At 43.8% G+C, this 69,329-nt stretch overlaps 5 protein-coding genes across 9 annotated transcripts in view; 3 read left to right on the forward strand and 2 right to left on the reverse strand.

Moving 5' to 3' along the window:
- The first annotated feature begins 6,553 nt into the window (after positions 1-6,553).
- Positions 6,554-34,689, forward strand: TERF2 (telomeric repeat binding factor 2). The gene is made up of 10 exons (XM_036275865.1): positions 6,554-6,932; positions 7,041-7,136; positions 7,772-7,902; positions 21,684-21,770; positions 22,815-22,961; positions 24,853-24,959; positions 26,421-26,813; positions 30,109-30,194; positions 32,376-32,419; positions 33,012-34,689. The coding sequence occupies exons 1-10, from the start codon at positions 6,554-6,556 to the stop codon at positions 33,168-33,170; spliced, it is 1,629 nt and encodes a 542-aa protein (XP_036131758.1). The 3' UTR covers positions 33,171-34,689.
- Positions 34,690-36,644: 1,955 nt separating this feature from the next.
- TMED6 (transmembrane p24 trafficking protein 6) lies at positions 36,645-44,044 on the forward strand. The gene is made up of 4 exons (XM_036274774.1): positions 36,645-37,149; positions 39,332-39,458; positions 40,675-40,826; positions 43,460-44,044. The coding sequence occupies exons 1-4, from the start codon at positions 36,937-36,939 to the stop codon at positions 43,691-43,693; spliced, it is 726 nt and encodes a 241-aa protein (XP_036130667.1). The 5' UTR covers positions 36,645-36,936; the 3' UTR covers positions 43,694-44,044.
- A 120-nt stretch (positions 44,045-44,164) lies between these two features.
- Positions 44,165-47,302, reverse strand: NIP7 (nucleolar pre-rRNA processing protein NIP7). Its single transcript, XM_036274775.1, has 5 exons — positions 47,124-47,302; positions 46,924-47,010; positions 46,690-46,828; positions 46,053-46,193; positions 44,165-45,584 (listed from the first exon to the last, which is right to left on the reverse strand). The coding sequence occupies exons 1-5, from the start codon at positions 47,177-47,179 to the stop codon at positions 45,465-45,467; spliced, it is 543 nt and encodes a 180-aa protein (XP_036130668.1). The 5' UTR covers positions 47,180-47,302; the 3' UTR covers positions 44,165-45,464.
- A 152-nt stretch (positions 47,303-47,454) lies between these two features.
- COG8 (component of oligomeric golgi complex 8) lies at positions 47,455-59,940 on the forward strand. Of its 4 annotated transcripts, XM_036274778.1 has the most exons (6): positions 47,455-47,875; positions 49,330-49,537; positions 50,298-51,125; positions 53,732-53,900; positions 57,451-57,627; positions 59,520-59,940. In XM_036274778.1, the coding sequence occupies exons 1-6, from the start codon at positions 47,463-47,465 to the stop codon at positions 59,675-59,677; spliced, it is 1,953 nt and encodes a 650-aa protein (XP_036130671.1). In that variant the 5' UTR covers positions 47,455-47,462; the 3' UTR covers positions 59,678-59,940. The 4 variants fall into 4 exon arrangements, with proteins under 4 accessions (XP_036130671.1, XP_036130672.1, XP_036130669.1 ...); XM_036274779.1 differs by lacking the exon at positions 59,520-59,940 and having other exon boundaries at positions 57,397-57,906; XM_036274776.1 differs by lacking the exon at positions 59,520-59,940 and having other exon boundaries at positions 57,451-57,906.
- Positions 59,941-63,309: 3,369 nt separating this feature from the next.
- Positions 63,310-69,329, reverse strand: part of VPS4A (vacuolar protein sorting 4 homolog A) — a 13,076-nt gene continuing 7,056 nt past the window's right edge. Inside the window, exons 4-11 of one of the 2 annotated variants that reach the window (XM_036275516.1) lie at positions 68,537-68,598; positions 68,316-68,435; positions 67,654-67,810; positions 66,914-67,062; positions 66,455-66,536; positions 66,005-66,224; positions 64,854-64,994; positions 63,310-64,143 (exon numbers count right to left, since the gene is read on the reverse strand). In XM_036275516.1, the coding sequence (XP_036131409.1) occupies positions 64,042-64,143; positions 64,854-64,994; positions 66,005-66,224; positions 66,455-66,536; positions 66,914-67,062; positions 67,654-67,810; positions 68,316-68,435; positions 68,537-68,598 (1,033 nt within the window). In that variant the 3' untranslated portion in view covers positions 63,310-64,041. The remainder of the gene's footprint in view (positions 64,144-64,853; positions 64,995-66,004; positions 66,225-66,454; positions 66,537-66,913; positions 67,063-67,653; positions 67,811-68,315; positions 68,436-68,536; positions 68,599-69,329) is intronic. The other variant, XM_036275517.1, reaches the window with a different exon arrangement.

Raw genomic sequence — 69,329 nt, forward strand, 5'->3', positions numbered from 1 at the left:
GAAGCAGCTCAAATATCTATGGAGAATGGATTTAAAAAATGGATTTAAAAAACAGTGGCAGAGTACTCAACAAGAGTACTCAGATTAATCTCAGGATGAATCTCAAAAACACTGTTATGCAAAAGAAGTCAGACATAAAAAGTACCCACTATATGATTCTGTTTATATGAAATTCAAGGACAGACAGAACTAAGATGTTTAAAACCCAAACAGCGGTTCAGAATTGGAGATTGACTTGAAAGTGGCACATATGAACTTTCTGGGGTGACTTGTCATATGTTTAACTAGATGCAAAAGATGTATTGTCTGGCACATTACAGATCTTAACACTTAAATGTAAAATTGTTATATCACTGTCATAAATACAGACAATGAAATATAAATATCATAGCAATTTGATATCTACTATCATCCATTTAAAAATAAAAATCTATGGACAAGCCCTTCTTTTTTTTTTATTATTATTTTTTATCCTCACCCGAGGACATTTTTCCATTTTTTGTTCAGATAGAGTGGGAGGGAGAGAGAGGGAGAGAAACATCGACATGAAAGGGACACATCGAGTGGCCGCCACCCCCACAACCCAACCAGGGCCAGGGACAAACTGCAACCGAGGTACATGCCCTTAGCGGGAACTGAACCTGGGTCTCCCTGGACCACAGGCTGACGCTCTAACCACTTGAGCCAAACCGGTCAGGGCGACAAACTCTTCTTGAATAACCATACATTTTAAATCATTCTTTTTATCCTTGAAATCCTTGTCTCCACCCTGGCCGGTTTGGCTCAGCGGTTAGAGCATCGGCCCGTGAACCAGAGAGTCCCAGGTTCGGGTCCCTCTAAGGGCATGGTTACAGTTTGTCCCCGGCCCCGGTTAGGGTCATGTGGGTGGCAACCACTCAATGTGTCTCTCTCACATCACTGTTTCTCTCTCTCTCTTCCTCCCTCGCTCCCTCCCATTCTATCTATCTGAAGATAAATGCAAAAATGTCCTCCAGCGAGGATTTAAAAAAAAAAAAGAAATCCTTGTCTCCTATCAAATATTACTCTAATGTAACATATTTTTATGTTTGAAAGTCTCCTTGCCCGGCTGGTGTGACTCAGTGGTTGAGCGTCGACCCATGTACCAAGAGGTCACTGGTTCGATTCCCAGTCAGGGCACATGCCCAGGTTGTGGGCCAAATCCCCAGTGGGGGCCATGCAGGAGGCAGCCAATCGATGTTCTCTCTCATCCATGTTTCTAGTCTCTCTCCCTCTTCCTTCCTCTCTCTATAATCAATAAAGAGCCCTGGCCAGTTTGGCTCAGCGGTTGAGCGTCGGCCTGCAGGTCAGAGAGGCCTGGGTTCGGTCCCCGCTAGGGGCACGTACCACAAAGAAAAAATAAATAAATAAAGTAACATGGACAGATTGTTTAAAAAATAAAGAAATAAATAAAATCAATAAAGAAAAAAAAAGTTTCCTATTCATCTCCTATTATTTTGCAACAATATATTACTTAAAAAAATTTAAAAATATACTATGATCATAAAGGTCTAAATATCAAACATTTTCTTTCTTTCTTTCTTTGGCTCAGTGGTTGAGCATCGGCCTGCAGGCCAGAGAGGCCCGGGTTCTGTTCCCGCTAAGGGCACATACCTCAGTTGCAGTTTGTCCTCGGCCCTGGTTGGGTCGTGTGGGTGGCAGCCACTCGATGTGTCCCTTTCACATCGATGTTTCTCTCTCTCTCTCTTCCTCTCTCTCCCTCCCACTCTGTCTGAACAAAAAATGGAAAAATGTCCTCAGGTGAGGATAAAAAAAAAAAAGAAAAATCATCTTTTACTGAAATAAATGAGGAAGTAGTTAATGGGACTTTAATTAGTCTTTTTGAATTATGCCTTTATTTGCATCCAAACTTGGTCTCTCCCAGCATAATATACATATACTGTATACCACAGTAAGATTCAGATGGTCTGCCTCATCTTTTTTTTTTTATCCTCACCTGAGGACATTTTTCCATTTTTTGTTCAGATAGAGTGGGAGGAAAAGAGAGAGAGAAAGAGAGAAACATCGACGTGAAAGAGACACATTGAGTGGTTGCCACCCACATGACCCAACCAGGGTCAGGGACAAACTGCAACCGAGGTACATGACCTTCGCGAGAACCGAACCCGGTCTCTCTGAACCACAGGCCGATGCTCTAACCGCTGAGCCAAACCAGCCAGGGCTGGTCTGCCTCATCTTAAGCAAAGTGGGATAAAGATGATGGGAACATGGAAACTGGCAGGATTTCTGTTGTTGGTGTGTTCTCAGGTAGATTTGTTTTAAGAATAACACATGAAAATTGATTTCCCCTTAAAAAGGTTTCATGCCATCCTTGCAATGTGACTCAGTTGGTTGGAGTGTCATCTGTACACCAAAGGGTCGAGGGTTTGATCCTGGTCAGGGCACATACCTAGGGTGTGGGTTCGATCCCCAGTCGGGACGTGTGCGGGAGGCAACCAATCAATGTTTCTCTCTTACATCGATGTTTCTCTCTCTCTCTCTCTCCAATCAATGAACATGTCCTCGGATGAGGATTGAAAAGGGGAAAAAAAAAAAAGGCTCAATGCCCACAGATATGTGTAATTCCAGTTTGAATACCTCCAGTTTAGAATGCTGGAGAGATGGAATTCTAATCCAGATACGTCTGACTCCCAACCTAGCTTCTGTCAACTGTCCATGTAATCCTAATGTATTCCTTATCACTCTGGCTTGAAAAGATCATTTTAGGGGTATTTATTTGCAAGGTTAAAGAGAAGGGCTATAAAAGTAATACATAACCATTGCTCAAAATTGAAATATAATGTCTTTACTTTTTCATGTTGATCCCCCATCTTGACCTTAAACTCTTTGAAGGCAAGATTCGCATTTCATCTGTATTTGTGCCACTAGGACCTACAGAGCTTCAACTCACAAAGTAGGACCTCAATAAATGTAGATCAAATGCCCATGGAAGACAAAACCATTTTTGAGTCTCTGACCTGCATGGATAAGAGAACCAGATTTGAACTGGTGAAGCCAATGAATAGCTTGTCTTTGAGTTTAAACCTCCCATTATTTCCAGTAGTCTCTTCCTCCATTCTTTGCTACAACTAACATTTTCTCAAGCTAACATCCAATGCCTGGTGCACTTGGCTTCAAGACAATGCCCTCAATACCCTTCCAACTAGGTTATCTCCTGCTCCCACCTCAAAGCCCTCCTTTATCAAATGTCTGAAACTCTCACTGTTGATCACAGAGAACTTTCACATGGGGGATTTGAAAGAGACCAGCCATGTGTGTGTGTGACACAAATGTTCCATATGCTGAATGGAAAGGCCTGAGGAACCTCCCGTCCACTCTGGGCTTCATCCCCTGTTGCTGTTCTCCAGCCCACAGATGTTACAACAGTGTTTCCCAGGCATCCCAGTGATTGGACAATCATGTAATTTACAAAGTGGTCCCTCAAGCCACTAAGCTGTTGGGCCAGGATAATGGTCCTTAACATGCTGACTGTGGCTTTTCCCCTATACCACACTGCCTCCTGCTGGTGCCCAGGGAGAAAGCATGAAGCACTGAAGTTTCTCAAAATAGATTCCTTAGTGAGTTGGCTGTTTGTCCTGAGTATGGAAGAGAGTGATGTTGGGACAACCATATGATGATTTGACTGAAAAATGGGGAGAAAACTTATCAAGCTTTACACTTTATATTTATGCACTTTATGTAAGTTATGACTTAAGTTTAAAAAAAAAAAAAAAATTAGGAGAATTTTTACAGAGAAGACTTTTCAGGCAAGACACTGGGTGAGTTAATAAAAATAGCTTACACTTATTGAGTCCTTACAATAAACCAAGACCTGTACTAAGGGCACTGGAAATAGTAATTCATTTAATTTTCAAACAATCCCCACCTCTATTATTTGTGCTTGACAGCTGAGGAAACAGAAGCACAGAGATGATTATGTAACTTGCTCAAGGTTACACAGCTAGCAAATGGAAGAGTCAGGATTTGAGGCAGGTAATTCAGCTCCTTGTTAAGGCAGGCAGACTGGGATTGAAAAGCAGCCACATGCACCAAAGATCTGTCAGACTGACAGGCCTCTTTCCTTGTTCTGGGATGTGCACCTCATGGAGATTTTGTGAGACCAAGATACTGTACATATTAAGGTCCATGTCTAATTAATTCAGGGGTCCAGCATGTGATTTTACATCTTCAGTGATGCTTCCACTTGCTCTTTGAGTTGTCCTTTAGTGGCTCCAACTGGATCTTTCCTGGTCCCTAGTCCAGTAGGGCTGGCAAAACAGCCTTTGAAGCTAAACCAGTCACTGGGCCTCTCAGGGAGCGGCATCACCCACCAGAACTGGGATTTCTCTCTTTGGTCCAGGTACTAGGTGATGAATTCTAAGACCATAAGAGACACCTGTAGGTGACTCACATCCTATGTCCCCATTGCCTTCCTATACCCACTCAGTCCTCTGGAAATGCCCCTAGCTTACTCCCCACATCTGAAAGATAAGGACAATGATGTACCCACAGAAGGAGTGGGGAATGGACTCTTTAAGGTCAGTGTGGCATACCCATCACAGAAATTCAAAAAAAGAAAGTAAGTTTCAGGAACGTATCTAGCAAGATGGGGAGTGGAAGTAGATGTAGAACTGGGATTGGACAAGAAAAATACCTGGAAAAGGCAAGAGGGACCATGATATTTTGAAAAGTCCTCTCCAATTAGAGTTAATAAATGAATTTGGCAAAGTAGCAGGATACAAAATTAATGTCAAGAAATCGATGGCATTCTTATACACCAATGATGAACTCACAGAAAGAGAAACTAAAAAACAATCCCATTTACCATAGCACCAAATAAATTAAGATGCCTAGGAATAAACTTAACCAAAGAAGTAAAGGACCTCTTCACAGAAAACTAAAGGTCATTGAAAAAAGAAATAGAGAAAGATATAAAAAAGTGGAAGCATATACCTTGTTCATGGATTGGAAAAATTAACATCATTAAAATGTCATAATACCCAAAGCAATCTGTAGATTCAATGCAATCCCCATCAAAATACCAACGACATATTTCACAGAACTAGGCCAAATACTCCAAAAGTTTATATGGAACCAAAAAAGACCCTGGCTAGCCACAGCAATCTTGAAAAAGAAGAACAAAGTAGGAGGGATCACAATACCAGATATCAGGTTATACTACAAAGCCATTGTAATCAAAACAGCCTGGTACTGGCACAAGAACAGGCAGATAGATCAATGGAACAGAACAGAGAACCCAGAATGAAATACTATGAGGTGCTATGGAGGAGCAGCAAAATGAGGCTTGAAGGACAAGAAGAACTTAATTAGGCTAGCATGGCCAAGATAAAGGCTCCACGTAGATTGAGTAGCAGGTGAAAAGGAACTGAGAGAAGTGCAGGCATGAGCCCAAAATGAGGCTGGCAAACAGGAGACCACTTCAGGCTTTAAAGATGTCTGCACCTGGGTCAACAGCAAAAGGTTGATGAGTGATAAGTAAAATGTTCTGATTTGTGCTCTATTGAGTATTCTTAGACTCAGTAATTCAACTTTAAGGAAATTATCCTACGGAAATAATTATAAATTTGGGCAACATTACAGTTTTTCTAATACAAAGGTTGTCTAGAATTACAAAATTTTGAAAAACCTAAACATCTTACAGCAGAGTTTAGATAAAGAAAATTTTGGTTCATCCATATATTGGAATGCTATGTAGCTACTAAAGACATAGAAATTTATTTAATGGCATGGAAAGATATTCATTACATGTTAAATAAAAAAATGAAGGTTATATAAAATATGTAGTACACTTTATTTTTTATTTTATTATTATTATTTTTTATCCTCACTTGAAGACATCCCTGCATTCATCTTCAGATAGAGTGGGAGGAAGAGAGAGAGAAACATTGACCTGAAAGGGACACCTTGAGTGGCTACCTCCCCACTACCCCAACCAGGGCCAGGGCCAAATCCCAACTGTGGTACATGCCCTTGACCGGAATCAAACCTGTGACTCTGGTCCACCGGCCGCGGCTCTAACCGCAGAGCCAAACCAGCCAGGGGCTCGACATTTTTTTTCATGTGGGATTATGAGTGATTTAAATGTCAACCTTTTATTTTTTTTCTAATTGTTCTAGATCCCCAGTGAGGGGCATGCAGGAGGCAGCCAATCGATTTTCTCTCTCATCAATGTTTCTTTCTCTCTCTCTCTCCCTTCCTAAAAATCAATAAAGAAAAAAATAAACTTTCCTCCATGTATGTTACACTTCAAAATTTTAAAAGAGCTTAATAAGCTTCACGTGTTTATTTTTTAATATTTTATACGTAGACATCTTTAGTACAGTGTTCCATCATTTCCGAGCAGTTACCTTTGACTGCAAACACCGGTTGGTTTATGCGTTTGGGCTTTGTGGACTTCAAGCCCCGGCAGGCATTGCGACTGGCATGCCAGAACTACGGGGTCCGAGAGGGGGACGGGGCCCTAAGGTCCTTTCCCACCCAGAAGCCCGCGGGCTTCTCGAACGCTGTCTGTATCATGGCCGCGGGAGCCGGGACGGTGGGCCCCGCTTCCGGCCCGGACGTCGTGCGTGATCCGGCGGCGTCACAGTCGAGGAAGCGGTCCGGTCGGGAGGGTGGGGAGGGTGCGCGGCGGACGGACGGGATGGCGGGAGGAGGCGGGAGCAACGACGGCACCGGGCGGGCGGCAAGTCGGCGGGCGTCCCGCAGCAGCGGGCGGGCTCGACGGGGGCGTCACGATCCGGGGCTGGGGGGCGCCGCGGAGCGGGGCGCGGGGGAGGCACGGCTGGAGGAGGCTGTGAACCGCTGGGTGCTCAAGTTCTACTTCTACGAGGCGCTGCGGGCCTTTCGAAGTAGCCGGTACGGGGACTTCAGGCAGATCCGGGACATCATGCAGGGTGAGGGCCGGGCCCGGGGAAGGAGGCTGGGGCATCTGGGAAAGGGATCCCTGGGGCCCGGGTGTCGGGGCTTGGGGGGGATCGCCGAACCAACGATGTCTTTCCCAGCTTTGCTTGTCAGGCCCTTGGGGAAGGAGCACACCGTGTCCCGGCTACTGCGGGTGATGCAGTGTCTATCGCGCATTGAAGAAGGGGAAAATTTAGGTATGACCATTTTTGTGTTATCCTCCGGGTTTAGAGTTACTGTGTTACAAATATGCATCCGGAATTGAAGGATTCGGGATTGAGGTACACTGTGTTTCAATCACAGTGGTCGTTTTCCTTCTAGAATGAGTATGCTCTGGCTCTAGTTTTCTCCAGTTGAGATTCTTTTGCTTTTCTGTGTTTGTTTGTTTTTTAAAAAATTTCCTCCCACCTGTTTCTTGCTCGCCCCAACTTTGCTGCTCTCTGAAGTGAGTTATGTCAAGATGGCCACATCTTTTCCCTCATATAGTAGAGTGTTTTTTCAGAGTAGGAGCACACTTTGATTTTCTGAATTGAACCTGACAGCTGTTTAGCAAAACAGTCTACAGTTTCTGGCCGCTTATGTCTGAAGAGGATGTGTGTACCCCGAAATTTGAGATGCAAATGCATGTGCTGAAAAATAACTTTTTACCTGTCTTGAAAATTAAGTCATTTTGATACCGTTAACGTGTTTGTAAGCCTACAGTAAGTCGGCAATTAAATGCAAATCTTACTGTATTTGCATGTTTCTTGTTCATAAATGTATGTATTTTTGGACATAACCTTTCTGCTATGCAGAAAATAGTTTACAGTGAAAACTGTGCTCTTTGTCCTAGACTGTTCCTTTGATATGGAGGCTGAGCTCACACCCCTGGAATCAGCTATCAATGTGCTGGAGATGATTAAAACGGAATTTACACTGACAGAGGCAGTGGTGGAATCCAGTAGAAAACTGGTCAAGGAGGCTGTAAGGCTCTAGTTTTCTTTTTTCTTTTAACAAAAATTAGAGGTCTATAAGGATATCATGCTTATCTTTTTGTGTGGGGTGGAGGAAAAACTGTGGAGATGGAGCAAGTGAGCACATTCAAACACATGAACGTATATGTAGATACTATCTCTTCAGGCAACCCTTTCTCAGCCAAGACTTGGAAAGAACCAATGGAAGGTGCTCAGCTTTTGTGATTTTGGTGATCTTCCTTGTGGCCCTGGCAGGAGGAGCCACAGTACATAGGAAATGGGTTGGCACTGAAGACTGGAGGTTGTTACACACCATTTAGAAGCACTATGGAAAGGCTAGAAGTAACTGTTTTGGTCACCCTTATTTATAATAAACCAAGGAGAAGAGCTGGGGCCTAGGGAAGTGGGACTTGGAACTATTCATGCAATTGCAGAAAGAGAGGCTTAGGGAACATTCCCTTTGAATAGACAGAATTTCAGAGGTGCTGTGATAATCAGCTAGTTAGAAAAGCAGTAATGATAGAAGACTTGCACAGGTAGCGTTCTTCACAGGAAAAAAGCTAATGGAGTGTCTAGGAATTTGGGACTGTTGACTGTGTCATGGCCTGGGTAGCTTCAAAGTAGTAGAACTTATTTTTATTTGAAACATAGAAGTGGCGGTAGAAACCAGTAAGAAAAGGCTTTTTGTTCTCCCATAAGAAAGGCTAGGGATGTGGAAGCAGATTCAGAGGTGGGGACTGAGGAACAACAGCTCAGCATTGCCTTGATGGTGGAAAGTAAGGAAACCGGTAAGAAAAGAAAAAAAAAAGAACACCCCCTAAAAGGATGGGATGGTGGGGGAGGGGGCTGAGGATAAATTCTTGTTTAGTGATGAAGATTTTCTGTCCCTTGGTTGTGTGCTGAGTACTTAGATACACTGTTAAAAAACAACTAGTGCCCTGGCCGGTTTAGCTCAGTGGTTAGAGCGTCGGCCTATGGTCCAGAGAGACCTGGGTTCGGTTCCCGCTAAGGGTGTGTACCTTGGTTGCAGTTTGTCCCCTGCTCTGGTTGGGTCGTGTGGGTGGCAACCACTCGATGTGTCCCTTTCACGTCAATGTTTCTCTCTCTCTCTCTCCCACTCTATCTGAACAAAATATCGAAAAATATCCTCAGGTGAGGATAAAACAAAAAACAACTAGTGTGTGTGAGGTGCAGATTCTTACTCAGTTAAGGACCTTGGAAGGAACTACTTTTGCTCTTGCAAAGAATGCTTAGATAATTCTAGTTCCAAGAATAGAATTTTGGTTTAGGTAAGTCAGGTTTGTTTTGAAGGAGAAATGGCAGGAAAGACATACTTATTCGCAAGGAAGGAGAAAGCCATGCCTGCTTTCAGAATAGCTTTTGAATGGGAAGAAATGGCACCAGTTCAGAGTAATTCGTGTAACTGCTATTAAGTAGCTAGCTGATTCAGAAATGCAACTCCTTCAGAGTACAAGGGCGACGGTAAGTTTGTCTTCCAGAAGAATTTTTGCGGGCTTTCATCTTTCAGCTATGTGTGTGTGTGTGTGTGTGTGTGTGTGTGTGTGTATTTTTAGCAAGTGGCTTTAATTAATTTTTAATTTTTTTGTTGTTGAAAGTATTACAGATGCCCCCCTTTTTCCCCAGCTATATGTTATTTTATTATTTTAAGTTCGTAGATCTCTTGTTTAGGAGCTTTATTAGGAAAAATCTATTCATAAAATCTAAATTCCCTTAAAATAGTTAGCCATTTTTTTATGTAGACTCCCCTCTGCTTTTCTATTTTCTACCAGGTACAAGATCTCTTGTTATCCTGAACTATATTACTAATACTGCTGTGTAACAAATTATTCCCAAACTTAGCAGTTTAAAACATTAAATTTTTTTCTCAAGTTTCCAAGAGTCAGGAATGTGGTAGTGGTTTAGCCCATGCATTTTTTTTTTTTTTTAATCCTCACCTGAGGACATTTTTCCATTTTTTGTTCAGACAGAGTGGGAGGGACAGACAGAAAGAGAGAGAGAGAGAGAGAGAGATTTCGACGTGAAAGGGATACATTGAGTGGCTGCCACCCTCACGACCCAACCAGGGTCGGGGACAAACTGCAACCGAGGTACGTGCCCTTAGCGGGAACCGAACCCGGGTCTCTCTGGACCACAGGCCGACGCTCTAACCGCTGAGCCAAACCGGCCAGGGCTAGCCCATGTACAGTGATACCTCGGTTCTCGAACATAATTCGTTCCAGGAGGACGGTCGAGAACCAAATTGTTCGAGAACCGAAGCAATGAAACCCAATAGGAAATAATGGAAACTGGATTAATTCGTTCCAAGCCCCAGAAAATGCCTATTTACTGGCCTAATTTGTATATAATATGTAGAAAAACATAAGTCTCAACAAGAAATAAAAGTGTACAGTATGTCTAAGGGTTAAATTCAGTGTAAAGCGTGACTCTCTCCACAAAGCGTGACTCTCTCTCTGCACTCACACTGATGACGCAAGCAAGGCGCGCTGGGCCGAATGAACGCCATTCGGCTCAACTCGGCTCATCTCGGAAGTTCGAGTTCCAAATATTTGTTCGGATTCCAAGACAAAAGTTTCTCGAATCTCCTGGTCGAATACCGATTTGGTCGAAATCCGAGGCGTTCGAGAACCGAGGTATCACTGTATTTTTGACTCGAAGTCTCCCATGAGATTATGGTTGCGCTGGCTAGCTACTAGGGTTGAAGTCTTCTTAAGATTCAGCTAGGGCTGGGAGATCTGCTTCCATGCTCACTCACACAGTTGTTAGCAGGACTCACTTCCTCGATGATTGTTGGCTGTAGCCTTCAGCTCTTTGCCTCCTGTAAGGCTGCTTACATCATGGTAGCTTGTTTTCCCTAGAGCAAGTGATCCAGGAGAACAAGAGTCCAAGACAGAAGCTGCAGTCTTTTATGACTTAATCTCAGAAGTAATATATCATCACTTCAGCCATATGTTGTCAATCACATAGACCAAGCCAACTCTGGATTAGTGTATGGAATGGGACTACGCAGGAAGTAGGCATCATTGGGGGCCACCTTAGAGGCTGGCTACCAAAATAATCTTTTTTTTTTAGAAGATGTAGTCCTTTCTTTCATTATTATTTTTTTTTTAATCCTCACCAGAGGACATTTTTGCATTCATCTTCAGATAGAGCAGGAGGTAGAGAGAGAGACAGAAACATTGATGTGAGAAAGACACATCAAGTGGCTGCCACCCACACGACCCCAACCGGGGCCAGGGACATACTGCAACCAAGGTACGTGCCCTTAGTAGGAACCAAACCCGGGACTCTCTGTTCCGCGGGCTGATGCTGTAACTGCTAAGCCAAACCGACTAGAGCCCAAAATGATCTTGATCTCCTAGTTATAAAATGATACTGTATTACTTATCTGTTCAGTTTCTTTTTTCATTTCTCATTTAGAGTCATAGAATCCTTTTTTTTAAATTATTTTTTATTCCTCACCCGAGGATATTTTCTACTTATTATCAGATAGAGTGAGAGGGAGAGAGAAAGAAACATTGATGTGACAGAGCCACATCAACTGGTTGCCCGCACTACCTGACCAGGGCCAGGGACAAACCACAACCGAGGTACATGCCCTGGACCGGAATCGAACCTGCAACTCATTGGTCCATGTGCCGACACTCTAACTGCTAAGCCAAACCAGTCAGGGCGAGTCATAGAATCTTTATGGTCACTGGGAAAATACCTTGGGTTGCCTAGTCTTAGTGAGGCTTTTTGGTGCATTTTAAGCTTTGTCAGGTGTCACGACAATTTATTTAAAAGTATATTAGTTTTGCCCTGGCTGGTTTGGCTCAGCAGCTGGAGCATCGGCCTGCGCTCCAGAGAGACCCGGATTTGGTTCCCGCTAAGGGCACATACCTCAGTTGCAGTTTGTCCCCGGCCCTGGTTGGGTCGTGTGGGTGGCGACCACTTGATGTGTCCCTTTCACATCAATGTTTCTCTCTCTCTCTCTCTCTCTCTCCTTCCCACTCTGTCTGAACAAAAAATGGAAAAGTGTCCTCTGGTGAGGATTAAAAAAAAAAGTATATTAGTTTTCTTTTTTAAATTTATCAAGTGAGTTATTTCTTAAGTTAGATCTTCTCAGCATTTGGTCCAGGGATCTCTCATAAGTCTTCGGAACACTTTAATATGTCAAAAACAATTTTCATAACAATGCCAAAACATAAGTTGACTTTTTCATTGCTTTAACATTTGCACTAATAATGCAAAAGCAATGATGTGAAAAATTGCTGGTGCTTAATCGTGATCAAGGTAGTGGTAAATTGTACTAGTAGTCATTGTATTCTTCATTGCCACATGCTTGCAGTTAAAAAAAACAACAAAAAGGCAGTTTCACTTAAGAGTGTCTTTGAGGAAGCAGTAAAAATTATTAATTTTATTAAATTTAGACCCTGAGCAAACATCCTTTCACTGTTTTGTGTGACAAAATAAGAAGTGTGCCTAAAGCATTTCTGCCGCAAACATGATGATTGTCTTCAGGTAAAAGCACTTGTGTGATTGAGTTTTAGGCTGACCTAGCTGCCTTTTTAATTGAACGCCATTTTTACTTGAAAGAATTAACAAGCCCTTGCTGGTTTGGCTCAGCGGTTAGAGCATTGACCTGCAGTCCAGAGAGACCCGGGTTTGGTTCCTGCTAAGGGCATGTACCTCGGTTGCAGTTTTGTCCCCGGCCCTGCTTGGGTTGTGTGGGTGGCAGCCACTTGATGTGTCCCTTTCACATCTATGTTTCTCTCTCTCTCTCCCTCTCTCTCTCTCTCCCTCCCTCTTACTCTGAACAAATAATGGAAAAATGTCCCCGAGTGAAGATAAAAAAAAAAAAGGAATGAACAAATTTGGGGTATTTGACAGCTATTTTCTTGAGAAAGAACAAAGTGAACTTGTTACTTCAAGGAAAATAATTGATAGTATTATTTTTACCAGTGATAAAATTCAAGCTCTCAAGTAAAATTTAGAGTTTTGGAAAACTTATATTCATGTGTGATAGCTTCCCAATTTTTCGACTTTTCTAATAAGATTGATGGTATTAACAATTGACTTCAGAAATATTTTTAATGAATGGGTCAATATTTGGAAGATCTACATAATGCAGTGAACCAATATTTTCCAAATGATAAATACATTATATCACAGAATCACTCATAGGTAAAAGATCCATTTAAAGTACAAAATAGACTAACACATTTTAATGTAATAAATGACGAAAAGTTCACCTGCCAAACTTTGGTTTAGAGTCAAAGAAGTATAGCCATTATTTTATTTAATTTTTTTAATCTTCACCCAAGGATATTTTTTCATTTATCTTCAGATAGAGTGGGAGGGAAAGGGAGAGAGAGAAACATCGATGTGAGAGGGAGACATTGACTGGTTGTCTCCCACACAACCCTGACCAGGGCTGCGGATGAACCGCAACTGAGGTATGTGCCCTTGGCTGGAATCGAACCTGCAACTCATTAGTTCGACACTCTACCGCTGAGCCAAACTGGCCAGGGCAATAAGTTTATTTTTTATTTTATTTATTTATTTTTTTATTCTCACCTGAGGACATTGTTCTATTTTTTTGTTCAGATAAAGTGGGAGGGAGAGAGAGGAAGAGAGAGAGAGAGAAACATCGACGTGAAAGGGAAACATCGAGTGGCTGCCACCCACAGGACCAACCAGGGCCAGGACAAACCGCAACCAAGGTACACGCCCTTAGCGGGAACCCGGGTCTCTCTGGATCGCAGGCCGACTCTCTAACCGCGGAGCCAAACTGGCCAGGGCTTTCTCTCTTTTTTTTTTAAATAAGTTTATTTTTTAATGAATTAATAAATAGCTTTAAATTTCCTGTTTTATATTTCTAATATAGTGATTATCTTTTTTTTTTTTTTTTTATCTTCACTTGAGGACATTTTTTCTTTTCTTTTTTGTTTAGATAGAGTGGGAGGGAGAGAGAGGAAGAGAGAGAGAGAAATATCGACCTGAAAGGGACACATCAAGTGGCTGCCACCTGCACGACCCATCCAGGGCTGAGGACAAACTCCAACCAAGGTACATGCCCTTAGCGGGAACCAAACTCAGGTGTCTTGAGACCACAGGCCAACGCTCTGACTGCTAAGCCAAACCAGCCAGGACTTATCTATTTTTTATTATTTATCTTCACTCAAGGACATTTTTCCATTTTTTGTTCAGATAGAGTGGGAGGGAGAGAGAGAAAGAAACATCGACGTGAAAGGGACACATCGGCCCTGGCTGGTTTTCTCAGTGGTTAGAGCATCGGCCTGTGGTCCAGAGAGGACCCGGGTTTGGTTCTCGCTAAGGGCACGTACCTCAGTTGCAGTTTTTCCCTGGCCCTGGTTGAGTTGTGTGGGTGGCAACCACTCGATGTATCCCTTTCATGTTGATGTTTCTCTCTCCTTCTCTCCCTTCCACTCTATCTGAACAAAAAAAGTGGAAAAATGTCCTCGGGTGAGGATAAATTAAAAAAAGAAAGGGACACATCGAGTGTTGCCACTTGCATAACCCAACCAGGGCCGGGAACAAACTGCAACCAAGGTACGTGCCCGTAGTGGGAACCAAACCTGGGTCTCTCAGGACCGCAGGCCGACGCTCTAACCGCTGAGCCAAACAGGCCAAGGCTTATCTATATTTTTTTTAAATATGTTTTTATGATTTTTTAGAGCAAGGAAAAGAGAGAGAGATAGAAACATTAATGTGAGAAAGAAGCATTTATCGGCTGCCTCCTGCACGTCCCTTACTAGGGATGGAGCCTGACACCCGGGCATGTGCCCTGACTAGGAATCGTACCACGACCTTCTGTCCATGGGATGATATTCAGTCCACTGAGCCACACCAGCTGGGCTCTAATACAGTGATTATTAACAGATATAACCCACAAAAATAAAAGTTCTTTGGGATCCTCATTAACATATAAGAGTATAAAGGAATCTTAAGACCAAAGTGTCTGAGAACTGCTTCTGTAAGCTGTTAATAATACTGAGACTGCATTGGTTTTCTCTTCATAACTAAAAGAGACATTTCTCAGTTAAGATTTCTGTCGAAAACAGCAGAGAAGAATATATATAGCATGTTCTTGGGGAAACATTTACTTGTTGCTTTTTGCTGTTGCAGCATTCTCCCCTGAACCTTGGTAAGAGCACTTTGATTTCTTTTTGGTGCTTTACCCCATTTGTGGGGCTGGTGCATCAGACATACTCTTCTAGAAGTTTAATTCTTGAAACAAAAAAGCTTTGTCAAGGCTTTGAGCATGCGTGCTTTCCATAATGGCCTGGATTCTTTCAGTTTTCTTCTTTAGCCTTTGTTCGCTTCTGTGGGTTTGGTTTTCTTCTTTAATGTATTTTCTGTCTTTTCCCACAAACATAAACCTATCTCACCTCAATTGAAAATTTGTGCCTTGAATTTTCTTTTTGTTTAAGTTAGCAAGAGTCCATTGCTATTGCTTACACCTCAAGAACCTTAACAGACATATAATACAAGAAATTACACTTATTTCTGAATACTCTCAAGTCATCTCTTTAAAAGAATCTTCACAGGAAATTAATAATTCATTTTAAAAGATAAACTCATAGCACAAACTTTGGAGGCAGACTTTTAGATTTTGAAAGTGTTTGCATTTTCTTTCTTGTTTAACAAATTAAATATAGTAGGACCTATGTTCCAGTTCTGGGATAGATTAAGCATATTCTCTCTTGCTTCCCTTAATGCTGCAAGTATAAGTCGTGCAGAGAATGTGTGGAACAGCTCTCTGAGATCTTAGGAATGTAAATGGTAGTAAGCAGATGGGGAAGAACACCAGAATTTGAAAGGCTACCAAACTGGTGATGAGTAGTTTACCATGTTTTCCTTCTCCAGTATCTTCCAGCTTGGATTTTTTTTAGTGGTACGTGCCCCTAGCAGGAACCAAACCCGGGACTCTCTGGTCCACAAGCCGACGCTCAACCACTGAGCCAAACTGGCCAGGGCCCAGCCTGGATTTAAAGGGTGCTGAAACCTGGAAGTACATTCCAGGTGTGAACAGAAAGAACTCCAAAAGAGGTTCTCTCTGGTCTGAGGAGCAGGAAAGAGATCTTAGAGTCAGAGGGTGGGAAGAATTCCAGTTGTTTTGTTTTGTTCTGTTCTCCCTTTTCTTCTGCCCAGCACCAAGGCAGTACTACAGTCATGGCAGCAGAGCAGGCACCTAAAACTAAAGGAAGAGAACCGTTTTTCTCTTTAGCAGTAGAGCTGTGATTCCCAGAACTTGGAGCAAATTCCATTGCTTTTTTTTTTTTTTTAATCCTCACCCAAGAACATTTTTCCTCTTTTTGTTTTGTTCAGATACAGTGGGAGGGAGAAAGAGGAAGAGAGCGAGAGAGAGAGAGAAACATCGACGTGAGAGGGACACATCGAGTGGCTGCCACCCACACAACCCCACCAGGGCCGGGGACAAACTGCAACCAAGGTACATGCCCTTAGCGGGAACCAAACCCGGGTCTCTTGGGACCGCAGGCTGACGCTCTAACTGCTGAGCCAGTCCGGCCAGGGCTCCATTGCTTTTTTTTACTGTACATCCTGGATACAGATGCGGTTAGTGTGTGGCACAGTGGGGAAACTAAAGCCCAGAAGTATTTGAAAATCAGCCAGTGTAATCCACCCTATTAATCTAAAGAAGGAAAAAACCACATGATCATATCAGTTGATGCCAAAAAAGTATTTGATAAAACTCAATATTAGTTCATGATAAAAACAGTCAGAAACTAGGAATAAGAGGTAATTTTCTCAACTTGATAAAAGGCATCTACAAAAAACCTACAGCTAACATAATACTTAATGGAGGATGAATACGTTGACCTTAAGAATCAAAACAAGGCAAGGAATCCATTCTCAACACTTCCATTCTACATCATACTAGAAGACCTAGCTAGTGCAAAAGAAAGAAAAGGCAACAGACTAGAAAGGAAGGAATAAAATTGTCCCTATTTGCAAATGACATCACCATGTTCATGTGGTGATGTCAGGGTGGGGCAAAAATAGGCTTACAGTTGTTTATATGGGAAATAATACAATAATTAATAATATAAGAATAAACTTTTGCATACTCACAACTGTAAACCTACTTTTGCCTCACTATATTAAAAACATGGAATATACAAAAAAAGTAACACTAAGTAACTTGAGCAAGATAGGATATAAGAACAACACAAAAGTCAATCATTTCCATATATTAGCAATAAAGGATTTGAAATGAAATTACCAAAACTGCCATTTACAGTATAGCAGTCCCCCCCATCTGCAGGTTTCAAGACCCCAAGTAGACGCCTGAACCTCAGATAGTACCAAACCATATATACTATGTTTTTTCCTATACATACATACTATAAAGGCATCTCTTTGCCATATTCTAATTGCCAACATCACTACTTTGTGCTTTGGGACAATTAAGTAAAATAAGGGTTACTCGAACAAAAGCACTGTGATACTATGACCATCAATCTGAAAACCAAGACGGCTACTATGTGACTAATAGGCGGGTAGGATGTACAACATGCATTTGCTGATCACAAAGGGATGATTCATGTCCCAGGCGGGATGAAGCAGGACAGCCTGAGATTTCATCATGCTACTCAGAGCTACGAGCAATTTAAAACTTAAGAATTATTGCCCTGGCCGGTTTGGCTCAGCAGTTAGAATGTCAGCCTGTGGACCAAAGGATCTCAGGTTTGATTCCCAGTCAAGGGCACATACCTGGGTTGCAGGTTTGATCCCTGGCCAGGGTCGTAACAAAAACAAAACTTATGAATTGTTTAGTTCTGGAATTTTCCATTTAATATTTTTGGACCTCAGTTGACCGTGGGTAACTGAAACTGCAGAAGGTGAAACTGGATAATGGGGGGGACTACTGTAGCTTCAGAAAAGAAAAATACTTAGGTATAAGTCTAGCAAAACATATACAGAATCTGTATGTGGAAAAAGACAAAATGCTGACGAAAGAAATCAAGACCTAATAAATGGGAAGACAACATATTCTTGGTTTGGAAGACTTTATAGTATATAGTTAAGATGTCATTTTTCTCCAGTTGACCTATAGATTTAATATAATTCCAGTCACAGTCTCAGTAGGATTTTTTGTAGGTACAGACTGACTCTAAAATAATGTTAGGGCAGAGGAACTAAAAAGTGTTTTGTAGAAGACCAAATTTGGAGGACTCACTACCCAATCTTAAGAATTACTGTAAAGCTACAGTACTCATGACTGTAGACATGTAGATTCATGTGGAACAGAAGAGAGAGTCCAGACATAGAGCCACACAAATATGACTAACTGATTTTTGACAAAAATGTAAAGGCAATTCAATGGAAAAAGGATAGTCTTCTATAAGTGGTATTGAAACAATTCAATGTCCACATGCAAAAAAATTGAATCCTGACCTAAAACTCATCTTACACAAAAATTTATTCAAAGTGGATCATAATCTGAATAGTGTAAAGCTATAAAACTTTTAGAAAATTTTCATGTCCTGGACTTAGGCAAAAAGTTCTTAGATATGACACTAAAAGGAAACATGGGTAAACTGGACTTCATCAAAATTAAAACTTGTGTTCAGAGAAAAATAATGTTAAGAGAAAGGAAAGACAAGCTATAGACTGGAAGAAAATATTTGCAAATTTTATATCTGACAAAGGACTTGTATCCAAAATACATAAAGAATTTTAGAATTGTGCACCTGAAACCAGTGTTGCCCCAGTAAATTGAATTAAAAGGAGAAAGGAAACAATAAGATATTCAAAGAACTCTCAAAAGAAAAGAAACAATCCTATTTTAATAATGTGCAAAAGACTCACCAAAGAGAACATACAGATGGCAAATAAGCACACAAAAAGATGCTCAACATCAGTCAATAGGGAAATACAAAGTAAAACCACAATGAATACTAGGATATATCTATTAGATTGGCTAAACTTTAAAAACTACTAACACGCCCTGGCCGGTTTGGTTCAGTGGTTAGAGTGTCAGCCTGCGGACTTTAGAGTCCCAGGTTCGGTTCCTGTAGGGGCACGTAACTTGGTTGCAGTTTGTCCCTGGCCCAGTTGCGGTTGTGTGGGTGGCAGCCACTGGATGTGTCTCTCTCGTGTGGATGTTTCTCTCTCTCCTCCCCCTTCTCCCTCCCGCTCTATCTGACGATAAATGCAAAAATGTCCTCGGGTGAGGATAATAAATAAATAAATAAATAAATAAATAAATAAATAAATAAAAACTACTAACACTAATAAGTGTTAGTGAAATATGTAGCAACTGGAATTCATACATTGCTGATGTGAATGCAAAATGATATAATCACTAAGGAAAACTGGCCATTTCTTTTAAACTTACATTTTCCATATGACCCAGCTCATGGGTAATTTACCATAGAGAAATGAAGTTATGTTTATAACTGTACATAACCTGTACATAAATGTTTTAGGATTTGTATTCATAACCACCCAAAATTGCAGACAATCCAAATGCCCTTTAGTAGGTGAATGGATAAACAAACTAGTAGATCCATACAATGGGACATACCGCTCAGCAATAAAAAAGAAGGAATTATTGATAATACACAACATAAATGGATCTCAAAGGCATTATACTGAGGGAAAGAAGCCAGTCTCAAGGCTACGTCCTTTAAATATGCGCTGTTGCCCTGGCCGGTTTGGCTTAGCGGTTAGAGCTTAGCCTGTTGACCAAAGAGTTACCGGTTGTATTCCAGTCAAGGGCACGTACCTAGGTTGTGGTTCATCCCTGGCCCTGGTCGGGGTCTTGTGGGAGGCAACCAATGGATGTTTCTCTCTCACATAGATGTATCTCTCTCTCTCTGTGTACGACTCTATCTTAAGATAAAATGGAAAAATATCCTCGGGCGAGGATTAAAAACAATGCGCTGTGTACTGTATTAATCCATTTATATGACATTCTTGAAGAGACAGAACAATGAAAAGAGTAGGGATGGAGGATGGGGTGACTACAGAGGGGCAGCACAAAAGAGGTTTTTTTGTTTGTTTTTGTTAATCCTCACCCAGGAATATTTTTCCATTGATTTTTATTTTATTTTATTTTTTTTTATTTTTATTTATTTATTTTTATCCTCACCCGAGGACACTTTTTCATTCTTTGTTCAGGTAGAGCAGGAGGGAGAGAGAGAGAGAGAAACATCGATGTGAAAGGGACACATCGAGTGGCTGCCACCCGCACGACCAACCAGGGCCGGGGACAAACTGCAACCGAGGTACATGCCCTTAGCGGGAACCGAACCCGGGTCTCTCAGGACCGCAGGCCGACGCTCTAACCGCTGAGCCAAACCGGCCAGGGCTTTCCATTGATTTTTAGAGTGGAAGGGAGAGAGAGAGAAACATCAATGTGAGAGAGACATCAGTAGGTTGCCTCCTTCATGACCCCAACTAGGGATCAAACTCTCAACCTCTCAGTCTGCGGGTGGACACTCTAACTGCTGAGCCAAACCGGCCAGTGCTCAAGCGAGGCTTTTGTATCCTCATTGTGGTGGTTACGAGAGGCAATACATGTATGCAAGGTAAATAAAATTTTAAAACAATAGGACCTATCTGATTTATAAAAAGTAAGACCTTTGTATTAAAGAAAGTATCGTTTTAGTATAGTTTTTCTGCTGAAAATGATGTAAAAGTGAATATGGTTGATTAAAATGAAAAGACTTACTTTGTACCTTTCCTGGGCAGCAAGGATTTAGGCTTGTGTGCATTCAGGAACACTTAATTTGCCCTGGAGGGCTGTGCTCAGCATGTTGACAGAATCACCAGAGATTAGTATTTAATGATTTCCCTTGCTATTCCTACTACTATTGGTCTTAAATTCTTCCTTGTGAAGATTGAAAATACCTACAAACCAACCGTCCTTCCATTTGTATGTGAGATACGGTATATCCGATACCTTTCTTGAGACAGGATAGCTACTTTATCCTGTTAGATAACTCCAAGTGCTCCCAGTTTTCTCTGGCTTTTCTAATTTAAAAAAAAAAAAAATGCATTTTACATTTTTAATTACTTTTACATTTTTAATTACTGTTAATTTTCCTCTACATATATTCTCTTGGGGCTTTGTTTGTTTACTGAAGGGCTGTTCGTTTTTTGTGGCTGATAGAGCTCATCCTAACTAGAACTTTGTCCTCTTTCATGGCTGCCTGTGGATGAGCTGGGTTTGTCTGTCTCAGCACACTTTAACTGGAGCTGCCAGCTGGGGTTTATGGTAGTGAGAGGCTGTTAGTTATACAGAACTGGCCTCAAGCCTTTCATGAATGGAACTAGCAGAACTGTGTAGTCAGCAAATCTCTTTTTATTTATTTTTTCACAGTATATCTTCACCTCTATCCCTCCATTACATCAACTCTTTTGCTTCTAAAAAGAACAGAGCCAGTTGTTCTGGGGACCTGGAATGACTCGAGTCCATTTTGCCTTTTTTTTAGGAGGCCCTATTCAAACTGGGTGAATGGTCTGTCATCTAGGGGATCAGATTTTGCTGCATCAGCCATCCTTCCTTAAAAATCCAATATAATGTTGAAAATCTATACTCTATACACCAAAAGAGAGCTTACAGTAGTTCATAATACTTGAACAATAATTGTTCGTTTTTAAGTACAGGAATGTGAAAAAATTATCGGGTATATAATACTCAGTTTTACTTTCAGTAGAGCTTATTTGATATTTGATATTCTCATTACACCTGTCATCACAACAGTTAAAAGAAGATTTTTTCCTCCTGTTTTGTAGGCTGTCATAATTTGTATCAAAAATAAAGAATTTGAAAAAGCTTCAAAAATTTTGAAAAAACATATGTCCAAGGACCCCACAACTCAGGTAAATTTGATATTTTGCTCCTAAGACTTAACTCCATTTCATTGTTTTTTGTGGGAAAACAGGGACAGGGTTCTTTGTTAGGAATGTTATTTAAGTATTCATCTTTAAATATTCAGCACCTTTAGCATGTTGTCTTTTATATTCAAGATAACTTGCTGTTAGATTGGCTTTTAAATTTTTTATTTTTTTATTTATATAAGTCATTTACTTGTCCATTTCTGTCTGGTTTGTGACAGAACTGTATTTAAGTGATCAGCACCAGGTATCAAGCTATCAAGTTTTATAACACTTCTAACTTTACTTACACAAATGCTGATCCTGTATACTTGAGAATCTGCCTTTGTAAGGACTAACTCCTCTCTTTTCTGGTGTCAAAGCTCTGTTGATACCCTCCTCTTGTTGTTTTATCCTTTACATTTTCGTTTAAAAATAATAATATACATACATAATGCAAAATTCAAGAAGTACAACTAGAGTTTAGTGAAAATTATCTCTGACTCAGACATCTCATTCCTCTCCAGAGGCAACAAGTATTTTTTGCTTTTATCTTTTCAGAGATATTCTGTGTATATGCAAGCAAATAAGTATGCATGTGTGTATATATACAAACATACACATATATCTATTCTTTCTGTTCTTTCCATATACATATGTGAGAATATTCTACATATTAATTTGAGTATTTTTTTAAATTGCTTCTTTCACTTACTGTATCTTGGAGATCATTCTATATTAACAAAGAGGTTTTTTATCCTTTTTGTGTTTGGGGATTTTTTTTTTTTTAAGTTTAAAAATCTTTATGTGAATGTATAAAGGCACTTTCGATCCTAAGTTCATCATTATTTTATAGCTGCATAGTGATTCACTGTGGCTGATCCTTCATTTATTGACCCATCCTTTGTGGTGTGCTTCCCTTCCAGTATGTGTGCCAGTGATTTTCATTGAGTGTTGTGAAATTTCTGATAGTATTGTCTCAGCTTGTCAACATTGAATTTTTACTTGAGTTCTCCTTTCTCATGTTGCCAATATTGGTCCTTTGTATAGAAGCTGAGAAATGATCTCCTGAACATTATCCGTGAAAAGAATTTGGCCCACCCTGTTATCCAGAACTTTTCCTATGAGACCTTCCAGCAGAAGATGCTACGCTTCCTGGAGAGTCATCTGGATGATGCAGAGCCCTACCTCCTCACGGTGTGCCTTGGCCTTGGCCTTCTCTTTTCATAACCATGATATGGCCTTGAGGATGGGCAGGCACTTGGAAAAGGACAGCTTTTTTTAGAAGTGAAAGAGTGAATGTGTAGAACAGACTTTGAATTATACGTACTATCTTCCTTAATTAAATGCCTTCAATATACAGAAGCAGATATCCTGATAGAGACAAATGGAACAAAGCTGGTCTCCCTTACCTCCCATTTTTACTTCCTCTACATGTGATTAATCCGTTGTGGTTAAAGCAGGAGAACATTCATCTTACAAGTGATAGTGGTTCCCAGAGATGAAATTTGAGTTAAATTTGGGAGGAAGAGTGGTTTATTAGATGTGGTATGATGGGGTTGTTAACAGGAAGAAGGCATAACTGGAGAAAAGGTATGACTAGAAGAAGTATAAGGCAGAGGCCAAATGAAGACATTCTTTTTTTTTTTTTTAAATGCATGTAGTGTTTGTTTGTTTGTTTATTTATTTATTTATTTATTTATTATCCTCACCCGAGGATATTTTTCCATTTTTTTGTACAGATAGAGTGGGAGGGAGAGAGAGGAAGGGAGAGAGAGAGAGAGAGAAACATCGACGTGAAAGGGACACATCGAGTGGCTGCCACCTGCACGATCAACCAGGGCCGGGGACAAACCAACTGAAGTACGTGCCCTTAGCGGGAACCGAACCCGGGTCTCTCCGGACCGCAGGCCGACGCTTTAACCGCTGAGCCAAACTGGCCAGGGCTGAAGACATTCTTTAATTGGATCAAAGAGATAAACATAAAAGGAAACAATGAGGCTCAAGACAGTTTGTAGAAGAATTAGAACCTAGTCTGGCCTAGAAGGTGGGTGGTGGTAAGGGAAAAGTGAGTGAGAGGGTTTTTATTAAACCAGGACTGTGAGTGTTGAAAATATGGCTCATAACAGTAGATGTTCAGGGCCTCTATTAGGGGAGTGCCAGTGATCGTGGCAGTCATTTAGCAAATCTCCAATTGTTTGTAAAGCAGATAGTTTGTAATAATCAAGAAGCAAGTGTCAAGATACTTGAGACTGGCCTGGACCCTTTCCTCTATTGACTATACGGGACTGATTGAAAATGCATAAAACTTCAGTCAGAGGGAGACAAATGAGCGGTTGGAGTTAGAGCAAGACTGGCCTACTCGGGGCTTTATGTGGTATAAGTAAGGATTTTCACAGTTGTTAAAAGGCAAAACATGTTTGTGGAAATACAGTCATAAAAAATTCTATACACTAAAAGATATTAATATAAACATTAGTTATCATAAGTTTGGGGGAAAAAAAGTTTGACTTTTATATATGTCCCCAAAGGTGTTTTGGGGATTCAGAAACTAGATTAGGAATGAGATTGGAAGTGTAAAAGAGGAAATGTGAAGTAAAATCACATAATTATTTTTTTCAAATATTTTTATTGATATTTAGGGAGAGAGAGAGAAACATTGATGTGAGAGTGAAATATCAATTGGCTGCCTCTTGCATGCCCCCCACCAGGAATTGAGCCCACAATCCGGCATGTCCCCTGACTGGGAATCAAACTGGCAACCTTTTTGGTGCATGGGATGATGCCCAACCAACTGAGCCAGAGCAAAATCACATAATTATTAAAGAGTTTTTGCTTTGTCAGAATGGTTAGCACTATTCAAATTGAGTTCTCCTTTAGCATAGAAACTGTGAGCCATTTTTTGAAAAAGAAAAGAAAACATTTGAGGTCATTCTTGTGAATTCTTTTTCTTTTTATGTCCTCTAGTTTATGCTTAGATTGGATTTGTAGATGAACATGTTTGCATATTGAATATGTTCGTGGTTAAAGAAGCAGAGAATTAATGAAATTCTGTGGCTTCTTCCTGATGACATCCTTCCTTTCCTAGATGGCCAAAAAGGCTCTGAAATCTGAGTCTGCTGCCTCAACTACAGTGAAGGAAGATAAACAGCCAGCACCAGAGCCTGTGGAAAAGCCACCCAGAGAACCCGTGAGGTGAGAAGGATCCCCTCTTATGATGTTGGGTGAAACACTGGGGTGGGTGGTCTGTTGGAAACACAGTCTCCTCCTTAGAACAAGATCAGTTAGTTCCTCCTGGTGATTTGACCTCCTAACATGTTATTGGATTACTCATACAAGGCACTGTGGGAGCACACCCTGGGAAAATGAGAGCATTGAAGACTGGATGTCAGATCCCTGACAGAAGTTCCTGACTGGCTATCCCTCAAAGGTTCTTTCCTCCTGTCTCTATCTCACCCATAACTACGCTGCGCTTCCTTGTTGATACCTGATCTCTTAATACTGTGTTCAGACTTGTGAATCAGATTCCCAAGACCATCTGTGAAAGCACGGGTCACAAATGTAGATGCTTTGGGGGCCTGGTAGGAAATGTGAAGGAATGAAGTGGGTCTAGGATAGGTGAGGGCATGGTACTGGGAGCCAGAGAGGGTATGCGTTTCCGTCTTGTGTGATTCTTGCTGTGTGAAACTGTCCAAGGATTTCCAAGCTTCAGTTCAAATTTTTATGTAAAACATCCTTTTTTTTTTTTTTTTTTAAAGCTTTCCCAGTTTTTGAATGTTGGTGGTTATCTGGTTTAAAAAAAACAACTTGCATAGGTTAGGCAACAAGTCATCTGCCAGCTGGGTTTGGCCTGAAGGCTGCCAACTTGCCCTCTCCTAACAGTTTTAACTTAAAGCATACTAGCTATTCCAAACGATAGATGAACTTTATTTTGAAAGGGCATTTTCTCTGTTCCAAGACTGTGTGGTGCACTTCTTACTCTGAGAATTCTCAAGATCCCATTTACAAGTGTATTGTAGGAGAAAATGGGCAGAATGAGGACCGGTCTTTCATTTTTGTCACATGAGGGTTGGACTGGAACAGCTAGAAGAAGAGTTTGGACTTCAAGGTGAAATTGCTGGCCCGACCAGTGTGGCTCAATGGATTGAGCATCATCCCGTGAACTGAGCGGTCCTGGTTCGATTCCCAGTCAGGACACATGCCCCGGTTGCAGGCTCAATCCCCAGTGGGGGGCGTACAGGAGGTAGCCAATCACTGTTTCTCTCTCACATTGATGTTTCTATCTCTTTCTCTTCCTCTGTCTCTAAAAAATTAATAAAAACGTTTTTAAAAAATTGCTGGATTATCAGTAGGTTGTTCAGATGGACTTGTATTTATTAGTCACAGCTTTAGTTCATACAGACTAACAGGTTCAACCGCATACAGGCTAAAGAGGTCTCTGGAGGGAGTATCCTGGCCCTACTTCCTTTAAGGTTCTCTGATTTGGAGTTTAAACTCCATAGTTCAACTTAAATGGAAGCTTTTGTAAATAAAGGTTGTATCAAGCAACCTCTCTCTCTTTTTTTTTAATGAAAAATCCTCCATTTGAGGAGTTCTCTGCTAATATGAACATCATCAGTGGTGAAACTGATCTTTGTATGTTTGCCTTATTTGTAGGCAGCTACGGAATACTCCAACCACCTTTGGAATTATGACTCTGAAAGCAGCTTTTAAGACTTTGTCCGGTTCACAAGATTCTGAGGCGGTCTTCTCAAAACTGGACCAGAAAGATCTGGTACTTCCTAATAAAGCATCCCCACCATCACCAGCCCTCAAAAACAAGAGACCGAGAAAAGATGAAAACGAAGGTTCAGCGTCTGCTGAGGGAGAGGGTGGCTCTGAACTGCAGCCCAAGAACAAGCGTATGACAATAAGCAGATTGGTTTTGGAGGAGGATAGTCAGAGTACTGAGCTGAGCCCAAGCCTCAACTCCTCTCAGGAAGTCATTCCAGCATCACCGTCCAAGCCTGCGGTTCTCAACCAACCCCTCCCTAGGGAGAAGAATCCCAAGTATGAAGACCTTCTTTGTAGGAGTTTGGGGGCTGGTTGGTGGGCCTGGTTGGGCCTGGTATTGCTTCTGTGAATGAAGTAACTTTCAACTAAGTTATTCTCCACCGAGGCTTGCTCAGACTGCTAGAATGTGACTCAGGAGTGGGGAGTGACGACATAGTCATCCCTGCGAGTTCTGAAGCCCCCCATGTGGGCTTCCAGGCGTACACTAGGGCATGAGTGAGGATGGGAGGGTTTGAGAGCCTCCTGCTCATTGCTGCTTTCATTCTTAGCAGAATTCTGACACTAACTAGAGATTTATGAATATTTACAGTTTTGCACCTTCTATGAGCTGTTGAAACTGGCAAATTTCATATATTTACTAATCTCTCACATTCTCTTAGGTTCTGTGGAGCAGCAGTTAGAATGCTTTTATTTTGCTCCCCATCATGACCCCAACCTGGCTCTCGAGTTTTGCTCCCCATTGTGCCCTCTTATGGATCCTTCCTCCAGGCAAACTGGTCTGCTTGCTCTCTCTGGAACATGCTGTGTTTGTTTCTACTGTATTCTTGCTCGCTGTCATTCCCCACAGTTGGACTATCATCCCTCCATCATTGCTTGTCAGAATCCTATCCATTCTTCAAAGGGAAGAGAAGCATTTTCTTGGGCCAAGTACATTCATGTGTTATATTACTGAATCTCTACAATCTTCGGTGATATATTATTAGCCCTATTTTGTAAATGAGGAAGGTTCAGAAAAGTTATTAACTGGCCTTAAGTCACACAGCTGAAAAGTGGCAGAGTTGGGCTTTGGGATTATTAATCCAGGTCAGTCTGGACACATGCCCATAGCCTGTAAACCACTCACAGCAGGCTGCCTCTTAAAAATTCTGCCTCCTGCCTCCTCCCATGAATCTCCCCTGATCACCCTGCTGTAAGTGATCACCTCACTGGTCTCCCAAGGCCATTGCCATCTCTACCATTGCTCTTTGTTGTTTGGGGACCTGTGCTCTGGCAGCATGTGCTAGGTGCCCTGTGGGACTATGGCATCTGTTAAGTGACTCATACTGAGGCACTAATCTGTCTGCACTGTATGCACCACTACCTGCATTTGGAAGTGATTGAGTCATGGCTGGGCAAGCAAATGCAGCTCAACACACTTATTCTTGTTCCATACATGATCTCCTTGACTCCTTACAGTGATCCTGTGAAGTGTAGGTATCGCCCCATGAGAAAACTGGAGAATGCATGATTACAGTGGTTTTACTAATGGGAGGATTTTTGGAGGTTTCAGACATGATTAATTACCTCTCTCATGTGCCAAGGGTATGGAGTATGATGGATACTCTAAAGCAGGGATTGGGACACTATGGCCCCTGAGCTTGATCTGCTGGCTGCCTATTTTTGTAAATAAAGTTTTATTAGAACACAGCCACACCTATCATTTATGTATTGTCTGTAGCTACTTTTGATGCTACATTGAATTGAGTAGTTGCAACAGAGACAGTAAGGCTTGCAGAGCTGAAGATCCTATCTGGCCCTTACAGAGAAGGGATCCCATGACCCCAGCTCTAAAGGAAGTGTGTATAAGGGGCCCTGGGAGCTCCAGGGAAGAAGAGCTGAGCCTGCTCAGCAGAGTTGGTGGAGCAAGCCTTGCAGAGGAGCAAATGTTGAGCTGGCCTTGAAAGATAAGTGAGAGGTCATCAAGCATATGCAGGGCGAGGGGTGGGGGGGGTGTCTAAGCAGCAGGAACCCCTTGCATAAAGGCATGAGAAAGCCTGATATGCTCTGAAAAATGACATGTAGTCTACATAGCAGGAGAATACAATGCACAGAGAGGATGAAGGGCGAAAAGTCTGGATGGGTATATGGGCCAGAACTTGAGTTCCTATTGTATTCTATCAGGTGGAGGTTCTCAAACTAGGCTTCATATCACAGTTATCTATGGAATGTTTAAAAAATACATATTCCCAGATTCCTGAGTACTGAATTAGAAGGGGCCGTGGGATGCTCTGTAATCTGCTTTTGTAACTATGCTCCAAATAATTCTAACCCAACTAATCTGAAGGTCTGATGAGACACCACTGAGGGTTCTGAATAGGCACTGAGGGAAAGGAGAGAAGGAGGGTGACTAGACCCTGCTGCCAGGGGAGCAGTTAGGATCTGGGAGAAGCTGGGCCAGTAGAAGAGGAGGGGAAGGCTGGATTAGGGTATATCGCCTGGAGGGTAGGGCCATGATTTACTAGATTTTTATGTTCCCCACAGCACTTGGCTTGAACAAGTGCTTACTAGGTACTTATTAACCAAATAAAATAATTATTGGTTTTTGCAATTTAAGAGATCACATGCAAAACTTCTATAAAAGGCCAGCAAAACGTTAACATTTTAGGCTTTTGGACCACTTCTGTGCCTGTTGCATATTCTTTTTTGTTTTGTTTTGTTTCCTTACAACCCTTTGAAAATGTAAAATTCATTCCTTACTCAAGGGCTGTTGAAAAATCAAGAAGGAGCCACAGACTGTAGTTTGCTGACCCCTGTAGACCACTGCCCATCAAATTCTAAGTTTACCAGTGAGGAGTGCAAGCACCAGGAAGCGACCTGACTTGCCTGGGAGCACACAGCCACTAACGGGATGAGGCCCCAGATCTCAGCCCCTTCCACAACATGAGAAATTGAGAAGTATCAAAACATGCACAAGTAATAAAAGCCAAGTTCAGAGGAGGACCATGGTGTTATCCCTGATCTGCAAAGACTGTCTGCAGGGAGAGTCTACAGTACTCGGGTGAAAATGATAGACCTAGAGAGTCAAATCAGTTTATCCCAGCACTAGGATAAGTAGATAGAAAACTTACATAGTCTGACTTTTATTTATAAATAATAATTAACACAGCTAAGATCCTTTGTCTCAAATTAATTATTCAGAGAAATAACATTTTTGGGAATATAATCCAATTCAGAAATAGCCACTTAATTAGGTAATTTTGTAGAAAACTGATGCAACTCGAATTTGTTTCAAGCCTATGCACTTATTAAGCAAATTGCTTTCACTACTCATTTTCAAAATAACCAGACAGCCTTAGAAATAATATTTTGACAGGGATGGTGATATATGCAGTCGGTGCTGAGCCTGGGGGATGATGACTTGGAGATACCAGGCCAGGTCAGGATTTGGGAGTTGTGTGTATGTGAATCTTGAATGTGGTCACAGCAGAACAACAAGAAATGTAGGGCTGCAAATGAGCCAAGGACAGAATATGGGATGACCCAGGATGACTTTGTTTTATAAAACCTTGTCCTTTCATTGATCTCTCCTCAGATTACCCAAAGGCAAGTGGAACAATTCTAATGGGGTTGAAGAAAAAGAGACTTGGGTAGAAGAGGACGAACTGTTTGATGTTCAGGGTAAGCTAGGAGATTCTCCTTGGGCTCTCCTTGACCTTGCTGAGTAAGATGCATGGTACCAGCCACATCAGTGTTCCAGAAATTGCTTGTCTCCCAACTAGAAAAAGTTTAATCAGTTCTTCATTGTGACTCACAAGGAGTCAGTATATGTCCTTTCCCATGAAACAGTGGAGACTGTCAAAGTAGCACTTTGTATTTAAGGAAAAGTCCTGGTTTTGTGGTAATAAATCCTGTCTTTAGTTGTAGTTGATGTTGTTCCTAAAGGCTTTTAATTAGAAAAGGTAGAAATGGTCATTCCCTGCATTTTTGTTTAAGTAAAAAATATCTTACCAGTTTCTACATATTTTTTTCTAAGATAAGAAACATTGCTTTTTCATAATTATTACTGAACTTTATAGCATTTGCATTAGAATCTCCCACCACGTATTTTATATTCTAATGGAAATATCTAAGTGCTAAACCTTAATTTTGGAGATTCTAAGGTTTTTTCTTTAAAAATAACCTTCAGCCCTGGCCTCAGCTGTTAGAGCCTCGGCCCATGGACTAAAGAGTCATTGGTTTGATTCCCGGTCAAGAGCACATACCTCGGTTGAAGGTTCAATCCCCAGCCCCGGTCAGGGTTATGTGGGAGGCAGCCAGTCATGTGTCTCTCACATCTATGTTTTTCTCTTATGTCTCCCTCCCACTCTGTCTACAAAAAATTAAAATGTACCTTCAGTGGCAGAAACATGGTTACCAAGATCAAGATCACAGAGGAAAGGGAGAAGTAACAAAATCAGTAACAGTTGCATTAAATAGTTAAAAACAACAGCATATAAAAGTTCTAGGAAACAGCTACTTCCAATGCAGTCCAGATTGATCATCTTTAGAAATATGCTTCCCTATAGTATGAAATACTTCATAATTTTAAAATAAATAATATGCTCCTGAGCCATCTTCCTCCATTGTTTAGGATATGCTGCTAGGACAGTTGCATCTACTGAGATTTCTAGCCAGTTTCATGTTTATGCAACTTTGCCTTTTCTTGCAGCTTTTTAATTACCTCTCGTTGGCTTGAAATGGCATGTCTTTTATACTTGTATAGCCTCCTTTAAAAAATTATCTTGGTCCATGTTTTTTGAGGCCTAATCTCTTTCCATATGGTGAGAGGGTGGAGCTTGAGCAGATCTCACATAGTCTGTTGGTGTGGGAAGCTGTAATTATTATCCCATTCTTTTTTTAAGGAATTGGGCCTAATTTTTTTTTTCTTTTTATTGATTTTTTTTTTTTTTTTTAAGAGGAAGAGGGAGAGAGAAACATCGATGAGAGAGACCATCGATTGGCTGCCTCCTGCATATCCCTTACTGGGGACTGGGCTCACAACCTGAACATGTGCCCTGACCAGGAATTGAACTGGGGACATGGGTCAGCTCTCAACCACTGAGCCACACCATCTGGGCGAGCCTAATTTTTCTTATATAAAATGATCAGGGATTTGGAAATTCTGGAGTGAAACAGTAAAACTGTTATTTCAAAACAGTGGTTAACAAGAGGTTATAACGCAGAAATTATATGTGTATAAACGTGTATATATTAGGGTTTTAAATACCACAGTCCCTCAGTAATTTAGAAAATGTTAGTTTTATTAAAGAGCCTAAAATCCATCCTTAACCAATGTTTATTGAATGCCTTTATGTAAAATATTTGTTTTGTACAGATTTTCATGATTGGTATCTTGCAAACAAAGGACAAAAACAAATTATCCTTTAGTGATCTCCTTTCTTTTCTCTGGTAGTCTTTTTTTTTCTTTTTTTCTCATCTGAGGACATTTTTCCATTTTTTGTTCAGATATAGTAGAAGGGAGAGAAAGGAAGAGAGAGAGAGAAAGAGAGAGAGAGAGAGAGAGAGAGAAACATCAACGTGAAAGGGACACATTGAGTGGCTGCCACCCACACAACCCAACCAGGGCTGGGGACAAACTGCAACCGAGGTACGTACCCTTAGCGGGAACTGAACCCGGGTCTCTCTGGACCACAGGCCGACGCTCTAACAGCTGAGCCAAACTGGCCAGGGCTCCTTTCTTCTCTCAAAGTTTGTGAAATTTGAATCAAGCTTTCCCTTTAGAGATGTTCTATGTCTTTTTCTGGTGTCTGTGCAGAGAAAGGTGAACTCTGAAATGAGTCTGCTTTTAATGTTTTCCAGCTGCACAAGATGAAGAGAGTACAACCAATGTAACAAAAAAGCAGGTAACTTAAAACTCTCTTTTCTGATCTATTCTGGTTGTGGGGGTAGAACAGAGATAAAATAGAACAGATTGACCCCCATGCACCTGGCAAAAATTGTTTGCGTTTTTCTGATGATCCACACTAAGTTAAATACAGCAGGTCCTTGAATAGCATCCTATTGTTCAGTGTCATTTTGTTATAATGTTGATTAGATGCTGCAAAAATTTAACTCTTGTTTATAAGTAAAACTGGTTTTATTATATGTCATTTCGTTTCAAGTCGCATTAAGTGAGGACTTACTGTAGTTATACTCTGGACAAAAAAATCTAGCTGGACAGAGATCTGACACATTTTCCTGACCATGAACAACACACATGTTTGAAGTTGGAATGCAGAAATGATTATTAGTTGAAGATGAAATAGCAGGACATTGAAAATTTTAAATGTCTAAATCCAGTGTTACTTTATTATCTACATCATGTTTTAAAAATATAAACCCTTTCTTTGGGTTCGGGTTATTCTCCTAGGATTCTTGCATTTACCTCTTCACTGTATGAAAATGTGAATAAGTGGAGAGACCGGTTATGATAAATCTTTTGGTTTTCTTTTGCAGAAGTGGACTATAGAAGAAAGCGAGTGGATCAAGGCTGGAGTGCAGAAATTTGGGGAAGGAAACTGGGCTGCCATTTCTAAAAATTACCCATTTATTAACCGAACAGCTGTGATGATTAAGGATCGCTGGCGGACCATGAAAAGACTTGGCATGAACTGAAACAAGCTTTCATTTCCACAGAAGTCACAGGAGCATGGTTCCTAATAATAGCCCCGATAGTCTGCTCTTTCTTTCAGAAGCTGGGCTGGGATGAAAATTTTGGGCATCCTCCTCTGATATGGGGGAGGTCCCAATTCCACTTCATCACTGTTGAAGATCATGGAGCTGAAAGACAAAGCCAAGTCTACCCCATGTCCTTGGCAGAGACAACAGGCAGACAGCTTGTACAGTGCCAGAATATCACTAGTATTTCCCTTCTGCAGTGGTTTGCTTGAATTTAAATCCCCGGTAATCAGTAGAACCTTCTCCTAGGAAATGGTGGAGTCTGTTAGGAGCACTGTGACTCCATGACCTGTTAAAGCCAGCAACATGAGCATTATTTGGAGTGAACTTGATCCAGATAAAGCTTTGGCCTTCTGGTGCAAATGCAAAGAAACTTCTTCTGTCGTGAGCCCAGGCTGATAAGAGACCAGTCCTGGTGGAATCGGGGTCCCTTTAAAAACTGTTTAGCCTGTTGTGACATCAACACCTAGACCTAGTCTTGGCATTTGCTCTTAATATTAGCTGGGCTACGTAGGCAGGTTTAACCTCCACTTCTCATGTGGTTGAACCAGTGTGTTTTTTGGTGATTGTAGATATGCTTAGCCCCTCCCCCCATTCACTCTTCCCAATTCCCTTCCTTATGCTGGACTTTTAAGGCTTAAAAAAAATCCTGATTGAATATAAATGCCTAATTCCATTCTTTGTGAAATGGTTGCTTCCACTTGATTCCCTAATTGTGCTGTGTTAGTGTCTTGCACTGGAATTCAACATTTCCTTCTCCTTTTGTACCGTATTGTGCTTGTTGTCTCTCTTGGACATCCTTAAAGACTGTCTTTTTAGCAAAAAAAAATTTCAGTAAAGTGTTTTCTGTAATCATTTTTTAAAATTTGAGAACTAATTACTGTCCATAACTTGTAGCATTCTTCATTAAAGTCTTGCTTCTCTCAAATTTAAGTAGCTGTTTAATTGCAGCATAGCATGTATGAACACATGGAGGTAGCAAAATGTTAAACAAATTTTGCTAAACTACATTGATTGTTAAAAAGCTGATGTCAATCTGTATTGGATATTCTAATCCTTGGAAGCTATGTCGAACCCTTTTTCTCTTTTGAGTGCAAGATGTAAAGAAATGCTAAAGTTTTCAAATTCATCCTGTAGTTATAAGTTGGAAACTTTGTACAGCTTTATTACCTATTAACTACATGTTTTGGTACTGTTGTTTTTCTGTCAATTAACCCCAAATGAAACTACAGTGAGAACGTGATCTCTCAATACAGCCGCCTCCTCTTCATCTGGTTGCACCTAGTGTGGTCTCCCTCTCAACTGGGTTCGGCTCCAGAAGCTTTTCTCCCTAACTCTCACTTCATTGATAGGGCGCTCTCTGGGTAGAAGAGAGACACTGTGATGCATTTAGGGAAGCCAAATATACTAATCAGTGTTTCCTAAATTTGAAAAATACACAGGTTCATTAACATTTTTTTTTATCCTCATCTGAGGACATTTTTCCATTTTTTGTTCAGATAGAGCGGGAGGGAGAGAGAGGAAGTGAGAGAGGGAGAAACATCGATGTCAAAGGGACACATCGAGTGGCTGCCACCCGCACGGCCCAACCAGGGCCGGGGACAGACGGCAACCGAAGTACACGCCCCTAGTGGGAACCGAACCCGGGTCTCTCTGTACCGCAGGCTCACGCTCCAACCACTGAGCCAAACTGGCCAGGGCCATTAACATTTTTAAACAAAACTTCAGTGTTATAGTGTTACTGAAATCTATACAACCTAAAAACAGCCTGTGGCTTCTAGAGAACTATTAAACAAACTTACTGTGTCCTATTGACTGTTTTGCTAAATCTAAGTCACTACTCACATTAGTGTGAAAACTGTGGCGGTGGGACTCGGTAGGGGTGCCCGTGCCACTGTGTGCTGAGTTATGACCCTAGTCTCTCCCACCTCCACCTTAGCGAGACTGCTGCAGAGTGCTGTGACATTTGGTCTCCTCTAGAATGGAAAATGATTAAGTCTTTGCTTGTTAGCTTTTGATAGTTCAAGTACTACTACTTGAGGTCAATGTGATGAATCTGAAGCAAGACTTGGTTAGAAGCTGCTAATGCTGCTTTGTTTTTTTAGATTATGGTGGAAATAAAAACATTTAGATATTGGCATGACTCAGACTGACAGAAACACTGTCCTGGTGGGTAAGAGTGCAAGGCCCACTCAGGGCCCCTGCTGTGCCACCTGTGCTAGTGGGATGGTGAGCCAGCCACTGGAATCTCTGAATGTCCATTTCTGTCACTTGCTCACTCTTCGTCCATTAAAAAAAAAAAAATTATATCAAGTAAATGTTTATTATTTTTTCTTTATTGATTTTCGAGAGAGAGAGAGAGAAATATCTATGAGAGAGAACATTGATTGGCTGCCTCCTGCATGCCCCACACTGGGGATTTGGCCCACAACCTGGACATGTGCCCTGACCCAGAATCAAACTGGCGACCTCTTGGTGCATGGGTTGACGCTCAACCACTGAGCCACACCAGCTGGGTAATCCATTTAAATTTTTGCACACGCTTTCATGTACTTTGTTCTCTAAACTATAGCATTGGGCAGAAAGAAATCCATTGAAACAGATGTTGCCCCATGTGTCTTATTGGAGCAATAGATACCATCTAGCAATTTGATCATAAGAGAAAAGTCTCCCCAGCCAACTTCTGTCTGTATATTCAGATGGTTGTAAATAAACTTACTCAATATTTATCCCCAAGAAACAAGAACTGAAAAATGACAGCTAAAAGGAAGGATGGAAATAAATACCTCTTCTGACGTAGTTAGTAGATTCTATCTAGCACCCATTAAGTAAATTTGGTAAGCCACTGAGTTTTATTTTTTTTTTCCCCAGGTTGGTCATTTATCCCACAGGAGAAAGCACTTTATTTATTTATTTGGTACATGCCTCTAGCGGGAACTGAACCTGGGACTCTCTCTGGTCCACAGGCTGACGCTCCAACCGCTGAGCCAAACCGGCCAGGGCCACCACTGAGTTTTTTTGTTTGTTTGTTTTTTATCCTCACCCAAGGACATTTTTGCATTTATCTTCAGATAGAGCAGGAGGGAGAGAGAAACATAGATGTGAGAGAGACATATCTACTGGCTGCCACCCACACGACCCCAACCGGGGCCAGGCACAAACTGCAACTGAGGTACGTGCCCTTAGTGGGAACCGAACCCAGGACTCCCTGGTCCACAGGCCAACGCTCTAACCGACCAGGGCACCACTGAGTTTTTTTTATTTAATCCTCACCCGAGGACATTTTTTCCATTTTTTGTTCAGGTAGAGTGGGAGGAAGAGCGAGAGCGAGAGCGAGACACATCAATGTGAAAGGGACACATTGAGTGGTTGCCACCCGCATGACCAACCAGGGCCGGGGACAAACTGCAACCGAGGTACGTGCCCTTAGCGGGAACCGAACCTGGGTCTTGCTGGACCACAGGCCGACACTCTTAACTGCTGAGCCAAACTGGCCAGGGCACCAGTGAGTTTTTTAAGTAAAAGCAAAACTCTCCTGTGAGCCAAGCATGGGGGTATCATGCCAGTTCTATTATGGAATATCTATGTGTGGCCCTGAAACTGGCCCAAGAGTGAATTGTGGAGTTAATGATTAGTGATCTAAACTACTTGGTTCCACTGGGCTGCAGGCAGTTCACCTGCAGAGGAGTCTCTAGGAATCAGCATGTTCCTTTTTATCCTTGGGGCTGGATTGGTGGTTCTGAGCCTAGGGACCTCTGCTAGGAGCCAGAAGACAGAACCCCTTAGTGGCTCTGGGGACCAGCCACTCTTCCGGGGAGAAGATCGATATGACTTTGCCATCATGATCCCTCCAGGAGGCACAGAATGCTTTTGGCAATTTGCCCACCAGACTGGCTACTTCTATTTCAGTTATGAGGTAGGTACTCAGGCTCCTCTGGCCATATGGGGGGCTTTTTGTTGTTGTTTCCTTTTGTAAAGTGGATCAAGTTCTAGACTAACATGAGGTTCTGGTTGTATTTATTATGCTGTGATTCTCTACCTATTAATGAAATGAACCTGCAGTTAGATGGAAACTCGGTGGATGAATAATCACTAAAACATATGGCTTAGCTTCTCAAACTGGGGGCTATGGAAGTGTGCTCAAAGCCATGGGACAAAGGGTGCTTCTTCCTGGAGAAATAATCGTCACATTTACTTGGATTTGGAGATGAGAGGGGAGAGAATACATTTTAAAAATATTAATATAGGTATGGAAAGTCACATGAACTTCAGAAACATACCCAGAGATTTCAAAAAGACAGTTCAGTTTATGGGGTTGGAAGAATAACAATTACTCTCTTGCCTTTAGGGGTAATTCTGGCAAACTGGAGAATCACTAGTTCAAGATTTCTCTATTCCGCCAGACAGTCCTGTTTGTGTTAGGAAGGGAAATGTTTTCAAGTTGCTTCTTCCCAGGCCAGGTACTTTCATCCATCCTCCAGTCTCATATCACAGGGCCCAAGGGTGGTCTGCTCAGTAGTGAAGTTAGAGGCAGTTCATTTCCTTTGTTCTTTATCTTAGAGACCTGTTAACTTTCTAATTTTGTTTACATAGTAATAGATTATGTATACTGAACTTATTCCACTCCACTGTATCTTAAAACTTCTTTTAGCCCTGGCCAGTGTGGCCCAGTTTGTTGAGCACAGTCCCATGCACCAAGAGGTGGCTGGTTGGATTCCTGGTCGGGGCACATGCCTGGGTTGCAGGCTTGACCCCCAGTAGGGGGCACGCAAGGGGCAGCCAATAGATGTTTCTCTCCTCTCCCTCTCCCTTCTTTCTCTAAAAACAATAAAAACTCATTTTGAAAAACACATTTTAAATTAACTTATCAGAGCTTTTTCTTTTCTCTCAATTGTGATAGAAGAGTAGCTATAGTCAGCTCTCACTGTAGCCTGGGCTTATTAAGACACAGCTTGGGTCTGGCCAGTGTGGCTCAGTAGTTGAGCGTCGACCCATGCACCAAGAGGTCGCTGGTTCGTTTCCTGGTCAGGGCACATGCCCAGGTTGTGAGCCAAATACCCAGTGGGGGGCATGCAGGAGGTGGCCAATTGATGTTCTCTCATCGATGTTTCTCTCTCTCTTCCTTTCCCTTCCTCACTCTCTCTAAAACCAATTTTTAAAAAAAATTTTTTTAAAAGATTGCCCTGGCCCTGGCGGGTTTGGCTCAGCGGTTGGAGCGTCGGCCTGCGGTACAGAGAGACCTGGGTTCAGTTCCCGCTAAGGGCACGTACCTCGGTTGCGGTTTGTCCCCGGTCCTGGTTGGTCGTGCGGGTGGCAGCCACTCGATGTGTCTCTTCACATCGATGTTTCTCTCTCTCTCTCTTCCTCTCCCTCCCTCCCGCTCTATCTGAACAAAAAATGGAAAAATGTCCTCGGGTGAGGATAAAAAAAAAAATAAATAAATAATAAAAAAATAAAAGATTGCCCTGGCCTGCGGACCAAGGAGTCCCGGGTTTGATTCTAGTCAAGGGCACATACCTCAGTTGCAGTTAGTCCCAGGCCCCAGATGGGGTCATGTGGATGGCCACCAATCGATGTGTCTATCTCACGTCGATGTCTCTCTCTCTCTTTTCCTCCCACTCTGTCTGAAGATAAATGTAAAAATATCCTCGGGTGAGTATTAAAAAAAAAAAGGCCCAGCTTGGCAATAAGTGCCTATTGAGTGCCTTATTTGCTGTCAAGCATGAAATAAGCTCAAGTGTGCAAGGACAACACCAGGGAGCTCAAAACCAAGCTACTTCAGTCAAGAACTTGACAACCAGACTCTTAGACACCAACCTATGCCTGCTGTATGGCCTGTGACATGCCTTGACAGGAGTGCTATTGGCATTTGGGGCAATTCTTCGTCCTGCAGTACTGTTTCTAACGTGGCAGGATGTTCAGTTTTGCTGTCCCTCCCCAACCCACCCAGACACCACTGCTGTCTCGATTCAAATCCCAGAAGGGGTTGGGCAGTACTATCCCTGAATGAGAACCTTATGGGACGTCAATCTTACCACTTAACTAGCTTCTTGGTGATGTATCAGGGGCTTTTCTCCCTCTCTAATGTGTCTTGGCAGGTTCAGCGGACACTGGGAATATCACATGACCGGCATATTGCTGCCACTGCACATACCCCACGGGGTTTTCTCATAGAAACCTCTCAGAATGTTCGGGGCCAGATTAACTTCTCTACCCAAGAGACAGGTCTGTTTTCATCACCACAGCTATCGTAATAATCATGTTTCTTTTACATTGGAAAAATGGTAAGGAAGTATTGAAATTAAGTACCTACAATGTAAAAACCCTGGCTTTTTCACATAGGGATGGTGAAACAGTAGGAAAAAAATGTAGCCTAGAATACCAAAAACCAGTGTTGCTGGAGACTACCAATGGCCAAGTGACAGTCCACTGGCAGTGTGGGCACAGTCTCCAGATGACTAATTACAACTCCAGGGTCCAGAAGGTCAATTTGATCTCATCTCCAACTGACTAGAATATGAGAAAGCAATCAAAACAGACAGACTCATTTAAGATACTACAGAATTCCAATGAATAAATTTATTATGGGAAATGGGACATTTCCTTCCAGTCATTGGCATACATGAGCCAGTTACATAGAGCAAACTCAGAACATGGCCATGAAAAATGTCCACAATCCACAACAAAGCATTTCTCCAGTCACCAGAAAATTCCTACAGCCAGATTGAACCTGTCCCCACCCTGGACAGCACCAGTCAGTAGCCTTCTCTATCAGCCAAGTGTACAATAAAAAAAGATGCTTCTCAGGAGCATAACACAATCCTTCGTTGTATAGCACAGGATACTCAGCATTGTAGGATATTTAGCATCTATGTCCCCTCCATGCCAGTAGTGTCCTCCAATCATTTTGACAAATACATTGCCACACGTTTTTCATCCCACTCCTCCCCACTCCCACATATACAAGGGAGGCAACCCCAACTGGCAGCCAGCACCAGTACATACGCAAAACCACCGGTCCCTGTATAGACCACCTTGCAGTTAGTTAGTCCAGCAGGACAGTTTCTTTCATTCACACTTCCATGTTTGCCTAGTGTAAGTTCAAGATGGTATCCTCCAGCTCTTAATTTCATCTCAATTTGAGAAATTCCTTAATAAGAGATAATAGGTTGAAAAAGAGGAAGGAAACATTGTTTTCAGTATAGAACTGGTTAGTAATATTTGGTAAAACATAATTATTATAAATAGTATTTAGTAACAAGTTTCATGTAAGATCAGTGTCTTTCTTCCACATCAAAAACTGGATCTCTGTACTTGCTAAATAGGAAGGTGCTAAAGTAGCACGTTGACCACTGGAGAACAGACATCTCCAAACCTAGAGGGTGAAGATGAACAAAAGGTGGGAGACTAAGACTTGGTAATGATCTAGGGATTCCTACAGGTTTTTATCAACTTTGTCTAAAAAATCAGCAAAACCACTTTGGTTCTGTGCAAGTGTACCTCAATTTTGGAGTCTTCTATGAAGGGCCTGAGGTGGACCACAAACAGAAGAATGAAAGAAAACAACTGAATGACACTCTGGATGCAATTGAGGTAACTGTTTTGTGGAAGAAAAACATACATGGAAACTGATTTTAAATTTATAGAAAATAAATTTATAGAAAAGATTAAAAATATGGGAGTAATATCATTTGAACCAAGCACTCATTTGGGTAGAAATGAAACTGGCAAAAAGAGTTGAAGTCTTTAATTTTTATGACTTGGAGCTCTTGAAATTCCTCATTTGTTTTATACCAGGGGTAGCTAACGAGAGCTCATAGGCCAGAGCAGGCCCACTGCCTGTTTTGTTTTTTTAAATGTAGATATAATTCACCATTTTAACGTTTACCATTCAGTGGTTTTCAGCACATTCCCAAGGTACTGCAATAGTCACCAGCATCTAATTCCAGAAGTTTCATCACCCCCTTGAAACACCATACCCACTAGTCACTATCCATTCCCATGCCTCTCAGCTCTGGGCAATCACACACTCGTCTACGTTTTGTCTCTATAAATTTGTCTATTCTGTATATTTCACGAGTTAAATCATATAATGTAGCCTTTTGTCTCTGGCTCCTTTAATTTAGTGTTTTTAAGGCTTATCCACATTGTAGCATGTATTAGTATCTCATTCCCTTTTATGGCTGAATAATATTCTATTGTCTAGATATACATTATTTACCCATCACCTGACAGACGTGGGTTATTTCTATTTTTTGGCTATCATGAATAATGCTATGAACATTTGCATATAAGTTTTTGTGTAAAGTTGTTTTCATGTCTGTATATATATAGCAGTGTACTGTGTTGGGTCATATAGTTAAACTTTGTATAACCGAGGAACTGCTAATTTTCCACAGTGGCTAAACCATTTTACACTCCAACAGTGAATGAGAGTTGCAATTTCTCCACATCCTCACCAACATATATTTCTTTCTTTCTTCTTTTTTTTAATTCTTTTTTCTTTATTGATTTTAGAGAGAGTGAGGAAGGGAGAGGGAGAGATAGAAACACTGATGAGAGAGAACATCGATTGGCCGCCTCCTGCATGCCCCTCACTGGGGATTGGGCTCACAACCTGGGCATGTGCCCTGACCAGGAATCGAACTGGCGACCTTTTCCTGCATGGGCCACTGAGCTACACCAGCCAGGCATCAACATATCTTTTTTTTTATCCTCACCTGAGGACATTTTTCCATTTGTTTGTTTAGATAGAGTGGGAGGGAGAAAGAGGAAGAGAGAGAAAGAGAAACATTGAAGTGAAAGGGACACATAGAGTGGCTACCATCTGCAGGACCCAACCAAGGACAAACTGCAACTGAGTTACGTGCCCTTAGCGGGAACCGAACCGCAAGCAGATGCTCTAACTGCTGAGCCAAACCGGCCAGGACAACATATATTTCTTATTAGCCACCCTAGTGGGTGTGAAATGGGACCTTGTGATTTTGAGTTGTCTCCCTAATGACATTGAGCATCTTTTTATGTGCTTTTTGGCCATTTATATATTTTCTTTGGAGAAATGTCTATTTAAATCCTTTGTCCCCTTTAAAATTAGGTTATTTATTTTTGAGCTTTAAGTTTTTAAAATAATATATATTCTGGATATAAGTTTCTTATCAGATATATGATTTACAGATATTTTCTCCCATTCTGTGTGATGTCTTTGACTTTCACAATAGTCTACTTGATGAACTAAAGTCCACTGCCTAGTTGTTTTTTATTTAATGTTTGTGTTTTGTTTTTTTATCCTCACCCGAGGATATCTCTGCATTTATCTTCAAATAGAGTGGGAGGGAGAGAGGGAGGAAGAGACAGAAACATTGATGTGAGAGACACATCGACTGGTTGCTGCCCACACAAACCTAATTGGGGCCGGGGACAAACTGCAACTGAGGTCTGTGCCCTTAGTGGGAACTGGACCCGGGTCTCTCTGGTCCACAGGTCAACGCTCTAACCGCTGAGCCAAACAGGCCAGGGCATGTTTTTTAATTTTTTTTTTTTATTGATATTAGAGAGAGGGAGAGGGAGAGGGAGAGATAGAAACATCATGAGAGAGAACATTAATTGGCAGCCTCCTGCATGCCCCTCCCCGAGGGTTAGGCACACAGCCTGGGCATGTGCCCTGAAGAAATAGAACCGGCGACCTCTTGGTGCATGGGTCTACGCTCAACCACTGAGCCACACCGGCTGGGCAACTGCCTAGTTTTGTAAATGAAGTTTCATTGGAACATAGCCATTATCAATTGGCTATTACATATTGTCTATGGCTGTTTTTGTGCTACAATGGCAGAGTTCAGTAGTTGCAAGAGATTGAATGGCCTGCAAAGCTTAAAATATTTACTATATTATCTGGCTCTATAAGTTTGCAGGCCCTTGTCTTCTACCACCCAAGACAATAATGTGTTGAGTACATATCTAAATTAAGAGATCTCTGGAAGAGTTCTCTAGTTTCAACATTGAAGTTTTTCATTAAAAAAAAATTTTTAACCTAAAGACCAGACCATTTTTCATGTACAGCAAAACTACCATTTCTCAACAACTACAATATATTACATATCATAAAATCATGTAAGTTATTCAATTTCCAGATAACTTAGGTTAGTGCTGGTGAGCACCCAGGTGAGGCTGCACGGGGTGGGGTGGGGGGTGGGGGGGGTGCTTTCCTGATTTCATTGTCTGTCTCACAGGAAAGTACACGAAAGGTACAGAAAAATATCTTTCACATGTGGCGTTACTACAACTTTGCCCGCATGAGGAAAATGGCTGACTTTTTCCTTCTCCAATCAAACTATAACTATGTCAACTGGTGGTCGATGGCCCAGAGCCTTGTAATTGTTCTTTCTGGTATCCTGCAGCTGTACTTCTTGAAGCGTCTCTTCAATGTCCCAACAACTACAGGCACAAAGAAGCCAAAATGCTAAGCTAAAATAATTATAGCACCCTGGCTCTTTTCTTCTGAGGCAGAAGCTTGTTAAAGCTTGTTAAATCAGCTTTGTAAAGTTATTGAAAAAAAAAATTAAATTTTCATCTTAAAAAGATTGTCTTATTGCTCTCATCTACAGAGGCAAAATGGCAATAAAGGAATAAAAATGTATAAGTTTTGATGTTGGCTGTTTCTAAATATGCACTAAATGCTTCCATCAAAATATTGTTCATCATACAGTGGTTCCTTAACCTTTCCTAAGTTTATTTAGAGGTTAACAGAGAAACTTGGGAGAAGAGTTGGAAAAAATGGGACAAAAACATATAAAACCCAGTTTTGTTTTTAATTTTTTTTTCTTTATTGATTTCAGAGAGAGGAAGGGAGAGGGGAAGAGGGATAGAAATATCGATGAGAGAGACCATCGATTGGCCGCCGCCTGCATGCCCCCCACTGGGGACTGGGCCCATAACCTGGGCATGTGCCCTGACCTGGAGTTGAACCGGCGACCTCTTGGTGCATGGGTCTATGCTCAGCCAGTGAGATACACCGTAAAACTCAGTTTTTATATGGGTTTTATATGTTGCTTACAAAAACAGAGGAGTTGGTAGAATGTTTTTTGTAGTTAAAAAATGTTTTATTTTTAGAGATGTAACCACTGAAATGTAAAATAAACAGTATATTCATTAGAGAAATTGTTTTACAATACAGGTAGTTTTAAAAATATTTCTCGGTGAAATGTTTCTCATTTGAAAAATATTTTAATAATTCTAAAAATAATTTTGGGAAGCATGGGGAAGAATTAAGGAGATAAACTATTTCAGGGTCTCTGATTAATGCTTTTTGTCTGTCTAGTAAGGTAAGTAAAAGGTTCATAGGAAAAATGTTTTAGGAAACAAAGGTGATAAAAGTAACATTCAACCTGAGATCACACCATTCAGAAAAAAGATTGAGAAAGCAGCTTGGAAAAACCAAAACAATATAATCCAATTATACTCATTAGATCATACTCTAGTAGCAGAAACACCGAGTATATGCAACATAAAAATAATTCTTACCATTTATTTAACACCTGTCACTTGCCAGGCACTGTGCTAGGTACTTTACAATCATTTCTAATTCTAAAAACCATTTTTCAGTAGATGGTTAAAGCTGTTTTTTGACAAAGAAGAAAATCAAGCTCATTAAAGCTTAATAATTCATCTAAAGTATCATAGAGCTGGTAGGTATTGGAACTAGGTTTAGAATTCAAGTGTTCCTTCACACCACAGAGCACCAACCATGAGGAAAATAAGCAGAATAAATTGCTCTCTCAGTATTTTATCCAAATTTCATTTGTAAAATCCCAGACATAGCATACTATTCCGATACAGCAATACCTATCTTTTATAGTAATAATAAGTCAGAAAACCTGTTGCGTTCTCATCATGGGTTTAGAAAACAGTGTTATCACAAATAACAATTATAAGCTATTCTTGTTCTCAATTCCAATGACTTAGAACCTTTCACTAAAAATAAGCCCTCTGATTAAAATATAAGACACAATATTCTGTTTTGTAACAAACACAAACATCTGAAACTCCATTTTTGACCCATTTCTGCTTAATAAGATCCAGCCTGCATTTGTCCATAATAGAAAGAATATTAAACTAAGAAGTCCCTGGAGAGGTCACAGTGTAAACAAAATTCAACATGTTGGTGGAGCCTACACAGACACTGGAAACAAAGCTAGGCCCTTTCACACAGCCATAAGTTCTTGCGAAGATTCCGTTTTAAGTCAATGTCTCTTCATGTCGTACATATTCCCCAATGTCTGCTTGATGAAATACCACAATCGCCATGGGGTCTACTTTCCTGCAGTCTTGTGTAGACTTTGCTGCCACCCCAAAACCCTGGGATTCAAAAGAAGACACACTGATTCACTCAAGTCATTCAATAAGCACGCAATGAAGGCTGGAAATAACAAAGATGAAGAAAATACAGTTCTCTGAGAAAGTAAAAATTTAATCTTTCAAGCCCACAGACTAAAAATACATCCTTCTTGCCCTGGCCGGTTTGGCTCAGCGGTTAGAGCGTTGGCCTGCGGTCCCAAGAGACCCAGGGTCGGTTCCCACTAAGGGTATGTACCTTGATTGCGGTTTGTCCCTGGCCCTGGTTCGGTCGTGCAGGTGGCAGCCACTCAATGTGTCTCTTTCACGTCGATATTTCTCTCTCTCTCCCCTACTCTATCTGAACAAAAAAATGCAAAAATGTCCTCAGGTGACTAATAAGTAAGTAAGTAAATAAATAAATAAATAAAAATACATCCTTCTTGAATAAGAAGATCCTTAATTTTTGTAACAGTTACCATCTGTACTCACCAAAGGGATGTCTGCCATGGAATATACCACCACTCCCTGGTATTGAGAAGTATTTTCAGTGATTCGACCCAGTCCAGATTTTAATACATGGTTCCCATACAAGAAGGACTGCTCTGCTCCAGACTTTATCCACACTTTGTACTATAAAATAGAATTAAATCCAAGAAATAGAAATGCTAATAGTTATATCCCTGCGGATAAGCTAGCTGCTGCATCTGTGATTAATTTCTTGAACGATGTATGTTTCCCTCAAACTGTTCATCCCCTGAACAGAACTGCCAGGTTCTTTGGTTCTTTACTTCCTCCGCTCTACAAGCAACTTCTCCCATGCACAGTTAAACAGCTTCTTTTCTGGACCCACTGTGCTCCTAATCACAGCCACCTATTTGCTTCTCCATCTTCAGCTGGGTTTGCAGAGGCTTTTCTACCTTGCGGAGATAATTACAACTATTAGTCACATAGCACTCCTGCCCCAGAGCCCTAACCAAACCCAAAGCATCTCCACCTACTAGCACTGACTGCAAGCACTATCAGGAACTCCGTGGCCGAGAAGCTGCCCAATTATCTGCGTTCTGAGGTGGCCCTCATCCCGGACTTCCTCCATCCCCAGGGGCCGACTGGAACCCACCCCACAAACCTTGGCATAGGGCGCAAGGTAATCCAGAGCTGTGATGTGCAACCGGAATTTGTGAGTCTTGGTGAATTTTCCGAAGCAGGTCCCCAGAGACACCAGTTTGTCACTAGAGATGTTGGCAGCCAACTTCAAGATCTTTTCACTTAAAAAGTAAGGAAGAAAAAGGTGTCATATAAGGGCGCTGGTGGGACCCAGGCCCCCACCCGGGTCCATGCTGCCCACCCGGTCCCTCCTCACCTCACGTAGTACACCCGGTCGTTGTGCAGCCTGAAACAGTAGGTGCCGTCGGGCCTGTCGACCAGCAGCTGAAGATTCTCCCCAATGCTGTAGGCAAACGTTGGACTGGAGGCCGCGTCCGAACGGACTGGTCCCGGCCCCGCTGCACCCCTGCCCCTCCCCACCACACACGCTCCCTCTTCTGCCCCGCGCGCTCTTACTATCTTGCTATCTTCTCAAACATGACACGGGTCTCTTCTTCAGTCAAAGGCCGCATTCTCCCGCTGTCGCAACACCAGATCCTCGTGCCTCAGCCGCCGGAAGCGGAAGTCAGTCTCCAGCCTCTTCCTGGTAACGCCAAAGTCCAACTCCCCACCGCTTTCCATTGGTTCCGCACGCCAGCGCCCCTTGGCTTCAAGGGCTATAGGTAAAGAAAGCCGCCGAACAAGAAACCATAGAGACAGGAAGTGTACCACTGTTGCCTCCGGTCCTAGATTCGGAGTCAGCGCCCTCTCTGGGCTGGTTCGGGAAGCGACGCTGCTGCCGGGAAGATGGCGACGATGGCGGCAATTCCTTCCTCCACTTCGGCATCCTCCACGGCCGCTGCATCCTTCACTTCGGCCTCCGCCACGGCCACCGCAGCGGCTCTCGGGGAGGTGGAGGATGAAGGGCTCCTGGCATCGCTGTTCCGGGATCGCTTCCCGGAGGCTCAGTGGCGGGAACGGCCCGACGTAGGTCGCTACCTCCGGGAGTTGAGCGGCTCCGGGCTGGAGCGGCTGCGGCGCGAGCCCGAGCGTCTGGCGGAGGAGCGGGCCCAGCTGCTGCAGCAAACGCGCGACTTGGCCTTCGCCAACTACAAGACCTTCATCCGCGGCGCCGAGTGCACCGAGCGCATCCACCGCCTGTTTGGCGACGTGGAGGCGTCGCTCGGCCGCCTGCTCGACCGTTTGCCCAGCTTCCAGCAGAGCTGCAGGTGCGGTGGGCCCGGTGCTAAAGGGGCTTTTAAACAACTGTAATAAGTAACATTTACCGTGATAGAGATAGCTAACACTTACGTAGCGCTATGTGCCAGGCTTTCCTCTGAGCACTTCATTAATCCATTTAAACTTCACAAGTCTTCGAGGTAGGTGTTGTTTATCCCATTTTATGTGTAAGGAAGTTGAGACACGGAGAGGTTAGTGACTGTCCAAGGGCACAGCTCCTAAGTTTCCAAGTCAGAGTTGGAACCCAGCAGCACGTCCGTCCCGCAGAGGGCTGTGTGCGTGTGCGCATCTATGCAAAGCACTAAGAATTGGGTCTTACATACTTAACTATAAATAATTGGCAGCGTAATATATATGCATACTTATGTAAATATACATAAACACATACAGACACAACACATGCAACAGCTCAGACCAGAAGTCTTCTCCAAAACTTTTCATTGATAAGAAGCTCACAAGGAAATCCTTCCAACAGGATTTCCTTTTTGAGTCATATTCTGCTTCCCTAGATCCTCAATCCATTATCGCTAATTCTGGCTTTCAGCCTTTCATGATAAAAGTTTTAAATATTCTTTTGAGTCTTAGGATATTTCACAATAGCTTTTTTTTTTTTTTTTTTTTATCCTCACCCGAGGACACTTTTTCATTCTTTGTTCAGATAGAGCAGGAGGGAGAGAGAGAGAGAAACATCGATGTGAAACATCGAGTGGCTGCCACCCGCACGACCAACCAGGGCCGGGGACAAACTGCAACCGAGGTACATGCCCTTAGCGGGAACCGAACCCGGGTCTCTCCGGACCGCAGGCCAACGCTCTAACCGCTGAGCCAAACCGGCCAGGGCACACAATAGCTTTTGTACCTTCCACCCACCGCAGCATAGATAGGGGACTTCACAAAGTGATCTCTGCTTTTATGCAGAAGAATTGGAAACTGGTGGGAACTAAGGTTGAACAATAGCATAGGAATAGATTAAGAGGCTGAGGGAACTTGGGGATAAGGCTGTAGTCTCTAGGCTATTTAGTTTATTATTATGAAAATAATAAGTATAGCTATTATCAAAGGAACATTTACTGTGAGTCAGTAAATACTGTGGTAAATACTTTGCACATATCTCATTTAATCCTTACATCCTTACGAGGTGGATCCTATTATTTTACCAATGAGGAAACAGTTATGAAAGTCTAAGTACCTTGCCACAGCTAGTTAAGTGGCAGATCTGGGTTCAGACCTTTTTATCATTTATTAGTTGTGTGATCTTGGACAAGTTGCTTAACCTCTCTGAGATTAAAATTTTGTCAAGGGTACCTACCTTATAATTTGGTGTGAAAATTAAATCAGATAAACCATCCAGCTCAGTGCCCAGTTCACAATAAACGCTGGGTAATTACAGTGAAGATTTGGGTGTACAGCAGTGAACAATCAACATTTCTCCTAATTGTACTAGGAACTTTGTAAAAGAGGCTGAGGAGATCAGCTCCAACCGCCGGATGAACACCCTGACTCTAAACCGGCACACAGAAGTCCTGGAAATCCTAGAGATTCCTCAGCTCATGGATACCTGTGTCCGGAACAGCTATTATGAGGAGGCCCTGGAGCTTGCAGCCTACGTACGCCGACTGGAAAGGAAATACTCCTCCATCCCTGTCATCCAGGTAGCCAACTTCCCCAGAGAGAACTCAAACTCATGTTCTTTCTGTCAGTAATTTTGTGGTCCTCACTGAAGCATTAGGCAGAAACAATAGGGAAACTCTTTGCATGTTTCACATCAGTTCTGGCCAGGCAGGTTGAACATAAAAAACATATTCATTTATTTATTCAACTGAGAGATATAAATCTGTGTGCCAGGCACTAAACTAGGTGCTGGGTATACAATGTGGACAAAGCAAATAAGGCCCTGGCTCTCATGAATTAAGCTGATAGCTGGCAAATAAACAATGTGATCCTTTCAGATAGTGCCTAGAGAAAACAAACCAGGGAATGGGATAGGAGGCCAGGGTGAGTTACTCTAGGGAGAGTGGTCAGGAAAGGCTCTTGGGAGAGAGAACATTTAAGCTGAGACCTAGATGATGGGAAGGACCCAGCCACACATAGATGTAAGGAGAGAGAGCAAACCAGAAAGTGGAAAGAACAAGTACAGCAGGCCGAGAAGGGAAGTTGGAGTGTTAACAGATACAAAGACCGCCAGTGGGACTGGAGTGCAGTGAGCAAGGGGAAACATGAGCAAGCTGGTGAGGTAAGAGAAGCAGGCAGGGCCTATAGGCTATAGTGAACCTGTACATGTCAGCTTTAGGCAATGTACTTTGTATGTCAAGAAAGCAGTGGAAATGTTGGTCTGTAATAATCAGGGTTAGTGGAATGAGTTCCAGGGAGTGTGTTCACAAGCACGGTATGACTCACCCTCTGTATTGTCAGGGCATTGTGAATGAAGTACGCCAATCTATGCAGCTGATGCTGAGCCAGTTGATCCAGCAACTGAGGACCAACATCCAGCTCCCTGCCTGCCTCCGTGTCATTGGCTTCCTGAGGCGCATGGACATCTTCACTGAGGCTGAGTTGAGGGTGAAGTTTCTTCAGGCCCGAGATGCCTGGCTCCGTTCCATCCTGACTGCCATCCCCAATGATGATCCCTATTTCCACATCACGAAAACCATTGAGGCCTGCCGTGTCCATCTATTTGATATCATCACTCAGTACCGTGCCATCTTCTCAGACGAGGACCCGTTGCTCTCCCCTGCCATGAGTGAGCACACTGTGAATGAGAGTGCTATCTTCCATGGCTGGGTATTGCAGAAAGTCTCACAGTTCCTGCAGGTCCTGGAAACTGACCTTCACCGAGGGATAGGCGGCCGCCTGGACTCCCTGCTGGGCCAGTGCATGTACTTTGGGCTGTCCTTCAGTAGGGTGGGGGCTGATTTCCGGGGCCAGTTGGCTCCTGTTTTCCAGCAGGTAGCTATCAGCACTTTCCAGAAAGCAATTCAGGAAGCAGTGGAGAAGTTCCAAGATGAAATGAACTCCTACACCCTCATCTTGGCTCCAGCCATCCTAGGCAGTAGTAACCTGCCTGCTGCTGTGCCAGTCACTCAGCCAGGGACCCTGCAGCCACCCATGGTGCTCTTAGACTTCCCACCCCTTGCCTGCTTCCTTAACAATATTCTCGTTGCCTTCAATGATCTGCGCCTTTGCTGTCCCATTGCCCTGGCACAGGATGTGACTAGGGCCCTGGAGGACACCCTTGCTAAGGTGAGCACATATTGTTGGCTCTCTGTTAGAACTTTCTTTGGTTACAGGCCAGACTTTGGTGATAAACCATTCCATATGACAATGGTGATTGCTTACTTAGAGGTTTAGTGTGGTTTTGGAGGTTTGTTAATGGCTAAGCAGTTCTTAACCGGTTAGTTGTTCTTCATGGAACCTAAAACAGCTCATGAAGTGGCTCACCTATAGTAATGATTCTGTAATGTATTAGTTTTCTATCGCATAGCAAACTCCCACAGACATTTATCATCTCCCAGTTTCTGTGGATCAGGAGTCCAGGCACAGCATAACCGGATCCTTTGCTCAGGATCTCACAAAGTTGCAATGAATGTGTTGGCCAGGCTGTGGTCTCATCTGGAGCTTGGGGTCCCCTTTCAAGCTCATTCACATTGGCAGATTTCTGTTCCTTACAGTTATGGGATTGAGGCCCTCAGCTCCTTGAGGCCACCCCACTCCATAGGCAGTTCATACTGTGGCTTTTTTATTCAAGGCCAATGGAATAGTATCTCTCCCGCACGAATCTCTTTTAGGGAGGTCCTCAACACTCTTTTAAGAGGCTCATTTGCACCCGGCCAGTGTTGCACCAAGAGGTCGCTGGTTCGATTCCCAGGTTGTGGGCCCAATCCCCAGTTGGAGCATGCAGGAGGCGGCCAATTGATGTTTCTAGCTCCCTCTCCCTCTCCCTTCCTCTCTCTCAAATCAATAAAGAAAAAAAGGTTCATCTGACTAAGTCAGGCCCACTCAGGATAATCTCCCTTTTGATTAATTCAAAGTCACTTGATTAAGGACTTTAATTACAATTACAAAATCTTTCACCTTTGCCATATATATATATATATATTTTTTTTTTTTTTTTTAATCCTCACCCGAGGATATTTTTCCATTTTTTTTGTACAGATAGAGTGGGAGGGAGAGAGAGGAAGGGAGAGAGAGACAGAAACATCGACGTGAAAGGACACATCGAGTGGCTGCCACCCGCATGACCAACCAGGGCCGGGGACAAACTGCAACCGAAGTACATGCCCTTAGCGGGAACCGAACCCGGGTCTCTCCGGACTGCAGGCCGACACTCTAACCGCTGAGCCAAACCGGCCAGGGCTATATTTTTTTTTTAACACATCATCTGAACACTGTATTGTGTGTTCTCCACCCCAAGTAAAGACTCCTTCCATCACCATTTATCTCCCTAACACAAGTAATGCTATTACTACTGCTAATGTCTTAGTATGGTACACGTTTTTGTTTTTGTTTTTTTGGTTGTTTTTTTTTTGGAGAGGAAGGGGGAGAGAGAGGAACATTGATGTGAAAGAGAAACATCAATCAGTTGCCTCCTGTACGTGCCACGACCAAGGATTGAACCTGAAACCTGGATATGTGCCCTTACTAGGGATCAAACCTGCCACCTTTTGGTGTACAGGATGACGCTCCAGCCAACTGAGTCACACTGGTCAGGGCATGAACTTTTTATACATTTAAACCTTTAGATATTGGGATGTTTTTTATAGTTGATGACACCATATAATTGCAATCAGACAAGTGGCAGTTGTGACTTGATTGTATAAAATCTATTGATATGCTCATGTAAGAGCAAGAAAGCATGAGCATTGAAGCTTTTTAGAGTCAATGAAATTCAAGTAATAGTGATCAGCTAATAATTATATATATGCCAAGTAGCCTTTATCATACTTTACAAATATTAAAGACTTAATCCTTAAAACTCTATGAGGTAGGTCCTGTTGTTAACCATATTTATAGACAAAGAAACTGAGGCACAGAGGGCATGGAAGACTTAAGTAATCAGTTGGAAGTCACAGTAAGAGGCATGGCTAAGACTTGAACCAGGACGGTTAGTTCCAGAGTCTGTTATTAACCGTCAGCTTGACACCTGTCTGTAATGTCAGCTAGGCTGCTCTGTTCTTTTTTTTTTTTTTTTTATCCTCATCTGAGGACATTTTTCCATTTTTTACTCAGATAGAGCGGGAAGGAGAGAGAGGGAGAGAGAGAAACATCGATGTGAAAGGGACACATCGAGTGGCCGCCACCCACACGACCCAACCAGGGCCGGGGACAAACTGCAGCCAAGGTACGTGCCCTTAGCGGGAACCAAACCCGGGTCTCCTTGGACCACAGGCTGACGCTCTAACCGCTGAGCCAAACCGGCCAGGGCGGCTGCTCTTTTCTTTATATTTTGGAACTTCTTTTCCAGCTCTGTCTCCTTCTTCCTTTACAATTTTTCAGTGGTCTAACTTCCTGGAACCTCAAGGCCTTACTCAGTAAAAACCTTTTATAGTTTTTGTTTCATTTTCCTGGATCCAACATAATTCTGGACGGTGTCCCATGGGAGGCAAGAACCATGTATTCTCTTCCACTGGAAAAAGCGCCAGTAATGGGTCAGAAATACATCAGTGGAGTGACAGAATTGTGGAGCGTGATCACAGTTCTGAATTCAAACAAGATAGTAATATAACATACTGTTTGTAATGACTTTATTCATGAACACTTGAGGGGCTGCACATCTGTGCTTACTTTTGTGCATTACTATCATAGTATGATAGACTATTGTAGTGATTCATGGTGCCTTTGTCTCTTAGGTGACCAAAGTAATCCTGGCCTTCCATCGTGCTGAAGATGCGGCCTTCACCAATGGGGAGCGAGAACTCTTCATCCAGTTCTGCACTGTCTTCCTGGAGGACCTCGTTCCTTATTTAAATCGCTGTCTCCAAGTCCTTTTTCCACCGGCTCAGATAGCACAGACATTAGGTAAGAGAAAGAAGGAAATATTTTATATATATATATTTTTTCCCTTCTTTTTTAAATTATTATTATTTTTTTTTATCCTCACCCGAGGACATTTTTCCATTTTTTGTTTAGACAGAGTGGGAGGGAGAGAGAGGGAGGGAGGGAGGGAGGGAGGGAGAGAGAGAGGGAGGGAGAGAGAGAGAGAGAGAGAGAGAGAGAGAGATTGAGAAACATCGACGTGAAAGGGACACATCGCTGCCACCCGCACGACCAACCAGGGCCGGGGACAAACCGCAACCAAGGTACATGCCCTTACCGGGAACTGAACCCGGATCTCTCTGGACCACAGGTGGACACTGTAACCACTGAGCCAAACCGGCCAGGGCTTGCTTTTTTTTTTTTTTTAATCTTTATTGTTGAATGTATTACAGATGTTTCTCATTTTTCCCTCATTGACCCCCTCCTCCCCACTCCCGCCCCCCTCCTGCCTTTTATCACACTGTTGTCTGTGTCCATTGGTTATGCATATAAGTTCTTTGGTTTATTTCTTCCCACCCCTCAACCCCCTTCCCTTTGAGGTTTGTCAGTCTAGCCACCAATTTGTACCTCTTAATCCCTTCACCTTTTTCACCCATTCCTCCAACACCCCTCCCATCTGGCAACCAACAAAATGTTCTCTGTATCTATGAGAATGTTTCTGTTCTGCTTGTTCATTTTGTTTGTAGATTCCATTGTCGATAGATATGTATTCATTGCCATTTTGTTTGTTCATGTATTTTATCCTTTTCTTCAAGAAGACCCTTCATCATTTTATATAATAACGGTTTGGTGGTGATGAACTCCTTTAGCTTTTTCTTGTCTGGGAAACTCTTTATATGACCGTCAATTCCAAATGACAGTTTTGCAGGATAGAGTAATCTTGGTTGTAGGTTCTTGCTTTTCATCACTCTGAATATTTCTTGCCACTCCCTTCTGGCCTGCAAAGTTTCTTTTGAGAAATCAGCTTACAGCCTTATGGGAACTCCCTTGTAGGGAACTAACTGCTTTTCTCTTGCTGCTTTTAAGATTCTCTCTTTGTCTTGAACCTTTTGCATTTTGATGACGATGTGTCTTAGTGTGGGCCTCTTGGGGTTCATCTTGTTTGGGACTCTCTGTGCTTCCTGGACTGGTATATCTGTTTCCTTCACCAAGGTAGGAAAGTTTTCTGCCATTAATGTTTCAAACAGGTTTTCGATTTCTTGTTCTCTCTCTTCTCCTTCTGGCACCCCCAAGATGCGAATGTTGGCACACTTGAAGTTGTCTCAGAGGCTCCTCACACTATCCTCATTTCTTTGGATTCTTTTTTTTTTTTTTTTTTTTTTGCTGTTCTGATTGGATGTTTTTTGCTTCCTTATATTCCAAATCGATGGTTTGCTTCTTGGCTTTACCTACTCTACTATTGAATCTGTGTAAATTATTCTTTATTTCAGTTAGTGCCTCCTTCATTTCTGGCTGGTCCTTTTTCATGCTCTTGAGGCCCTCACTAAGTTCATTGAGCATCCTTATAAGCAGTGTTTTGAACTCAGCATCTGTTAGGTTGCTTATCTCCATTTCGCTTAGTTCTTTTCCTGGAGATTTTTTCCGTTCTTTTATTTGGGACCTGTTTCTTTATCTCCTCATTTTGGCTGCCTCCCTGTGTTTGTTTCTATGTATTACTTAAGGAGAGGTATGGGGCTCGCTGAGACCAGATGCTGCTTGATTGAAAGAATTTAGGAAAACCTGAAGCAGGATCCAAGACAGGCTAATCCTATGGTGAAGCAACTGGCAACAGCTTGGGTGGGCCTGAAAGTTGGGTGGGGTGGGGCAGGGCCTCAGGGAGTCACCAGGGCAAGGCAACCAGTGTGAGCCAGGTTGCTGGAGTCCCAGATATGGCGGCTGTCTGCCTCCCCAGGGAAGGGCTCACCAAAGGAGCAAAGGCCTCTGACAGCATGTCTGTCCAGGAGAAAGCCCCCTCTCCAGCCCTCGCTCCAATGCCAAACAGCTCAGTTCTTCCCTGTATGTCTCTGGCGCCCCTCGAGCTGCCTCCCCTCCAAGCTTAGAGGGAGTGAGTCCGATAAGTCCGTGTGTGAGCCCTTTAAGGAGCTGCCTGGGGCTCCAGCTGCTTCAGCTTCCCTGAGCCTCAGTTCCTGCTCGTTTTTCCAGCCAGAGGTTATGGGCACTTATCTTCCTGGAACCCTGAGTGGGGTGCCTGGTGTGGGACGGGGACCCCTCAGTCCTCAGGGAGGACCTTCCCAGCCAAGGTATCCTGATTTTTATCTGCCACACATGGGTGTGGAACCAGCCCGTCTGCCTCCGCCCCTCCCACCAGTCTCGAACCAGCTGCTGCTTTAATTCCGTAGTTGTAGGACTTCCATTCAGTTTGATTTCCCACAGCTTTGAATGATGGTTGCTCTGTAGTTTAGTTGTAACTTTGATGTGGTTGTGGGAGGACATGATACTGAATTTACCTATGCCGCCATCTTGACCAGAACTATTTATTTATTTTATTTATTTTTCTATTTTTTAATTAATTTTTGTTGCAGATGTTCCCCCCATTCACCCCTCCCCCAGGAGGAAAGATTTTTAAAACTATTTTATTGATATTATTCACAAATTAATTCACCCATTTGTAAAATTCAGTGTGTTTTAGTAAATGTACAGAGGTGTGCCCTGGCCTGTTTGGCTCAGCGGTTAGAGCGTCGGCCTGCGGTCCAGAGAGACCCGGGTTCAGTTCCCGCTAAGGGCGCGTACCTCGGTTGCAGTTTGTCCCCGGCCCTGGTTGGTCGTGCGGGTGGCAGCCACTCGATGTGTCCCTTTCACGTCGATGTTTCTCTCTCTCTCTCTCTTCCTCTCCCTCCCTCCCACTCTATCTGTACAAAAAATAGAAAAATGTCCTCGGGTGAGGATAAAAAAAAAACAACAAAAAAAAAACAGAGGTGTACAACCATTACCACCATTCAATTTTAGAACATTTCCATCACCCTAAAAAGATCCCTCATGCCCAATGCAGTCCTTCCCCAATCTCATTCGTAGCCCCTGGCAATTACTAATCTACTTTCTGATGCAGTAGATTTGCCTTTTCTGGACATTTCATATAAATGGAATCATACAACATGTGTAGATCTTGCTAAGTAGAAGCTAATCACAAAAGAACCACCTATTGTATGATTTTCCAATTTGCCTCCACTTCCCTGTACCCAATTTCTCTGCCTCTGGGGTTAGGTGTGGGGCATGAGAGAGGCAAAACTTCCCAAAGGGCAGTGGGCCAGTAATCACACCAGCAACCTGGCTGTTCACCACTTTCTCCCCAGCTTTTCTCTTGGGCATGAAACAGTTTGAAAGCCAGTGCCTGCGGAGGTGCTCTTGACTCACTCCATCTGCCCTGCACTGTGCTGTTCCAGATTACGTTCACTTTACAGTATAGCTTCATGTCCTGTATCATAGAGAGGACTTACTATGTTGAAATAATGGTAATTGTGACTTTCCTTTGACACATCAGTATTTACATTTATTAAACGTTTTTTCCATTTCACTTTGCCTACTTGTGGGTCAGGCATTCCACCCACTCAGCTCTCCAAGTACGGAAACCTTGGGCATGTGAACATCAGCATCGTCCAGGAGCCTCTCGACTTTATCCTGCCGAAGAAAGAGATGGTCTTCTGGCTAGATGAAAAGGACCCACTGCCAGAGTTCACAGCTCCAGCACCAGAACTCCTGCCCGAGGAGCCAAGCCTTGAGCCCGTCACTCCGGCTTTCCCTGAGGAGAGGCAAGAGCAGGTTGAATCAGCGGAGCCATTGCAGGCCCATATGCCCAGTGCGAGCACTTAATAGAGGCTCCCTGCTCCCAGAACCAGGCGCAGCACCCAGGGCCTGGGCCTGAGGGCTTGCCGCAGCACCCGGTGGGACAGCCCCAGGGGAGAGGCTGCGAAGGCACGCATGAAAAAATTAAAGAGGGGACCTCCTGGTCCCTCTTGTACCGTAAGAAATGAAATAACTTAATAAAGCTGATTACCGTCACCGAGAAGCGGACAACGGTCTGTGGGCGGGAAGGTGGGAGGGAACTACGCTTCCCGGCGTCCCTTGCGGCGGGAGCGCTTGGCCACGGGGCCCAGAGAAGAACGGATCCCGGCGGGCGCTACAGGAGCGCACTATGGGTCGACTGGGGGCCGAGTCGCTGCTGGCAAGGGCGCGCCGCCTCGTGGGGCCGGCCCTGCTGTGGGGAGAGGGGGTGGCAGCCGGCAGCGCCCGGGCCTGCAGCTCCACGCCCGCCCGCGACGACCTCGAGGGACCGGCGCGCCGGCGTTCCTACTGGCGCTACCTGCGGCGTCTGGTGCAGGGAGCGCCCGAGCCCCCGTATCGCCGCGTGTGCCAAGTCGGGGACCCGGCGCTGCGGGCCGTTGCGGCCCCAGTAGAGCCGGGGCAGCTGGCGGGGCCCGAACTGCAGCGGCTGGTGCAGCGGCTGGTGCAGGTGATGCGGCGCCGGCGTTGCGTGGGCCTGAGCGCGCCGCAGCTCGGAGTGCCGCTGCAGGTGTTGGCCGTGGAATTCCCCGAGGCGCTCTTCCGCGCGTGCGCGCCGCGCCTGCGCGAGGCCCGCCAGATGGAGCCCTTCCCCCTGCGCGTGTTCGTGAACCCCAGCCTGCGGGTGCTGGACAGCCGCCTGGTCACTTTTCCCGAGGGTTGCGAGAGCGTCGCAGGCTTCCTGGCCTGCGTGCCCCGCTTCCAGGCGGTGCAGATCTCAGGTGCGGGATGGCAGGAGCCCTGGGGCGGTGGGTTAGCGCTTTTGTATCTTCTGCCTGTAGAGTCGGCAGCTTTGGATGCCACGCAAGTTTCTGTAAAGCTCCACTTCAAGTGTAGACGCGTTGATGGCTGATCAGCGGAACCTCCCGGCATGACAAAGGACAGGACCTGGGAATGGACGGGGCTTGGGACTGACGGATGGGTTTTGAGCCCCTGTGAGAGCACAGCCAGCTCAATTTAGGGGAAATGGGTGGGAAGTGTGGAGTGTGGTTGGTTAGGGTGACCTGGTTACGCTGTTTCCTCACTGCCGGTCCTCTGGTCTCTCTGTGCCCTCCTCACTCTGTCACACACTTCCCCCCAATGAGATCTGTCATGGTGGAGTGGGAGAAGTGGGACCTGCTTTACCCAGCCCAGGGTGAGGGTGACAAGCCATTTCAGGATGTTTTGTGGAATGTGGTTCTTTGCTGGGGTTGGCATGATTGTCCCTCCTGAGCAGGCCACTTGGTCCGTGAGAATCAGAAAGTCAATGACTATCCCTTATTTTATATCGCACCAAGCTGAAATACTTTTGTGAGGAATTGAAAGCAAACATCAGTACTTCAGAAGCAGAAGGAGTGTTCAGAAGAGAAGCACCTTATCAGGAAGATCATTTTTGATCTCATCCCGATAGTAAGCCCAGCAATCTAAGTGTTAGGGTTGGGAACCAGGTTGACTACTTGGTAATAGGCAGAGTTAGGGGTATCTTTTCTAGGGAGAATGAGGTACTGAGTTCCCTTCTGATGTTGCCTCTTGTAAATAGGAACATCCAGGGGCAGGAAAAGGGTAAGGAGGTTGAGAATGATGCAGTTCAGCATGTCCTCACCCAGACTGTAACTTCCTTTGCAGGGCTGGACCCCAGAGGAGAGCAGGTGGTGTGGCAGGCCAATGGGTGGGCAGCTCGCATCATCCAGCACGAGATGGACCACTTGCAGGGCTGCCTGTTCATTGACAAAATGGATAGCAAGACATTTACAAACATCCACTGGATGGAGGTGAATGACTAAAACTTTCCTGCTACATCTGATTTAGAAAACCAGGACACAAACACTTTGGCTTTGAGCTGGGCATGTCTTACTTGGCATTGACTTGGCTCCAACAGAAAACAATGGACTTCCGAAGTATGCCTGAGTTGGAGGAAGATGTTTAAAATGACTGCTCCAAAATGAGTTGTGAAATATAAACTTCAAATTGAGAAGAAAACTAACTCCCCTAAAGGAGTGGACATTTCATGGTAATTTTTTTTTAATCCTCACCAGAGGACATTTTTGCATTTATCTTCAGATAGAGCAGGAGGGAGAGAGGGAAGAAGAGAGAGAAACATCTATGTGAGAGACACATCGACTGATTGCCACCTGCATGACCCCAACTGGTGCTGGGGACAAACCGCAACTGAGGTACGTGCCCTTAGCGGGAACTGAACCTGGGACTCTCTGGTCCGTGGGCCGATGCTCTAACTGCTGAGCCAGACTAACCAGGGCCATGGTAATTTTGTATGGAGAATGAGTGGGGCAATAACCACTCTCAGTAGACATGACTTCGTAAGACCTGTGCAATGTTCCCAAAGCCAAGATTTGATGATAAATGTAGTCCCAAAATATCTGAAAGCTGTGTTTAAAATGCAGGTTAAGGCTGTGATTGACCTTTACCAAATTCTTATTTTTACAGGGGGTTTGGTGCGTCTTTCCTACAGTCCTTCTTTGCCTTGGACACCAGTGTGCTTGTGAAGTAAACAGGATAGAATGGCCCCAGTTCATGGAAGTGTTTAGTGAGAATATTAACATAAATGAATAGCCACACATTTTAACAGGTTCAGTACAGGTTAGGTTTCCACCTTTTTGCCTTCTACCTTTAACAGACTTGAAGGTTTTTCTTGCTGAGGTTTCTTGGGCAGCTGATACTTGGCTTGTTCTTTGGGTGGAGGCCGTGGAGCGGGGATAGGGGAAGGGTGATAGTTGAGAAGAAGCAAGAGCCTCTTTCTGTCACAATTAGAATAGAAAACAGAACTTGTGCTTCCTAGTCACCACACTTCTTTTGGAAAAATAAATTAACATCATGTTGATTGACCAATGTTTAACCTTAAGATGCTGTCAGAGGTAAAGAAATTTGTTTCTTTAGGTACTTGTCTTATCTCATTTTTATGTTGAGTTTTGCATAGTTGGTACTCTTATCAAAGTCCTCAAAGTCCAGGTGTCCACCTATTAAGTCCAGTAAGTTGTTTAGAGAGAACAAATTTTAAATAGCAGTTAATTAAATGAACCCAGGAAAGACCCATTCTCCTCTACAGCTTTTTCTAAACAGGCCAAGTCTGGGAGGTCCATGAGGCCAAGTAAAAATTAACTGGCTCTCTGTGCATTAAATTTTGGAGAGGAACAGGACCTAGCACTATCCTGTGGAGAGGTTAGACACGAAGCCATTGGGGAAGTCTGTAGAAAGCTCTCATTAATATTTAAAACAGGTCCTTAGGAAAGCTAGAATTCAGTGAGCCTCCTTTCCTTTAAACAATGTTCATAGGCTCCTGCAGAGTGGCCTTGGAACATTCTGGGCTCTGGCTGGGTAGCTCAGTTGGTTTGTGCATCATCCCAATACACCAAGTCTGAGTGAGGGTTCGATTTCTGGTCAGGGCACATACAAGAAGCAACCAAAGAATGCATAAATAAGTGAAATAACAAACCGATATTTTTCTTTCTCTCTCCCAGCCTTCGTCTTTCTAAAATATTTTAGAAAGAAATTCTGACACTTCCTTCCAGTGCTCTGAGGTTAACAGTCCTTAGTTATGGCTTTGTAATGAAGCTCAGCATATGACTTCAGTGTCCTGTTGCTGACAATATGAGATTACTGTTGTGACCACATCCACATAGGAGGGAAGATTTAGTCTATCAGTTAAGACACTACAGCCCAAAGGCAAATCCTTCATTCCCAATAGAGAAAATTTCTTCCACCTCAGGCAGATGTATTAGCCACAAAAACCACACACACAAATCAGCATCTGGAGATATGAGAGTTTTATAAGTCAGTGAAAGCCAATGTAGGCAGAAGGTTTAGAACAGAATTCCAGGTAGGGAAGAAGTAGATTTCAGAGTAAACACTTTGGGAGGAAATTTCTCTGCACTACTGGCCATGATTTACAGAGACTGAGGCCACAGCATGTCTGAGGTTAGTTCAACCTCAGGGTGTTTGTGATACCTGTGACTAGCTATGAGGATGACCCACAGCAGCCCTAAGTTTCTATTCACCCCTGTGACTTGTCTAGGTGTTCAAGCAGTAGAAATGAGGAAGCAGGTTTAAGAAAAATAAAAGGACCTTCTGATTCAAGTAAAGGTAACTGGAGATAGAGTAAGAAAATATGACTAAACACAAAGTTAAAATAAAACAGTACAGGCATGGGGGGCCGTGTCCTATCCTGGCTTCTAGTCCAACACTTAAAAACATAATGGGTGGCTGAGGGCAAGAAATATTCGGGAACTCCAGGGCAAATGACAAAAATTCCAGTCATATTTGCTGCATGTCATCTGGGGGTCAGGCTGGCTGGCACTCCAGGTAACGAAGTAGGGCTAACTCACCAGCAATGGAGAGGAGCACCCAAGCCCAAGCCTTCAAGAAACCAAGCAAAAGTTGGCTCAATTCAGCAGACACTCAGCAGATCTAAGAACCACCACAGTGCAAGGCTAACATGACCTAAGAGTTGGCCATATACTCAGTTCTGGACCATTTGGGTTTGATGAGATACCAGTGGGAGGAGGAAGAAGGCTGAACAACCCATGCCAGGCATTTTCTGTATGTTCATACGCTCGTGGTCAACGTGTGATAGCTGCTACTGCTTCTGTTCCATCAGACAGCATTTCCAGGGCTGCCAGCTTTCGAGCCTAGGTGTCTCATAATCGGGTCACAAATTCAAATGGCCAGAGGGGCTAGGCAGTCGATGCAAATGTGTGAACAAGCCACATGGGGATGGTGAACTGCAGAGCAACTTGCCATCTAAATAGGGCCACCCTTGCTCAGCTGCAGTAGCTAGGTTGCCTTATAGGGACACAGGCCCAGCATTACCTAATCTGAATTTTTATGTCTACTCTTGTTTTTAAAAAATTTTTTATTGACTTGAGAGAGAAAGGGAGAGGGAGAGAGATAGAAACATCATGAGAGCATCAACTGGCCGCCTCCTGCATGCCCCCCACTGGGGATTTGGCCCACAACCTGGGCATGTGCCCGGACTGGGAATTGAACTGGTGACCTCTTGGTGCATGGGTCGATGCTCAACCACTGAGCCATACAGGCTGGGTCACTCTTAATTTTTAAACATTGGCAGCAGAGAAAACCAAACAGCTACAGGCCACATCTGGCCCACAGGCCTTCCTGTTTGAGACTCTGACCTGGAGGCTGGACAACAGGAAGGACTGCTCAAATCCCTCAAATATCCCCAGCAACACTTTTGAGGCCCTGAGGGAAAAAAGGTCTCACAAACCTGACTGCAGGCTTAGGCACAGTGGCAACTGGTGACATTCCCACTTCCTACTCTGCTGAAGAGAAGACAGCAGAGAAAACCAGGTCTTTCTGTTGGAAGCAAGCATTGCCTTCAAAGAACCCAAGGGTGAAAGATGATATCATCACTCAGGTGGCTCAAGAAGGGAAAAAGATTTATTAGCCCATTTCCAGGACAGGGACCCAGGGCCAGTGGCTGGGTTCAGTGTTCTCACATTCAGAGGGAAGAAAAGGCAGCAGTGAGACCCGCCTGGCTGCCTTCACTCGTTCTGATTCACACAGCTTTGTGCTCAGACCATCCTCTCCTCCTGCTGGAAGGACATAGGGCTCGGGATGCCGACCTAGGAGGGTGCGAATGGCTTTTAGCTTTACTCTTGGCCTTTACAGGCAGAGCTTGGGCTGGGGATCCAGGGCATCAGCCATTCAGTTCACAAGGAGCAAAACTTGGGTCTAAAAGGAACAGGTCATGGTGGCTTCTGCAGGTCTGCTGCACCAACCCCACAGTACAGGCTGCTCCCACTCCTTGATGCTTCCAGGTGATTTTAACTTTATTTATAAACAAGACGAGAATCCAAGCAGCATTAATTTAGGGGAACAAAAAAAGGTTTAAAAAAAACAGCCATGGAGTGGCAGGACAAAGAGTTGGTGAGCATCCAGAAGAGGTGGAGGAGGAAGTAGGAAGAGTCAATATTCCACCGGCTGCCGAATGTGCTTCTGCGTCTCTGCAGCCAGGCAGCCCCTTCCTTCCTGCTCCTCGGCTGGTGGCCAGACAGCATGGGACACTGGAGTGACTTTAGGATGAGCCCTGGAGCCCCATCTGTCCACCGACATGAGTGCATGAATTTATCGCAATCAACCTCCCACCTTCACCGTCACCAGAGTGAAGAAGCTTTTAACTCTCCTGTCCAAAGTCCTCTGAGAATTTCTTCACTTTCAGGAGGTCATCTGCATTCACGGTGGGCCGGGTTGTGGCCAAAGACCGGAGCATGTCCGACTGCAAAGACAAGAGCATGTGGCTGAGAAGTAGCCGGGCTCCAGGTCCTCAGCCTCTCAGACCCATGCAGTCTGTGTGGGAAGAGGCCTGCCTGTGAGGTCAGCCCCAGCCCTAGCCCCAGCTGCAGACCTCCTTTATGGTTGCCTAGCTTCTGCCTCCTGTGACAGAGATGCTCTTCCCTACTGAGGCAGCTTATGTCATTTCCAGATGGGCCTACTGCTGGTCTGAGGGAATCTAAGCTCCCATCATCTAACTCAAGTGAGAAGCTCTTTCTAATTGCACGCTCACCACACCGGCCACAAAGGCAGACACCTGCTATAGAGAATGGGCAAGACCAGGACAAGGAGAAGTTAAGACTAGCTAGGAGAGGCTGCCTGTGCGACTGCATCAAATCATTCTATGCCAACATACATTTGCTGGTTCCTTCTGCGTACAAAATAAGCCAAACCCATGGAATGAGGCAGTCACAGTCACCTGGCCCTTCTCTTTTTGCTGAAGAAAATAAAATACTAATACTACATCTTCCATCCTGGGCCCTCAATGAATCTAACAGCAGGAGCCCCAGCTACCCAGAGCCCCAAAGGCCATTCTCTGTTTAGAAGGAGCCACAACAGCTTAGGACAGAAAAGGGGAGAAGCTTACTTTTATTCTTGGACCCAAGCCCCCGATTTTCTGGGCTGTGTAGTCCTCTCTGCCAGTTGACCACTTACCATGCAAACCACAGGCTCTAACAGTTTGTCACTAGGGACATCCATCCAAGTCATCTCCATGGCCTCTGGGTCCCCTGGTGAGCATGGGGTCAGGAGGTCATCGATCATAATGCTAGGGTTAGTGCGGGAAGGGCCACTGACCTGAAACCAAACAGGAGTTTGATTGGCTTTGTTTTGGGGGAAGGGGCAAGACACCTCAGATTTCTGAGTCCTGAAGAGAAAGTAATGGCAGAATGTGAACAAATGCCAGGGTTCCTAGGTCACCAGTCTGAGGAGGGACTCCTTCAAAACTCTCAGGCTGAGTAGTCCAAGTGGCTTGAAGTCTGATTTCAGAGGCTAGTGATTAGAATGTGATTCCAGCCACTGTCCTCCAGAATCTCATTTTGTGGCCCCAAAATGCCTTGATATCTTCCTCTTCCTCATTAACTTAAATCTCACCACAAATGTAGGACATCAAAAATGTTTTTCCAATTGAAATCTGCTCCACTGGCAAAATTCTCCCAAGTATTTGAAGGTTCATTTCCTCACCGTCTTCAACTCTGACTCGAATGTCACCCAGTGTAGTCTATCCTTTAAGAGTGCAACCTGACCTTCCTCCTCCAAACCTCGAAAATTCCAGACCCTCCTCCCTGCTCTATCTCCCTCCTCACCACCCTCTGAGAAATGAGTCTGTTTTGTTTGTTCTGTCTCGCCCACTACAAAGGAGGCTCCTGGAGGGCAGACATTTCTGTCTTCTGTAGTCTGTTAGGAATGTCTCCCCAGAATCTAGAACTGAGACCAGGCATATAGTAGGACCTTTGGTGACACTTGACAGAGACCTTCTGTGTGGAGTTCCTCTTTACGGTGTGTGGTTTTGTACCCACCACTTTTCAACACTGACTAGGGCCCACTCCACACAACAGCACAGCACTGATAGGTGCCTGCCACAGTGCCCTATCTTCTAGGTTCACACAATATGAGATGGTCACACTCAAGCAAGAAGAACTGCAGGGAAGGGGAGAGCAGGTACAACCCTGACCCCTGGAACCAAAGGGCTCACTTTGCACTTGTCCTTGATTCTCCAAGAGACCCAAGATGTGTTAGCTGGCAAAGAAGGCTGGTATCCCCTTCCCTGTGATACTTTCTAAGCAATTCCTTGCTGGCTCACTCACCTTTTTGAAGTGTGTTGCTGACTGTACTTTTCTAACGGGCTGCATGAGGGAGTCCCGCACAATGATGCTGATGTCTGCACCTGAGTAACCCTCTGTCTTCCGGGCCAGCTCATGGATATTGGCGTCTGTGAGACTGTGGGGAGTGCTACCCAGATGCAACCGGAACATCTGGGAACGGGCAGCCTCCTCCGGCAACGGGATGTAAATCCGCTTTTCAAACCTAGAGAGCCAAGCAAACAGCTGGACTTGAGAGCAGATGGAGGAGTAGTCTCAATGAGGAGGCACAGTAGGGCCCTCCAGAGCTGGCTTCTCTCAGGGCTCTGCTCATCATGCAGACACGGAGAAGCCTCTAGAGAAACAGGGTCAGGCTGCGTCTCCAGTCTGCCAGCAGTGGGTTGGCCATGGCTGGAGAAAGACCTCATCCCAGGGCTCCCGATGGGGAAGACTCACCTCCTTCTAATGGCTGAATCCAATACCCATGGGATGTTTGTGGCACCAAGAACCAGAGTCCCATCGTTGTTATTCCCCACCCCTGCCAACAAAGTGAAACAAAGACAGACTCAGAACACCTGCAAGGATCAGTCAGAACTTGCCGGGAATAACCTCAGGGGCTTTGTGTCCTGAACTGGAGCCATCCCTAAGCCACCTCCGGTGGGAACGCCCTATTGGACTTCGCTGGAGCGAAGAGCTTGGCACCCTGCCTGCTTCAGGAGGGGTGGAAGGATGGAGGGCAAAGATTGCAGGGAACTCTCCACAATGAAGGCCTGAGGAGACAGAGCTCAGAATTGCTTCTGTGATATTTCCCTCCATTCCAAGGACAATCAGATCCAGCCACAGCTAATTAACAAAGCCCTGGGCTGACATTAGGTAGACTGAGAACCAGGGAGGAAGCCTAGAACTAGCACCCACCCTGCATCTGGACCAAGAACTCTGTTTTGATCCTTCGGGCAGCCTCACTCTCATTTTCATTGCGGGATCCGCAGAGGGAATCCACCTCATCGATGAAGATTATGGAAGGCTTGTGCTGCCTGGCCAGCTCAAACAAATTCTTGACTAGCCTGTGAAGGTGAAAAAGGAGTTGGGACCTGGACACCCACAACGCCTGCCCAGTCAGGGTCCCAGTGACCACTTCTCTCGCCCTTGCCACAAAGAGGTTGAGACTATATAGTCGTGCTTGGATGTCAGAAAAAACGGTGGAAACAAATCCTCTGGCAGCACTGTACCAAGAGGAAGAGCAAGCCTGGTATCAGCTTCAATCCTGGCAGCCCCATTCATTAGCTCTGCATTTAAGACAAGTCACTTCCCTTCCTCTCAGTCTGTTTCATCATCTGCAAAATGAGAGTCGGTCTGGGGAATAAATTAACTATATAAAGTCCCCAACAGAGGATACTCACCTGATACCCAATTATTGGGAGTGCCTTTCTCTTCTCTTCATGAAGACTCATCTCTCCCAAGTTCCCTTCCAATTTCTGCTGTCTTGGTCAGGACAGTGTCCCACCCAATGAGCTAGCAAGATACCCCTCTGTTGGCTACTTCTCCCTGACATCCAATTGCGGCTCCTCTGGGAGGTGACTCCAAGGGCAGGGAAGCTGGACCGCCAGCAGAGAATGCCAGGGATACCAGCAAAGAAGGGCTGGTAGCTGACTTACTTCTCACTCTCCCCCAACCACTTAGACATCAAGTCTGAGGAGGACACAGAGAAGAAGGTGGAGTTGTTGGCCTCTGTTGCCACTGCTTTGGCCAGGTAGGATTTCCCTGTGCCAGGGGGTCCAAAGAGCAGTATCCCTCGCCAAGGGGTACGCTTGCCTGGAAGAAAGAATACATTGGAGTGAGTGTCCTTCTGATTGGGAAAGGGGAACAGAACAAAGCAGGGGAGACTTAGTCACTCTAAATACAGTCAGAAATGCAAAGTTCTACAAGATAGCTGACTCTGAGAGCAAAGGAGTAAAGGGAATTAAATTACTTGCCCAGGCTTTGTCTTATCATGGCTCATGACCCCCGTGACCTTGCAAAGTGACACGGGCTGGCACTGGTTCCTGATACTGCCCACCCACTGGGATGGTCAAGTCAAAGTTCTAGTTATAAATGTGTTTCTGACACCAGAGAGAGCCAAGGATTAGACGACCGCAGTGGGCAGGCCCTGGGGCCTTTCCCAAGTGGGAACCACTGGGAAACCCAGGCCTCGCCCACTAAGGGTAAAGGGAGCTGAGTCACCACCTGCTCCTAGACATCTTCGAAGTGGGAGCCCCAAGCTTGTTCCCTCAGAAGTTTGATATTTTTACATCTGGGCCTACAGAGGCTCAACTCTTACCTGTGAATAAGTGTGGGAATTTTATTGGCAAAATGACAGCTTCTTTGAGGGCCTCCTTGGCCACCTCCAACCCGGCCACATCGCTCCACCGAATGTTGGGCTTCTCCATCACGACGGCACCTGCAGAGGGAGACAGAGCCTTGGACCCAGAGCCCCGGCCCACGGGGAGCCCTCATCACCCCCCCCCCACCCCCACAGCCATGGGGCCTCCAGCCTCTTACCCATCAGTTGTTCTTGCAGTTTCTTTTTCTCTGGATTATCCCCTTCACTGTCACTATCACTGCTGGGAAAGGAGACAGAAGATGACAGGCTAGAGCAAGAGGAGGTTGGTAAGGAGGCTCTCAGAGTAAGGCCAGGCTCTGGCTGCCAGCAAGGTGGTAAAGGGATGCTTTCCCCACTCAACAGTGGTGAGAGACCCAGTTACCCCAAGGGCATTCAGGGCCCACAGTGGATCCTCCAGGAAACTCATAATGCAGCCTCATTTCTTCATTAAGGGACTAAGAACAGAGACATGTGCCCTTTTTAGAGATTGGTGAGGGACATGTGCTTTGGCTGGACTTCAAGAGCAGCCAGTCAAGGCAAGCAATTGGAGCTGTCACTGGCCTCTCATATGGACTCAAAACCAGACAGAAGCTCTGAGTTGGAGAAGGGGTAAGTCTTGAGTCTATAGGTGAGCACGTGGAAAAGGAACAGTCACTGTCCCCAACCCCTGGCCAATCCATATCTAGATGTAAGTGATTTGCCATCCTCAAAACTCTTGCAGCTCTCTTGGAGATGTCTGGCCTCCTACTCCTACCTTGGTGTGTCTTTCACTCAAGGGCTCCTTTCCACCCAGAAGTGGAGCCTTTCACCTCTGGGATGCAGCTGACACAGCACCACCTCTCTCCTACTCCATGACCTTCCTGTCCAGAATCCTCCCCTCACTTCCAGGACACCATTGACCTTTGTGCTCAGATAACTGGAATCTCCATGGTGGGCAAACCATGGACGTAAGGAGAGAAACTGCAGAGGGAA

Source organism: Molossus molossus, unplaced genomic scaffold (genome assembly GCF_014108415.1).
Source record: "Molossus molossus isolate mMolMol1 unplaced genomic scaffold, mMolMol1.p scaffold_m16_p_21, whole genome shotgun sequence".
In the NCBI taxonomy this organism is placed as follows: domain Eukaryota; kingdom Metazoa; phylum Chordata; class Mammalia; order Chiroptera; family Molossidae; genus Molossus; species Molossus molossus.

Excerpts from the sequence above, each read along its gene's own strand:
- TERF2 (XM_036275865.1), top strand. The coding sequence starts at position 6,554 with ATGGCCGCGGGAGCCGGGACGGTGGGCCCCGCTTCCGGCCCGGACGTC. Across the intron at positions 7,137-7,771 it reads TGAAGAAGGGGAAAATTTAG|ACTGTTCCTTTGATATGGAG; the intron begins GTATGACCATTT and ends TCTTTGTCCTAG. Across the intron at positions 30,195-32,375 it reads CGAACTGTTTGATGTTCAGG|CTGCACAAGATGAAGAGAGT; the intron begins GTAAGCTAGGAG and ends AATGTTTTCCAG.
- TMED6 (XM_036274774.1), top strand. The coding sequence starts at position 36,937 with ATGTTCCTTTTTATCCTTGGGGCTGGATTGGTGGTTCTGAGCCTAGGG. Across the intron at positions 37,150-39,331 it reads ACTTCTATTTCAGTTATGAG|GTTCAGCGGACACTGGGAAT; the intron begins GTAGGTACTCAG and ends GTGTCTTGGCAG. Across the intron at positions 39,459-40,674 it reads CTTCTCTACCCAAGAGACAG|GTTTTTATCAACTTTGTCTA; the intron begins GTCTGTTTTCAT and ends GGATTCCTACAG.
- NIP7 (XM_036274775.1), bottom strand. The coding sequence starts at position 47,179 with ATGCGGCCTTTGACTGAAGAAGAGACCCGTGTCATGTTTGAGAAGATA. Across the intron at positions 46,829-46,923 it reads GACCGGGTGTACTACGTGAG|TGAAAAGATCTTGAAGTTGG; the intron begins GTGAGGAGGGAC and ends TTACTTTTTAAG. Across the intron at positions 45,585-46,052 it reads CCATGGCAGACATCCCTTTG|GGTTTTGGGGTGGCAGCAAA; the intron begins GTGAGTACAGAT and ends TTTGAATCCCAG.
- COG8 (XM_036274778.1), top strand. The coding sequence starts at position 47,463 with ATGGCGGCAATTCCTTCCTCCACTTCGGCATCCTCCACGGCCGCTGCA. Across the intron at positions 49,538-50,297 it reads CCTCCATCCCTGTCATCCAG|GGCATTGTGAATGAAGTACG; the intron begins GTAGCCAACTTC and ends CTGTATTGTCAG. Across the intron at positions 57,628-59,519 it reads ACTCCTGCCCGAGGAGCCAA|GGCTGGACCCCAGAGGAGAG; the intron begins GCCTTGAGCCCG and ends CTTCCTTTGCAG.